The sequence below is a fragment of the Callithrix jacchus genome, chromosome 6, assembly GCF_049354715.1.
Source record: "Callithrix jacchus isolate 240 chromosome 6, calJac240_pri, whole genome shotgun sequence".
NCBI classification, from domain to species: Eukaryota; Metazoa; Chordata; class Mammalia; order Primates; family Cebidae; genus Callithrix; species Callithrix jacchus.
The window spans coordinates 37,017,176-37,075,436 of NC_133507.1; the positions used below are offsets into that span (position 1 = coordinate 37,017,176).

A 58,261-nucleotide genomic window follows, 5' to 3' on the forward strand; every position below is an offset into this window, starting at 1 on the left:
CTTCAGTACAAATTCCCTTTATTCTTACTGTGGTTCCCACACCAAATTCCTGTAAAAACAGTTAGTTTCATCTTTTTGTCATTTACTACCTCTCATCTATTTGATATCTTACAAAAGTTTGTTGATCTTTTCTCTGTTTTCAGCTCCTCTCCACTTCTATTTGTACTTACAGATTTGTAGGATTTTTATTTAGTATAATTTGTATGGTGTTTATAAAAGAATGGGAATAAACACTTCTGTTTCATTTACCATGCTTAATCAGAACTCTATTATTTTTTATACTATTTAGGTTACTGGTTATGAGAATTAGAAAAATTTGTGCCAAGTTTGAAAAACTACACTTTAACTTTTTAGTCATTAAAAATTTATACACTTGACAGGGCACGGTGGCTGATAAGAGGCCGAGAAGGGAGGATCACCAGAAGTCAGAAGCTGGAGACCAGTCTGGCCAACATGGCAAAATCGCATCTCTACTAAGCATACAAAAAAAAAAAAAAAAAAATAGCCAGGTGTGATGGCACACATCTGTAGTCCTGGCCACTTGGGAGGCTGAGGAAGGAGAATCACTTGAACCCAGGAAGTGGAGGTTGCAGTGAGCCAAGATTGCACCACTGCACTCCAGCCTGGGAGCCAGAATGAGACTCCTTCTCAATTTAAAAACCATAGTATAGCTATAAAAATGTAAGGTACCACATTATTTTTACTCCTGATGTATATAATTGGAAGCCAATGACCTGATTCCTATCTTCCAGATAATGACCTCTTATCCTTCATATATTCAGGACGTTTTCATCTGGAATGTAATTTTCTTTACTCCACATTTGTTTATAATTTTATTTCTTCCTTCAGAATAATACTCAGTAGTCAGTAGCAGTTCTATTCTTTACTCTGGATTTCTCCAACACATAGACATTAATATGCTTGCCTTGTTTTATCTTGCATCTAGTAAAACCTTAAATTGCTTTTTAATTCTTTTATAGGTCATGAAATACTTTTCAAAGGAATATTCTATATTGTTTGTGGACTGGGCTAGCATCTTCTAATCACTCACAATGATAAATACACAGTGCTACATAAACTATTACTGACTGAATGAATAATGAGTACGTTGATATGTTGATCTATGAGTTGATGCATCAGTTCTTAGTGCACATTCTGTTTAAAGGGCAGCTCTTAAAGGGCAGAAATTACAGTCAATTTTATGTCATATAAACTTATTATTGATTGAATTTTCATGTAATTTAGCAGGTATGTTGTTCGTTCGTTTGTTTGTTTGTTTGTTTGTTTTTAAGACTGAGTATTGCTCTGTAGCCCAGGCTGGAGTGCAGTGGTGTGATCTCGGCTCATTGCAACCTCCTCCTCCTGGGTTCAAGAGATTCTACTGCCTTTGCCTCCTGAGTAGTGGGATTCCAAGTGTGAGCCACTGCACCCAGCTACCATTTTGTATTTTTAGCAGAGAAATACAGGGGTAAAATTCAAATTCTCTAGTCTAATCTCTCCACTATTCTCCATGAAGCAAATGCAGCAAGCTTTTTATTGTGATAAATGAGAAATGTATTTTAGAGCTAGTAGTTTTCAGGAATTGTTAGAATATTAATGGAAAGGAATATAATGTAGAATCACCAGAGGAAATGGCTTTAAAACATGTCGTACAAATGAGAGGGGTTTCACCACGTTGGCCAGGCTGGTCTTGAACTCCCGACCTCAAGTAATCTGCCCGCCTCAACCTCCCAAAGTGCTAGGATTACAGGCATGAGCCATCGTGCCCAGCAAAGTATGTTGTAAAAAAAAAAAAAGGTAAGAGGATAATAGAGGGAAAGAGATGACTTGTGGTTATAAATATTAAACATAAGAAAAAACATTAAAATGAATAATAATACAGGTGAATAACAGCTCATGCTAGCGCAGCTTGCTGTGTGCCCAATCAGGACTCTCATAGATGAATCCAGCTTATAGGTTGGAAGGTAAACTAGATGACTAAACATGAGGTGTTCTTCATAATGTTTGCATAAGGATATCTTTGTTGAGAAATTAAATTTTTATGTCAGTGTGGGGAATACATCTACCCCTATACTCTGGGAATGGGGAACCACAGAAATCAAAGCAAGAAGCAAATACTATAAGTGCGTGACAACCATTAGCTCACAGTTGAGTCGAAATCATTACATAATAGCACACTGATTATTATTAGCTTGTCTATGAAAAAGCGCCTGTTTACATAAAACAGCTGACAAACGTATTTGCTCACGTCAAAAGCAGAACCTGCTTGATTATTGCAAGTAAACTTAATAGAGTATTAATAATGACTAGTGACTATCACGCAATATATGACCAGAAAACATCTGTGTATTTGCCATCAAGGCTACTCAATCTGATATGATTATTACCGAGAAAATCAACAATTTCTTAATCATAACTGACATATACTGAGTCCTTACTGTCTGTCTTCTCATTATCTACCAAAGTACAATGAATTGTTGAAGTTGTCCTCATCTTAGAAATGTTCTTATTTTAGGCCAGGCGCGGTGGCTCAAGCCTGTAATCCCAGCACTTTGGGAGGCCAAGGTGGGTGGATCACGAGGTCAAGAGATCGAGACCATACTGGTCAACATGGTGAAACACTGTCTCTACTAAATATACAAAAAATTAGCTGGGCATGGTGGCGAGTGCCTGTAATCCCAGCTACTCAGGAGGCTGAGGCAGGAGAATTGCCTGAACCCAGGCAGCGGAGGTTGCGGTGAGCCGAGATGGCGCCATTGCACTCCAGCCTGGGTAACAAGAGCGAAACTCCGTCTCAAAAAAAAAAAAAAAAAAAAAAGTTCTTCTTTTAGAGACGTAGGCTCAGAGATATTACATCACTTACCCAGAGTTATTCAGCTGGGAAATAAATGGTGGAGATAGGATATAGCGTCTGATGTCTCCAAGTTCAAATAATATTTTTTACTACCACACTGGAGTCTCTACACTTCTGGAAATGACATCTTCAACTCTGCTATCACCATTAAAAGCAAGTGTGCCACACTTCTGTAACTTAATAGAGAAAATAAATCGTGTTTTCCATATTATAAAGACAAAACAAGAATTGACTTGTTTTCCTATATTTTCAGATATTTGTTTTTTCATTTGTATATAAACACAAGTAGATACATAATTATAGACTAGGTAAGAATTTTTATTGGCTACAGTTGAAAGCAATAAGCATGTATTAGTTCAAAATATGAAAAATAGTATCACCAAAAATGTAGATCAAAAATATGTTAATTAATTTTTGTTGATCAGGTATTACTAGGTGCTTTACTTATATTTTAAATAGCTTAATCAATATTAGTAGTCAAGCTCATTTTTTTTTTTACTCCTAAGTAAACTTGGGTCCAAAAATCCAGTAAAATTTACACAAACTCAAAAAGGAAATTATAAAGTAAAAATCCAAATTCTCCAGTCGAATCTGTCTACTACCCACCCCCCGGATATTAGAAACAATATCACAAAGAGGGATGTATACTCCTTGTGATATTGGGAGTAATATCATCCTCAGCACCATCCCCCTGTGATATTGTTCCTAATATCTGGGGGTGTGGGGGAGAGGATGATGTTATTCCCAATATCACAGAGGGTGTATACCTTCCCTGTGATATTGTTTCTAATATCCAGGGAAGAAGACAATGATATTACTCTCAATATCACAGGGGGTGTACACCCCATTTGTGATAGTTTTTTTAATATCCAGGTGGGAGATGATGATATTACACTCAATGTTGCAGGAGGTGTACACCCCCCAGAGATATTGTTCCTAACATCCAGGAAGGGAGAAGATGATATTACTCTTGTTTTTTTTTTTTTTTTTTTTAATATTTTACTGCACTTTAGGTTCTGGGGTACATGTGCAGAACATGCAGGATTGTTGCATAGGTACATACATGGCAATGTGGTTTGTTGCCTCTATCCCTGTCACCTATATCTGGCATTTCTCCCCATGTTATCCCTTCCCAACTCCCTACCCCCTGCTGTCCCTCCCCCGGCAACAGACCCCAGTGTGTAACGCTCCCCTCCCTGTGTCCATGTGTTTCCATTGTTCAACACCTACCTATGAGTGAGAACCTGTGGTGTTTGTTTTTCTGTTCTTGTTGTCAGTTTGCTGAAAATGATGGTTTCCAGGTTCATCTATGTCCCTAGAAAGGACACGAACTCATTGTTTTTGATGGCTGCATAATATTCCACGGTGTATATGTACCACATTTTCCCTGTCCAGTCTATCATTGATGGGTATTTGGGTTGGTTCCAGGTCTTTGCTATTGTAAACAGTGCCAAAATGAAATATAGACCAATGTGCATGTGTCTTTTTTACAATCTTTTGGATATATACTCAGTAATGGAATTGCTGGGTCAAATGGTCCTTAAGGAATTGACACACTGTCTTCCACAATAGTTCAACTAATTTGCACTCCCACCAACAGTGTAAAAGTGTTCCTATTTCTCCACATCCTCTCCAGCATCTGATGTCTTCAGATTTTTTAATGATTGCCATTCTAACTGGCATGAGATGGTATCTCAATGTGGTTTTGATTTGCATATCTCTAATGACCAGTGATGATGAGCATTTTTTCATATGTTTCTTGGCCTCACGTATGTCTTCTTTTGAAAAAGTGTCTGTTCATGTCCTTTGCCCACTTTTGAATGGATTTCTTTTTTTTTCTTATAAATCTGTTTTAGTTCTTTGTAGATTCTAGATATTAGCCCTTTGTCAGATGGGTAGTTTGCAAACATTTTTTTCCCATTCTGTTGGTTGCTGGTTCACTCTAATGATTGTTTCTTTTGCTGTGCGGAAGCTCTGGAGTTTAATTAGATCCCATTTTTCTATGTTGGCTTTTGTTGCCAATGCTTTTGGTGTTTTAGTTATGAAGTCCTTCTCTATGCCTATGTCCTGAATGGTTTTGCTTAGGTTTTCTTCTAGGATTTTTATGGTGTTAGGTCTTATGTTTAAGTCTTTAATCCATCTGGAGTTAATTTTAGTGTAAAGTGTCAGGAAGGGGTCCAGTTTCTGCTTTCTGCACACGGCTAGTCAGTTTTTCCAACACCATTTGTTAAACAAGGAATCCTTTCCCCATTTCTTCTTTTTGTCAGGTTTGTCAAAGATCAGATGATTGTAGATGTGTGGTGTTGCCTTCAAGGCCTCTGTTCTGATCCATTGGTCTATATTTCTGTTTTGGTACCAGTACCATGTTGTTTTGATTACTCTGGCCTTGTAGTATAGTTTGAAGTCAGGTAGTGTGATGCCTCCAGCTTTGTTCTTTATGCTTAGAGTTGACTTGGCTATGTGTGCTCTCTTTTGGTCGCATATGATGTTTAAGGTGGTTTTTTTCCAGTTCTGTGAAGAGGGTCATAGGTAGCTTGATGGGGATAGTGTTGAATCTATAAATTACTTTGGGCAGTATAGCCATTTTCACAATATTGATTCTTCCTAACCATGAGCATGGAATGTTTTTCCATCGGTTTGTGTCGTCTCTTATTTCCTTGAGCAGTAGCTTGTAGTTCTCCTTGAAGAGGTCCTTTACATCATTTGTTAGTTGTATTCATAGGTGTTTTATTCTCTTTGTAGCAATCATGAATGGCAGTTCATTCTTGATTTGGCTCTCTTTTAGTCTGTTATTGGTGTCTAATAGGAATGCTTGTGATTTTTGCACATTGATTTTGTATCCTGAGACTTTGCTGAAGTTGCTTATCAGTTTCAGGAGATTTTGGGCTGAGACAATGGGGTCTTCTAAATATGCAATCATGTTGTCTGCAAATAGAGACAATTTGACTTCCTCCTTTCTTAATTGAATACCCTTTATTTCTTTTTCTTGCCTGATTGTTCTGGCTGGAACTTTCAATACTATATTGAATAGGAGTGGTGAGACAGGGCATCCTTCTCTAGTGCCAGGTTTCAAAGGGAATGCTTCCATTTTTTGCCCATTCAGTATGATATTGGCTGTGGGTTTGTTGTAAAGCTTTTATTCTTTGAGATATGTTCCATCGATACCTAGTTTATTGAGAGTTTTTAGCATAAAGGGCTGTTGAATTTGTTGAACAAAATTCAACTCTGCATTATCTCAAAATTATCTCTGCATCTATTGAGATAATCATGTGATTTTTGTCTTGGTTCTGTTTATGTGGTGAATTACATTTATAGACTTGCATATGTTGAACCAGCCTTGCACCCCCAGGATAAAGACTACTTGATTGTGATAGATAAGCTTTTTAATGTGCTGTTGCAGTCAGTTTGCCAGTATTTTATTAAAGATTTTTGAATCTATGTTCATCATGGATATTGGCCTGAAGTTTTCTTTTCTTGTTGAGTCTCTGTCGGGTTTTGGTATTAGGATGATGTTGGTCTCATAAAATGATTTGGGAAGGATTCCCTCTTTTTGAACTATTTGGAATAGTTTCAGAAGGAGTGGTAACAGCTCCTCTTTGTATGTCTGGTAGATTTCAGCTGTGAAGCCATTTGGACCTGGGCTTTTTTTGGTTGGTAGGCTATTAATTGCTGCCTCAACTTCAGCCCTTGTTATTGGTCTATTCAAGGTTTTGACTTCTTCCTGGTTTAGGCTGGGAGGGTGCAAGTGTCCAGGAATTTATCTATTTCTTTCAGTTTTACTGGTTTATATGCTTAGAGTTGTTTGTAGTAATCTCTGATTACCACTGTGGAATCAGTGGTAATATCCTCTTCATCGTTTTTTATTGCATCCATTTTATTCTTGTCTCTTTTCTTTTTTATTAATCTGGGTAATGGTCTATTTTGTTGATCTTTTCAAAAAACCAGCTCCTGGATTTATTGATTTTTTGAAGAGTTTTTTTTGTGTGTGTGTCTCTATCTCCTTTAGTTCTGCTCTGATCTTAGTTATTTCTTGTCTTCTGCTGGCTTTTGAGTTTTTTTTAAGCCTTGCTCCTCTAGCTCTTTCAATTTTGATGATAGAGTGTCAATTTTAGATCTTTCCTTGCTTCCCATGTGGGCATTTATTGCTATAAATTTTCCTCTAGACACTGCTTTAAAGGGTCCCAGAGATTCTGGTATGTGGTGTCTTCATTCTTGTTGGTTTCAAAGAACATCTTTATTTTTGCCTTCATTTCATTGTTTATACAGTCAACATTCAAGAGCCAGTTGTTCAGTTTCCATGAAGTTGTGCAGTTCTGAGTTAGTTTCTTAATCCGAAGTTCTAATTTGATTGCACTGTTGTCTGAGAGACTATTTGTTATAATTTCCATGCTTTTGCATTTGCCTAGGAATGATTTACTTCCAATTATGTGGTCAATTTTAGAGTAGATGTGATGTGATGCTGAGAAGAATGTATATTCTATGGATTTGGGGTGGAGAGTTCTGTAAATATCTATTAGGTTTGCTTGGTCCAGATCTGAGTTCAAGTCCTGGATATCCTTGTTAATTTTCTGTCTCATTGATCTGTCTAATATTGACAGTGGAGTGTTAAAGTCTCCCACTAGTATTGTGTAGGAGTCTAAGTCTTTTTGCAGGTTGTTAAGAACTTGCTTTATGTATCTGGGTGCTCCTGTATTGGGTGCATATATATTTAGGATTGTTACCTCTTCTTGTTGCATTGATTCTTTTACCATTATATAATGCCCTTCTTTGTCTCTTTTGATCTTTATTGGTTTAAAGTCTACTTTATCAGAGACTAGGATAGCAACTTCTACTAGGATGGAGGAAGATTTACCAAGCAAATCTTCCTCCATCCCTTTATTTTGAGCCTTTGTGTATCCTTGCATGTGAGATGAATTTCCTGAATACAGCACACCGATGGGTTTTGACTTTTTATCCAATTTGCCAATCTGTGTCTTTTGATTGGGGCATTTACCCATTTACATTTAAGGTTAATATTCTTATGTGTAAATTTGATCCTGCCATGTTAATGCTAGATGGTTGTTTTGCCCATTAATTGACACAGTTTCTTCATTGTGTCAATGCTCTTTACCATTTGGAATGTTTTTGGAGTGGCTGGTACTGGTTGTTCCTTTCTATGTTTAGTGCTTCTTTCAGGACCTCTTGTAAGGCAGGCCTGGTAGTGATGAAGTCTCTGAGCAATTACTTGTTTGTTAAGGATTTTATCTCTCCTTCACTTATGAAGCTTAGTTTGGCTGGATATGTATCCAGGTTGAAAGTTCTTTTCTTTAAGGATGTTGAATATTGGCCCCTACTCTATTCTGGCCTGTAGGGTTTCTGCCAAGAGATCTGCTGTGAGTCTGGTGGACTTCCCTTTGTGGATAACCTACCTTTCTCTCTAGCTGCCCTTAGCATTTTTTCCTTCATTTCAACCCTGATGAATCTGATGATTATGTGTCTTGGGGTTGCTCTTCTTGAGGAATATCTTTGTGGTGTTCTCTGTATTTCCTGGACTTGAATATTGGCCTGCCTTGCTAGGTTGGGGAAGTTTTCCTGGATAATATCCTGAAGAGTGTTTTCCAGCTTGGATTCATTCTCTCCGTCACATTCAGGTACACCTATCAAATGTAGATTAGGTCTTTTCACATAATCCCATATTTCTTGGAGGCTTTGTTCATTTCCTTTTACACTTTTTTCTCTAATCTTGCCTTCTCATTTTATTCATTGAGTTGATCTTCAATTTCTGATGTCCTATTTTCTGCTTGGTTGATTTGGCTACTGAAACTTCTGTATGCTTCTTGAAGTTCTTGTGTTGTGTTTGTCAGCTCCATTTATAGTCTTCTCTAAGCTGTTTATTCTCATTTGCATTTCATCAAACCTTTTCTCAACGTTCTTAGTTTCTTTGCATTGGGTTAGAACATGTTCTTTTAGCTCAGAGAAGTTTGTTATTACTCACTTTCTGAAGCCTGTTTCTGTCAGTTCATCAGATTCATTCTCCATACAGCCTTGTTCCCTTGCTGTTGAGGAGTTGTGAGCCCTTGGAGGAGGACAGGCATTCTGGTTTTGGGTGTTTTCATCCTTTTTTCACTGGTTTCTTCCCATCTTTGTGGATTAATCTACCTGTGGTCTTTGTAGTTGGTGACTTTTGGATGGGGTCTCTGAGTAGACATCCTTTTTGTTGATGATGAAGATATTTCTTTCTGTTTTTTAGTTTTCCTTCTAACAGTCAGACCCCTCTACTGTAGGACTGCTGAGGTCCACTCCGGGCCCTGCTTGCCTGGGGATCACCTGCAGTGGCTACAGAACAGTAAGGGTTGCTGCCAGTTTCTTCTTCTGTTATCTTTGTCCCAGAAGGATATCCACTAGATGTCAGCTGGAGCTCTCCTTTACGAGGTATCTCTTTGGATATATGGGGCTTGGGGAGCTGCTTGAGGAGACAGTCTGTTCCTTATAGGAGTTCAAGTGCTGAGCTGTGAGTTCCACTGTTCTGTTCAGAGCTGCTGGGCAGGTACATTTAAGTCTGCTGCAGCAGAACTCATAACTGCCTTTTTTCTCCAGGTGCTCTGTCCTGGGAAGGTGGGCTTTATTTATAAGTTCCTGACATGCTGCTGCCATTTTTCAGAGATGCCCTGCCTAGCGAGGAGGTGGCCTAGTTACAGTCTGCCAGCAGAGGTGTTGCTGAGCTGCTGTGTTCTCTGCCCAGCTGCTGTGTGAACTTCCTTGTGGTTTTGTTTATAGAGGTATAGTTAGAACTGCCTCGGTAATGGCGGACTGCCTCGGTCATGACAGATTGCCTCAGTAATGGCGGACTGCCTCGGTAGTTGTGGACTCCCTCGGTAATGGCAGACTGCCTTGGTAGTGGTGGACTGCCTCATTAATGGCAGTTGCCTGTCCCCCCACAGAGCTGGACTGTCCTGGATCCAGCTGTGCTTGCTGTGAAACTCTCAATGCAGAGCGTTTCAGATTGCTGGTCTTTGTGGGGGTGGGACCCACCGAGCTAGATCACCTGGCTCCGTGTTTCAGCCCCAGTTTTTTCAGTTGAATGGGCAACTCTGTCTCCCAGGCATTCCCAGCACCATTTGAAACAGCTGCACAGATTTTTGTGAGTTTTTGTGCAGAGACCTGCTGCGCCAGCTAAAACAGCCATGGAGACTCGTGGCGCTTTTCCCCCCAGGAATCTCCTGGTCTTTGGGCAGTAATACCTTGTTTGGAAATGCGGCAATCACTCACCCTCTGCGTTCTTGCTGGGAACTGCACTCCAGAGCTATTCCTATTCGGCCATCTTGGATCATCCCCCCCACACCAGTGATATTACTCTTAATATCACAGGTAGTATAGACCCCCTGTGATATTATTCCTAATATCAAGGGTGGAGGATGACATTACTTCCACTATCACAGGGATGGTACACCCCTCCTGTGATATTGTTTCTAATATCCAGAAAAAAGAAAATGATGTCACTCCCAATATTGCAGGGGGTTTATACACTTGTGATATTTTTTCTATTATTCAGGGGAAGAGAGCATGACATTACTCCTAATATTGAGGGGGGGTGTAACATCACTGCTGTGATATTGTTCTTAATATTCAGAAAAAGAGAGGATGATATCACTCTTCACATCTCAGGGGGTGTACAACACCCTCTGATATTGTTTGTAATATCCGTGTGGGACAAATGATATTACTCCCATTATCACAAAGGTCATACACCCCCCCTTGTGATATTGTTCCTAATATCCAGAGTAAGAGAGGATGATATTACTCCCGCTATTGCAGAAGGTGTACACCACCCATATGGTATTGTTCCTAATATCCATGAAGAGAGAGGCTGATATTGTACACCTTCTGTGATACTGGGAGTAGCATCATCCTCTCTTCCCCTGGATATTAGGAACAATATTGGCTAAGTGTGAACCCCCTCTGATACTTGGAGTAATAGCATCTTCTCTCCTTCTGGATATTACAAGCAATATCACTCATGGGTGTACAGCCCCTGAGATATTGAGAGTAAAATAATCTTCTCTCACCTTGGATATTAAGAACATCAAACGGAGGTGTTTACTCCCTGGGATTTCAGGAGTAATATCATCCTGTTTCTTTCTAGATATTATGAACAATATCAGAGGGGAGTGTACACACCTTGCGATATTAAGAGTAATATCATCCTCTCCTTCCCTGGATGTTATGAATCATATCACCCCCATGACATGATTCATAATATCTGCAAAAGGAGAGGTGGCAAAATTACAGGTGGCATACACCCCCCTGTGATATTGTTCTTAATATCCAGAAAAAAAGGGACGATATTACTTTTAATATTGCAGAGAATGTACACCCCTTTTGTGATATTGTTCCTAATATCCAGGCAAGAAGAGGATGATATAACTTTTGTACACCATTTTTGTGACATTGTTCCTGATATCTAGAAGAAGAGATGGTATTACTTCCAATATCCCAGAATTGTACAGCTTCTCTGGGATATTGTTCCTAATATCCAAAGGGGAAATGATAATACTGCTCCCAATATCACAGAGTGTAAACCTTTTCTGTGATATTGTTGCTACAGATATTGCTGTGACATTGCTTCTCCGGGGTGGGGAGAAGATTATATTACTCCCAATATCGCAGGGGATGTACACCCACCCCCATGATAGTGTTTGTAATATCCAGTAAGGGAGAGGATGATATTACTCCCAATATCACAGTAGGTGTATGCCATTTTTGTGATATTCCTCCTAATATCTAAAGTGGGAGAGAATTATACTAATTCTAATATCAAAAGGGATGTATACCCACTGTGTGATAGTGTTCCTAATATCCAAAAGTTGTACTGGCCCGAGCATAGAAGGTCAACACCAAGACAAAAGTATGCCAAATTCCAGGGTCTTTATTGCCGGTGGCCATGATGGACTCACGTCTCTCCAACCCATGGCCCTGAAAGGAGGGTGTCAAGACCTTTTATACCCCTAAAACCACCTCAGGGCTGAGGGTGAGGAGCGGGGATGGGGATGAGGGGCTTCAGACATTCCGAGGGCTAGTGGATTCTGTAAATCACCTCTGGGGCAGAGATGAGGGTGGGGGGCTCCGGACATTCCAAGGGCCAGGGGACTTTTGCCACTCTGATTGTCACTTAAGTGGTTTACAGAAGTCAAGATAAGCGTTAGTTTACACATTGTCTGGGTAGGGTGGAAATTCCAGTCCTTAATTACTTATTGCAAGTTTCAGGGGCCAAGATGGCATGTGTTTGGATTGCTTGCCTGTCACATTTGGGTTACAGAGAGCAGTTTCAACAGAAGGCGGAGGTATGGTTGAGGTATGCAGTTTTATGGGGCTTTTACCATGTCACACAAAGTGGGGGAAGATGGTATTACTCCCATTATTGCAGGATGTGGACAACGCACTGGTGACTTGGTTCATAATACTCAGAGGAAGAGAGGATGATATTACTCCTTATATCACAAGGGTGTACACCTTCCCTTTGCTATAGTTCCTAACGTCCAGGCTGCTACATAATTCACGATATTTGTAACTGGATATTACGAACCATATCACGGGTAGGGGAGTGATCACATTCTCTTCCCTGCTGGATATTAGGAACTATATCAAGGGTGGCGTACACCCCTGCTATCTTGGGAATAATATCATCCTTCCCACCGCCCTGCATTTTAGAAGCTATGTAACGGGGGTTGTGAACAGCACCTGTGATATTGAAAGTAATATCATCCTTTTCCCCCTGGATATTAGGAACAATATCACAAAGGGGTTGTACACCTTCTTCAATTTAGCAGTAATACCATTTTCTTCCCACCTGGATGTTAGGAACAATATCAAAGGGGTGGTTGTAAACCCTTTTGCAATAAATGGGAGTAACATCATCCTCTCTGCCCCTGGATATTAGGAACAATATCACTGAGGGGGGTGTATACCCCTTTAATATTGGAAGTAATAACTTTTTCTCCCAACCTAAATATTAAGAACAATATCACGCAGTGGGGGGTGTACACAGTAAGTTTACAGCCCCCTGTGATATTGAAAGTAATAATGTTATCTCCTATCCTAGATATTAAGAAAAAATGTAAAAGGGGGGTGTACAGCCCCTGCAATATTAAGAGTAACATCATCCTCTCCTTTACTGGATATTAGGAACAATATCAGAGGGGGGTGTACAACCTTTGCGATACTAAGAGTAATATCATCCTCTCCCCCTACCCCCGAATCTTAGGAACAGTATCACAGGGGAGCTAAACATGTCTTGTGATTTTTTAGAGTAATATCATCCTCTCCCTTTCTGGATGTTAGAAAAAATATCACAAATGGGATGTACACTCCCTGTGATATTGAGAGTAATATTATCCCCCCCATCTGTATATTAAGAATAATATTACAGGGGTGTGTGTGCACATTCTGTGACATTGGGAGTAATATCATCCCCCTGATATTAGAAACTACATCACAGGGGACGGACACCCCTGCAATATTGAGCATAATATCTTTTTCTCCTTCCCTGGATATTAGCAACAATATCCGAGAGGGGTTGGACACTCCTGTAATATTAAAAGTAATATCCTCTCCTTTTCTGAATACTAAGAACAATATTAATGGGAGGTGTAAACCGCATCTGTGATGTTGTTCCCAGTATCCAAAAGCGGAAAAATAAAATTACACCCAATATCACAGGGAGGGTACATCCCCCAGGATATTTTTTCGTAGTATCCAGTGGGGGAGTAGATGATTTCATTACCACTATTTCAGGGGGTGTACACCCCCCTGTGATATTGTTCCTAATATCCAGGAAAAGAAAGAATAATATTACTATTAATATTATATTGTTTGTAATATCCAGGTGGGGAGAGAATGATATTACTCCCCATATCGCAGGGGGTGTACACGCCCCAGTGATATTGTTCCTAATATCCAGTGTGGGGAGAGGATGATATTGCTCCCAATGAAGCAGGGTCCGCTGCGAAAAACAGCCGGTCTGGGAAGGAAGAGGTGTTTATTATTATTATCATTATCATGGCAGGGAGCCAGGCGACAATTTGTCTAAATGACCAAGCTCCCCTAACAAAGAGAAGCTCTGCCTTTATATAGGCTTACTCTCTAGATATTACACATGAAAGAATCTTAGGTTTACAGCCTTAGAAATTACATATGAAAGGGTCTTGGGTTTACAGTTTTAGGACTTACGTGTGAAAGGGTTCTGGTCTCTGGATGAAGGAGTGGGGTGGGGGTTTGATCTTGTTTAAGTAAAAACAATGTCTTCTGGAGAGATTCCCCTATACCACGCCTGCTATCTTATAGGAAGGTGATTGAGGAGGCACCGGTCCAGCCATCCTTTTCTTCTCTTGAAATGCAGTGTGGAAGTCAAGGGGGAGGTGATCCCAGATGCCGAGGTCTCCTTCCTCACCAATATCGCAGAAGGTTTACAACGCCCCTGTGATATTGCTTCTAATATTTGTACAGGGACAGGATATCTTACTCCCAATATCGAAGAGGGTGTACACCACCCCTCTGATATCGTTCCTAATATCCGTGACGGGAGATGATGACGTTACTCCTAATATGGCAGAAAGTGCACACCTCCCCCTCGTGATGTTGTGTTTAATATCGGGGGGAAGAGGATGATATCATGCCCAATATTGCAGGGTGCATACATGGAGCATGGGCATAAGAACTCTTGGGCTGGATGTAGACAGCTGTGATGGTCCCTTAGAAGAGGGACACTACCATCGAATGGAAGCCACATGTCCCCAGGGCTTTGCACGAGGCCTGGACTGACTTGATCTTCATGGCCACCTTGGCTATATGTCCATAGGACAGCAATATCAGCGCTAAGGGCAGGAGGAGCAAGATCAACGAACCAACGAACAGCTGGACCTTGTTATCGTGAACGTCTACACAGGCGAGCTTAATCATGGAGGTACCTCACAGAAGAAATGGTGGAGCCACCAGGGTCCACAGTGAGGCAGCTTGAGGGTGACAGTGCCCTGGATCAGAGTGTTTCCCACTCCACTCAGCCAGGCAACCACTGCCAGAGTGTGGCACAGCCGTGAGTTCGTCACAGCTGTAGAGTGGAGAGGTTTGCAAACTGCTGCATAGCGATCAAAAGTCATTACAGCCAGAACGCACTCAGTGGAGCCCAGGGAGATATAGAGCTGGATGGCACAACCCAGGAATATGATTGTTCTGGCAGGTCCTTTTAGGTTCCACAGCAACTGGGAGACAATACTGGTGGTAAAACATACAAGGAGAGGTGAGTAAGATAAAAGTACATGGGGCCAGGCACGGAGGCTCAAGCCTATAATCCCAGCACTTTGGGAGGCCGAGGTGGGTGGATCACGAGGTCAAGAGATCAAGACCATCCTGGTCAACATGGTGAAACCCCATCTCTACTAAAAATATAAAAATTAGCTGGGCATGGTGGTGCAAGCCTGTAGTCCCAGCTCCTTGGGAGGTTGAGGCAGGAGAATTGCTTCAACCCAGGAGATGGAGGTTGCGGTGAGCTGAGATGACACCATTGCACTCCAGCCTGGGTAACAAGAGTGAAACTCCATCTTAAAAAAAGAAAAGTACATGGGTGTTTTGAGTTTAAGGTCTACAGAGATCAGAATAATTACTGTATTTCTCATGTGGGTAAGGAGATAGGATATCAAAACAGCCACAAAGAGTATCTTTTCCAGGTGGGGCTGAGAGCAGCCCAGGATGCAGTCTCCCTCGACACTGCTATTGGTCATGCCCTTCACCCTGTTCTGAACAGGAGCAAGACGGTTCAATTCAGGGAGGATAATGTGTTGGCCTCTGGGCACAATATTAACCTTTAATAAATAACTAATCAAAACACTGACTCAGAGATGTTATAGTGACCCATGGAATAAGTTTTGGTACAGAAACCACAGAAGACATTAAAGAAGATATATAATACAGAGACACATGAAGCCTGTTGTGGAAGCAGTGATTTCCTGACAGGTAACTATGAGAAGCTGAGATAAAATGTATCACAGAAAAAATAAAGGGAGAAAGAAATAAAATGTCAAAGGAATAAAATACATTCAATTAATTTATAACAGGACAAATTGTTCAACTTCAGTGAAAAAACTCAGTAATATAATGGTTAATATATGCAAAAATTCATATAAATAATTCATTTCTGTTCTTCAATTGTAAATTTTGAATTGGGTATCTTTTTAAGGTTTTTCTTCATATAAATGGTAGCTAGCTTCTAGAGATTATAGAGGTTATTTTTCCTATAAAATGGCAAGCATTTGGCTATTGAAAGTAGTAATACTAACATTTATAACTTAATGTTTTATTATACGGACACATAATTTCAATGATGTATTTTCTTTAGGGATTAGTTAATTCATTAGTCCTCCAGTGTATTGATGATGTGAACTCATGCCGTTTATTCAGAGCAGCCCTCCTTCTCTTTGGAGTGTGGTGTTAGGGAAGGGAGTCACCTCTCTGGTCTCGTGTACTGAATGAAGAGGTGGTTGGATCTGAATGGAAGGAGTAGGAATCAGGGAAAGGAGGGCTCTTTAGTGAGACAAAGAAGCTCCCTCCATGGGCATCAAACCAACAAAGAACGTTTATCTTCTAGAAGACTAAAAGACTAAATTTTTTAATCGGCTTTTTAGAAGTCCAAACAGTTATAACTGAAGAAGTTTGAAATATATTCACTGATACTGGCCGGGCTCAGTGGCTCATGCCTGTAATCCCAGCACTTTGGGAGGCCCGGGTGGGTGGATCACGAGGTCAGAAGTTCAAGGCCAGCCTGGCCAAGATGGCAAAACCCCGTCTCTACTAAAAAACAAACAAACAAAAAAAAACCCCAAAAATTAGCCAAGCATGGTGGTAGGCACCTGTAATCCCAGCTGCTCAGGAGGTTGAGACAGAATTGCTTGACTCTGGGCGGCAGAGGTTGCAGTGAGTCGAGATCACGCCACTGCACTCCAGCCTCAGAGATAGAGTGAGACTCCATCTCAAACTAAATAAATAAGTGAATTAATATATATTCACTGATACAAAGTATATATCCAAAGCTCATAACTTTACCTCATATATAGGACAAATTGGCACTTTCCACATGGCATCAGCAAAAATTACTCCAGCCTAAAAATTCTTCCCCATAATAATTGTATATTCTGAAATAACATTATTACTTGTTCTGAAAATTAATCATAAAAGTAAAACATATTAGGTATTTTTTCACTGATTAATTAATGCTTTGTATTTGTTGCACTTATCACATAAAAATGGTACTTAGCAGAACCCAGTGGAAATGAAATGAAGTCACAGGAAAAGACAAAGGAGGGATCTTGACACCCCATAATAGGATGAAGATACTGAGTGATCCCTCAAAATAGGGGGAGGAGAGCACAACGGTAAAAGGAGAACATGAAAGGACAAACTAACATATGTACATAAATATATGCTATCTATAATATATTCAATGTAGCGTATACTAAATATATACGGTTCTAATACATTCACTCACAGTTATACATGTACATACCCATAAAGACACACATACCATGCATACCTCTTTCGAGTCTCTCATTTATGTTAACCCCCACCCATTTAGCTACACTAAATAGTACTCATTTTACTTCTATCAAAGGAATGAAACAAAGCCAGACACACGTCACTCTTGGTCTAATCTCTTTAATGCAGCCTATCCATTGCCAATTTACCCATCTCAATCAAAGGACACTCTTCCTGTGTTTGTGACACACACTCACACACAATACCTCCAAAGAAATGTGGTGAGAGATCAATTCAGTCATGAACCAGCCTCTTATTTATAAGAATACGTTAGTTTTAGGCTTGTAGAAGAATTTTATTATGATGCAAAATTTAACATCACATGTGCACTATATAATCTCTCCTCACCCAGATGAACACCACTTTATTTATTGATTTATTATTATTATTATTATTATTTTTGAGACAGAGTCTCACTCTGTCACCAGGCGCCAGGCTGGAGTGCAGTGGTGTGATCTCGGCTCACTGCAACCTCCGCCTCCCAGGTTCAAGCAGTTCTCCTGCCTCAGCCTCCCGAGTAGCTGGGGACTACAGACGCACGCCACCACTCCCAGCTAATTTTTTTTATATTTTAGTAGAGATGGGGTTTCACTATGTTGGCCAGGATGGTCTCAATCTCTTGACCTCGTGATCCGCCCGCCTCGGCCTCCCAAAGTGCTGGGATTACAGGCGTGAGCCACCGCGCCTGGTGAACACCACTTTAAAGCAGAATTTCAGTTCGTCGTTAAAAGTTAAGAAGCATGGGCATGGTGTAGAAATAAAATCAAAGCATAAAAAGAAGTAAATATGTTACAAGAGAGGAAGTTTTCCACACTTTTTTCACACTAATTATCATATTTTAATACCAAAAGGAAGTTTTAGCCCTAGAGTTTAAATGATTATCACCTTCAAGTGACAAGTCAGTGCCTAAGGCTCATGTATTGGTTGTAGGGGCTCTTATTTGAGAATGGAGATCCCTCAAGATCAGCAAATCAGGAGAGACAGTAGAGGACACAGGACACTGAATCCAAAAAGGTCTCAGGGACACCGTTCTCCCGACATGGCAATTAATATCAGGTTCTGTAGTATCCAAAGATGAACTGGCCCAGGAGATTATTCTGAAAGAAATATTTTTGACTCTCTGATCTTTCAATATTGTTTAAATCTAGGCAAAACTGCAAAGATAGTTAACTATTTTATATATACAAGTGCATATAATTAATTTATCCTGTTGTTTCATAACTTCAAATTATCTCTCTTCTTTTTTGAGATGGAATTTCACTCTTGTTGCCCAGGCTGAAATGCGGTGGCGTAATCTCGGCTCACTGCAGTCTCCACCTCTCAGGTTCTAGCAATTCTCCTGCCTCGGCCTTCCCAGTAGCTGGGATTACAGGCACCTACCACCACGCCCAACTAATTTTTTGTATTTTTAGTAGAGATGGGGTTTCTCCATGTTGGTCAGGCTGGTCTCGAACTCCCGACCTCAGGTGATCTGCCCACCTCGGCCTCCCAAAGTGCTGGGATTACAGGCGTGAGCCACCGTGCCTGGCCCCCAAATTGTCTTCATAATAACTTTAAATTTTGGGGCACCTTGCCTTTACCTCACCTCTACTGAGACAATAACTGCAGGCCTGGAGACTTCCAACGGGCCTTTTCCCTCATCTCTAATAGGCACTTGACTGCTGCTGGAAACAGATACATAAATATTTTGAATGGTGCCCTTAAACATCCCTGGCTTTTCTCAACTTCAAATGGGTTCTCCGTTCTGCCCAGAAGTCATTCTATGTGTGTCCTGTTGTTTGTCTCTTGCATGACCATAGCAAATGTTCAACAAATTCTTAAATCCTCCCACCCATTGTCCTACAGCTCTCCAAGCAGGTAATCTCGCCTGGACTTCCAAGACAAAACAGAGGCCCCGGGGAAAATTTCATTAACTTCCTGTCTGCCACGTATAAACATAAACACATTCATATTCTTCCTTTATAATTTTTTTCAGGTCTCAACAGAGGAAGTGAACATCTTTTTGTCTAAGGCAAACTCTACAAATATTTTAGAGTCCAAGAGAAATCTCACGCATATTCAAGTACAAGCAGGTGATATGAATGCCTGAGTGGTTCAGGCATAAGAAAAACAATTGCAGAAATGAGTGATGAACGTCAGCAAACATTTAGCTAAGGTCTGTATGCAGTAATAAAAGAGCGGTAGACATTTTGCTGCACGCGCCACATCTGAAACGAGCAACAACTGCTGAGCTCTAGTTGATCAATGGTATATGTATTGAGCTCCAGGACTGCAAAATATTCTGAATCTTCAATGGAATCTAGATTTTTGTGAAAGCATTCATTTAAAAAAATTTTATATAAAATAGTTCATGACGGTGCAATTTAATGAATTATTACAAAGTGAACACATCTTAAGAAAAAAACGCAAGAAACCTTCTAGAATGACTCTCAATTTCATGTCCATATACTACTTATACCTGCCCCTTGTAAGCATTATTATGATTTTTTGAACTGTATGTAACAAAATCATACAGCATTATTTCTTTTGTGTCTGCTTTTGCTTATTCAATGTTATCTTGGTGAGATTCGTTTATGTGGGTGCATATAGCAGCACAGCACAACTTTTTTACTGCATTGTATTTCATTGTACATGTATTTCATATTCAATGCCACACCGTTTTTATCCATTGTTGTACTGACAGGTTAGACATTTGAATGTTTATGATTTTTGTTTTGTGTGAATATTGCTGCAAATATTTTAGCACATATGAGTGGTAAAGTGTTTTACTAAAGAACACTGAAATTAGATGCAAATGTCTACTGCAGGCTGAGGCAGGAGAATCACCTGAACCTGGGAGGCAGAGGTTGCAGTGAGCCAAGATGGGGCCACTGCACTCCATCCTGGGTGACAGAGCAAGACTCTGTCTCAAAACAAAAAAAAGAAAACAGAAAAAAGAAATATTCTGAATAACTCTATGCCCACAAATTTGACAACCTACATGAAACTGGACAAGCTTCTGAAAGACACAGTCTGCCAAAACTCACATAAGGAAAAATATGTCATCTGAATAGGCCTATATCAAAAAGAAATTGAATCAATAATAACATATACAACTATAATTTTTCAAGATACAGTTTTTTAAAAGAATAACATTTCGAAATGGATAGCACCAGACCAGATGGGTTCACTGGAGAATTTTACCAAACACTTGAGGAATAATTTATACAAATTCTCTGAAAACTTCTTCCAAGGCTGGGCGCAGTGTCTCACACCTATAAATCCAGCACTTTGGGAGGCCACGGTGGGCAGATCACCTGAGGTCAGGAGTTTGAGACCAGCCTGGCCAACATGGCAAAATCCCACCTCTACTAAAAAATACAACAACTAGCCAGGCGTGGTGGTACGCATCTGTAATTCCAGCTACTCGGGAGGCTGAAGCAGGAGAATCACTTGAACCCAGGAAGTGGAGGTTAAAGTGGGTCGAGATCACACCACTGCACTCCAGCCTGGGTGACAGAGTGAGACTCCATCTCAAAAAACAACAACAATAACAAACACTTCTTCCAGAAAAAAGATCTCAACTCATTTTATAAAGATAGCATTACTATGCTAATACCAAAAGCAGACAAAGACATTACAAAAATGAAAAACTACAAAAATGGGAAACTGCAGACTGATATCTCTCATGAACATAGATGCAAAAACATGAACAAAATATTAGTGAGTCAAGCTAGGTGCAGTGGCTTATGCCTGTCATCCCAGCACTTTGGGAGGCTGAGGAGGGTGGAACACTTGAGGTCAGGAGTTTGAAACCAGCCTGGCCAATGTGGTGAAACACTGTCTCTACTAAAAATACAAAAAAAAGAAAAAAAATCCGGGTGTGGTTGTGTGCACCTGTAATCCCAGCTACTTGGGAGGCTGAGGCAGGAGAATTGCTTGAACTCAGGAGGTGAAGGCCGCAGTGAGCTGAGATTGTGCCACTGCACTCCAGCCTGGGCGACAGAGCAAGACTCCATCTTAAAAAAATTTAAAAAAAATATATATATACACACACATATGCAAATCAAATCCAATAATGCATAAGGGCAATTATATACCATGACCTAATAGGATTGATTCCAGATATGCAAATCTGGTTCAACATTTGAAAATCATTTAATGTAATCCATTATATCAACAGGCTAAGGATGGAAACCCATATGATCATATCAATAAATGCAGAAACAGCATTTGACAAAATCCAACACCCATTTATAATAGAAACTCTCAGAGAACTAGGAATAGACTTCTATTTGAATAAAGAACATCTACAGTAACTCTACAGTTAACATCATACTTAATTGTGAGACACTAGATGTTTTCCCACCAAGTTCAGTGATAAGGTAAGGATGTCCTTTCTCACAACTACTGTTCACAATTGCACTGGAAATCCTAGTTAATGCAATAAGACAAGAAAAGGAAATGAAAGGCAAATGGATTGAGAAGGAAGAGCTAAAACTGTTTTTGTTCACAGATAGTATGATTGTCTATATAGAAAATCCCACAAAGAATTAAAAACAAAAACCTCCTGGAATGATAAGTGATTATAGCCAGGTTGCAATCTTGCACTGCAATTTTCATTTTCATTTAGTTTAAATGAATAAGTGATTATAGCAAGGTTGCACATTAATCACAAGGTTAATATGCAAAAGTCAATTCCTTTCATACATACCAACAGTAAATAAGTTGAATTTAAAATTAAAAACATAGTACCATTACATTAGCACCCCCAAAAATGCAATACTTAGATATACATCTAACAAAATAAGTAAAAGATCTATATGAGGAAAACTACAACACTTTGATGAAAGAAATCAAAGATCTAAATAAATGGAGAGATATCCAACCCATCACAGAGATCTTGACTCAGTGTTGTCAAGATGTCTCTTCTGCAATTTGATCAATTGGATGTAATCCCCGTTGAAAGCTCAGCAGGTTATTTTATAGATATTGGAAAACTGATTCTAAAGTTTATTTTCTGTTTTTTATTTTTTGAGACAGAGTCTTATTTACAGAGTCACTTAAGCTGGAGTGCAGTGGTGCCATCTTGGCTCACTACAACCTCTGCCTCCCGGGTTCAAGTGATTCTACTGCCTCAGCCTCCTGAGTAGCTGGAATTACAGGCACATACCACCACACATGGCTAACTCATTGTATTTTTAGTAGAGAAGGGTTTTACGATGTTGGCCATGCTGGTCTTGAACTCCTGGCCTCAAGTGATCTGCCCACTTCAGCCTCCCAAAGTGCTGGGATGATAGGCCTGAACCACTGAGCCTGGTAATTCTAAAGTTTATATGGAAAGGCAAAGGTGCCAGGATTGCCAACATAATATTGAAGGAAAAGAATAAATCAAAGAACTGAAAGTACCTGACTTCAAGCCTTACTATAAAGCTATGGTAATTAAAGCAGTATGGTATTGGTGAAAGAATTGACGAACAGATCAACGGAACAGAAAAGAGAGCCGAGAAATAGACCCACACAAATAAAGTTTACTATCTCTGCCAAAGGAGGAATTCAATGGAGAAAAACAGTCTTTTCAACAAATGGTGCTAGAACCACTGGATATCCACATACAAAAATAAATCCATGCTGGGTGTGGTGGCTCACCCTTGTAATCCCAGCACTTCAGGAGACCAAGGAGGGCAGATCACTTGAATTCCAGAGTTTGAGGGCAGCCTGGGCAATGTGGCAAAACCTCATCTTTACAAAAAATACAAAAATTAGCTGGGCATGGTGGTGTGTGCCTGTAGTCCCAGCTATTCAGGAGGCTGAGGTGGGAGGATGACTTGAGTCCAGAGGTTGCAGTGTGCTGAGAGTGCACCACTGTCCCCCAGGCTGGGGTACAGAGCCAGACCTTGTCTCAAAAAAAAAAGAAAGAAAGAAAAAAAATCCATACACAGACCTTACACCTGTTACAAAAACTAACTCAAAATGGATCATAGGTCTACATGAAAAATGCAACACTATAACTTCTAGAAAATGTAGGAGAAAATCTAGATGACCTTGGGTTTGGCAGTGACTTTTGAGATACAACCCCACACAATCTATGGAAGAAAATATTGATAAACCAAACTTCATTAAAATTAGAAGCACATGCTCTACAAAAGAATCTGTTTGGGAAATGAAAAGACACATCATAGACTGAGAGAAAATCTTTGCAAAATACCTACATGTTTGGATGGGTGTCCAAAACATTTACATAGACAAAGATTACAAAATCTTACAACTCAACAGTAAGAAAACATACAATCCAAAATTCAAAAGAAGCAAAAGATCTGAACAGACATCTCATCAAAGAAGATATACAGATGGTAAATAAACATATGAAAAGATATTCAACATCAGATGTCACTAGGGAATTACAAATTAAAACAATGAGATGCCGCTACCTACGTATTAGAAAGACGAAAATCTAAGACACCAACCACACCAACTTCAGGCAAGGATGGGGAGCAATAGGATCTCTCATTCACTGCTGGTGGGAATGCAAAATAGAACCCAGCTACTTTGGAAGGCAGTTTCTTACAATACTAAACACAGGCCAGGCATAATGGCTCACATTCTTAATCCCAGTGCTTTGGGAGGTTGAGGCAGGAGGATCACTTGAGCCAGGAGTTCAAGACCCTCCTGGACAGCATGGCAAAATCCCATCTTTACAAAAACAAAAGAACTAAACATCCTTTTACCATAAAATGTGGCAATCATACTCCTTTGTTTTTATCCAAATGAGTTGAAAACATGTTGTTAATATAAGAACCTACACCCACACAGATGTTTAGAGAAACTTCATTCATATTGCCACAAGTTGGGAGCAACTAAGATTTTCTTCAGTAGTTGAATAGATAAATTGGGGTACATAAAAACAATGGAATTTTGTTCAGCAATAAAACGAAATGAACTATCAAACCACTAAAAGACATGAAAGAACCTTAAATGCTCATTGCCAAGTGAAAGAAGCCAATCTGAAAAGGCTACCTATTGTATGATTCCAACTACATGACGTTCTGGAAAAGGCAAAACTACGGAGACAGTAAAAAGATCAGAGGTTGCCGGGGATTGGGGTGGAGCAAGGAAGGAAGGGAGGGATGAATAGGTGGAGAATAAGAGATTTTTAGGGCAGTGAAATTATTCTTTATGATGCTGTGATGGTGGATACATATCAGACTTTTGTCAAGACCTATACAATGGACAACACAGAGTGAACTATGATGTGAACTATGGACTTTAGTTAATAATATATCAATACTGACTCATCACTTGTAACAAATGTACCACACTAATACAAGATGTTAATAATAGGAGAAATTCTACTGGTGTTAGGGAGGCATATGGGAACTCTCTGTTCCTTCTATTCACTTTTTCTTTCTTTCTTTCTTTCTTTTCCTATCTACTTTTCTATAAACCTAAAACTGCTCTGAAAACTAGAATCTGTTAATTTTTTTTTCTGAGATGGAGTCTTGCTCTGTCACCCAGGCTGGAGTGCAGTGGCATGATCTTGCTCACTGCAACCTCCACCTCCTGGGTTCAAGTGATTTTCCTGCCTTAGCCTCCTTATTTGCTGGGATTACAGGAGTATGCCACCGTGCTCCACTAATTTTTGTATTTTTAGTAGAGACAGGATTTCAGCATGTTGGCCAGGCTGTTCTCAAACTCCTGACCTCAAGTGATCCATCCACTTCAGCCTCCCAAAGTGCTGGGATTACAGGCATGACCCACCATGACCCTGCCTAAAATCTGTTAATCTTTTAAAAGTGTGGCAGCCATGCTACTCTCCTCCCCCCTGTTCATTTGCTGATATGCTGCAGCTGGAAGCTTCACAGGACACTAGGGTGTTTTTAAACTAGAGCCTAATCTCCTTTAGTCTTGGATATTTGGGAAGCAAAGTCCTTCCCAGGAAGGGGGTGTGTCTTGAAAACCGCCAGTCTCCCCCTCAAGACATTTGCCAAATTTGGAAGCAGCAGGGGATAGGAAACTAAGGAGCAGAGTTTAAAACTGCCAAAGGGAAGAATGACTCTCCTACATCTTTGGGATTGACAAGACAGACTTACCATGCACTCAGGCTGTTTCCCATCAAGTATTTGAAACCTGATATGGACTGATTATAACTAAAGCTGCAGACTAGCCTCATTCCAGTTTAATTGTTAATTAAACCAGAAAGGGCAGATATTTCCTGACAAGAAAAATAATATAATATTTGGTTGCTATGGTTCCTTTATAAATTGTTTTCTGCATACTGTGAAAGTTACAAGATAGGTAAATAAAAAGGAAAATAGAACCAATAGTCAAGAGAAAAAAAGCCAATAGACATAGACCCACAGGTGATCCAAATGTTGGATAAGATAATAATAATTTAAAATAACTATAGTAATATATTAAAGAAGATAGAAGAAAAATGGGGAAAATAGGTGAAAAGATGGGGAATTTTTACAGAGAAATGGAATCTGTAGAGAGGAATCAAGTGGACATTCCAGAACTGAAAACTTTAGTATCTGAAATTATTAACTGATTGGTCAAGTTTCACAGAGTCTGGACACAGGAGAAGACAGAATTAATGAACTTGAAGAAAGACACTAGAAATTACTCAAATTATAGCATACAGAGAGCAGAAAGAGTAAAGGTAAGGAGGGATGGGATGGCCACCCCACTCACATATAATCCTCCGCACTATTTGATTTTTTCACCACATGCACATATAACTTGTTTTTACCATATGCATGTTCTGTGGCCTGCTGAAGGCTCCTGGGGCCCCAGGGTCCACACTCTGGCCCTCACGCTTGTTGTAAAGGGTGGTGGGACAGGTGCACAGGAAAAAACATGGGACACCAAGCCTGGGGCCCTGAGTTTTAGGCCTAGGTTTCCCACCAACTTGCTGTGTGACTTGGGTTTTCTTGCCTTTCAAATGAGGGACAATTGATAATGCAAGACCAATTGTGGTGTGAGGTAATGCCCTTAAACAGCATAGCTTCTCTGGAGTCAGGTGGCCTGGAGCCCATGTTACAGCACACACACCTGATCTCAGAGAGCTGTTGTCCCTCCCTCATCCACCACACTTGTAATAGACCCAGAACTCCAACTGCAGCCAGCCATAAGGACCCTGCTGGCCCATGACCTACCTGCTTAGCCCCAACCTCTGCCAGAACCTGCAGGGAGCCTGCCTCCTATCTCGGTCCTGTTAGACTCCTGCCTAGTTCCTTACTCCACTGAGGTCTCTCCAGGACCAATGTTAACTAAAGGGACCCCGCCTGGAGTCAGGCAGATCTGAGGGCATATACCCATTCTGTCTATACTCACTGTGTACATTTCTGAGCCAGTTACATTAGGTGGCTAAAACAGGAGGTCAAGAGCATGTATCTCTTTTTTTTGTTTTGTATTGTTTTTGTTTTTTGTTTTGAGACGGAGTTTTGCTGTTGTTACCCAGGCTGGAGTGCAATGGCGTGATCTCAGCTCACCGCAACCTCTGCCTCCCAGGTTCAAGCAATTCTCCTGCCTCAGCCTCCCGAGTATCTGGGACTACAGATGCGCTCCACCATGCCCAGCTAATTTTTGTATTTTTAGTAGAGACAGTGCTTCACCTTGACCAGAATGGTCTCAATCTCTTGACCTCGTGATCTACCCGCCTTGGCCTCCCAAAGTGCTGGGATTATAGGCGTGGCCACCACGTCTGGCTTCATGTATCTCTTAAAATAATTTAGAAGGCTCAACATGGTGCCTCATGCTGCTAATCCCAGCACTCTGGGAGGCCAAGGCAGGCAGATTGCTTGAGGCCAGAAGTTCAAGAGCAGCCTGGACAATGTGATGAAACCCCATTTTTACTGAAAATACAAAAATTAGCTGGGCCTGGTGGTACACGCCTGTAGTCCCAGGAGGCTGAGGCACAAGAATCTCTTGAACCTGGGAGGCAGAGGTTGAGTGAGCCAAGGTCACACCACTGCACTACAGCCTGGGTGACAGAGTGAGACTCTGTCTCAAAAAAAAAAAAAAAAATCACATAGAGGATTAAATCAAACCATGCACATAGAGGCCCTAGAATAGTCCCCCACCCATGGACATAGGTCCAGCTGAACAGAGCCTGGTTGAAGAACTTCTGGGCACTAGAAAGAGTATGGTGAGCTCCCCTCCCCGACATACATAATTTAAAAGTAAAATAATATCCACAGAATAAGTGCAATGAAGTCCATCAAAAGTCTGACTTTTCCCATGATAACTATTTTGACATCTTTTTTCTTGACAGATTGTTTTAAAACTCCTTTTTTCAACTGTGCCGTGCTCTGTTTGCTTGCTCAGCCCAGAGGCAAGACTGCAGCCCTGAGGGCAGGGCAGTCTCCTGAGTGGAGAGGCCAGGGGCTGCCCGCCCCACTCGTCCAATCCTTGCCAAGCCCTGTGGAGGCCCCAGGAGGGCAGGGCCTAGCCCAGAAACCACGTAGGGAATCTGCTGGGGGACAAGGTTGGCTAATGATTGACCCACCCCAAATATTGACAGAGCCTAGGTCTTGCCACTGCTCACCTGCACACCACTCTTCTCCCTGCCACGCCTTCCACCGCCTGGCTGTCTGTCCCAGAGGACAGCAGGGACTTTGGAGCCTGCTGCATTCCTACCCCGACTCCTCCCATAGCAGTGATGCAGGAAGGCCCCCAGAGGTTCTTTTCCCTCCATCAGAATGGAGTTGGCAGTTCCTCCCTCATTTGCTCTGTGAAGACCTCAGTCACCATGGGTCAGGAACCTAGCATGGGCCTGCAGTGAAGGTTCTCAATATGGCCTGGTGCCCCAGTCCTCTGCCACAGCCTCCCCCTCATGGCCCTGGAGCTGGGTGCTGTCTCTTTCCTAGGACCTGGCTCCCTGCTCAGCCTCTCTTGGCCTCCTGAGGCTTAGTCTGCCTGCTCCTTCCACCACCTCGACGGTCTCCCCCAGCTTGCCCTGGTCCTGTCGGCCTTGGTTAGTCAGCAGTTTCTCATTTGTCATCCCCGTAGCTCATTCCCTAAGGTAAGCTGGTGGGGGCTTCTCAGGGGACTGAACCCCCAGGCCTTGGCCCCAGCAGCTCCAGCACAGGGTTCTCTGCACACTGCCACCTTCCACTGGAGAACTGAATTCTTTCACTCTCCCCAATGGCTTTATTCTCCACTGATCTCTCCCTTCTCCAAAGAGATTTTAGTCACTGCAACTATCGGATCCTGGGCTCTGCATGGAGGGCTCAGGAAGAAGGGGAGGGAGGCGTCTACCCAGGGCCAGCTCCAGGCACCCGGCCCTGCAGGGGTTGACCTTCCTTTCATCCCCACAACCACCAGGGATAGAGGGGCATGAGCCCAGTTCTTAGACAAGGAAAAGAAGGTGCAGGAGGGCCAGGCAGTGAGGCTGGGGGCACCACCTTCCGGGTTCAACCAATTCTCCTGTCTCAGCCTCCCCAGTAACTGGGATTACAGGCGTGGGCCAGCATGCCCAGCTAACTTTTGTATTTTTAGTAGAGAGGAGTTTTCGCCCTGTTGGCCAGGCTGGTCTCAAACTCCTGACCCCAGGTGATCTGCCTGCCTCGGCCTCCTAAACTGTTGGGATTACAGGTGCGAGTCACAGCACCCGGCCCAAAAAAGTTGCATTTTTGTTCTTGTTCTGTTTGCCCTCAGGGCCATTTCCAGGACTTGAAATGTTTGTTTGTTTTTCTAGTTGTCCCCAGTTTCTCTGGGCAGCAGCTCAGCCTCCCCATGCTGTCAAGTCAGAAGTGCTCAAGGTCAGGCAGGGTCACTATCCCGACAGCAGCCCACCCGGGAATCTTCAGCAGAGGCAAAGACTTCCAGCACTCCATCATTCTCTCAGTCCGTCACCTCCACTGCGAGTGTGGTGGGCACTGGCCCTGTGCCATTTGGCAGGTGCTTCTGGCCTGGGCACGGTTTGCTCCCATTTCCAGGAAGTTCCACCTATTCCTCCTCCAGGTTGGTAAGGAGGAGAATCCCACAGGCCCGGGTTTGGGCAGGTCTCTTCTTGTGGCCGCACGCGGATAACTAACTCTGTGGGTCCTGGTGTCCCTCTGGTCTGTAAGCTGCAGCTGCAGTCTGACAAGCTGCATGTAACCACAGAACGAGTCCTCCATTATTTTACTTTGGACGGAGCTGTGCTGTGCTTTCTCAGGTAACTGGCTTTATCCCTGTTGGCCTGGAGAGTTTTAGAACTAGAGTTCACCTGAGGAGAAGAGCCCTTAAAGACCATTTGGTTCATTTCTATGCATTTATTTTTATTTATTATTATTATTTTAAATAGAGACAAGTTCTCCCTATGTTGCCCAGGCTGGCCTCGAACTCCTGGGCTCAAACGATCCTCCTGCCTAAGGCTCCCAAAGCACAGGGATTACTGGTGTGAGCCACGGTGCCTGGCCTGACCCAGTCACTTTCAACCCCAGTGAACACATTAAAATGAAATGGAGAGTTGGAGAAATATCAATGTCTGGGTCCCCCCCTCCCCCAGCCCAGTCAGTTAAATTAGTACCTCTGGGGGTGGGACTCGACATCAGTGTTTGCAAATGTGCAGCCAGGGTGGAGAATCGCTGCTATCATCCAATCCCTTCATTTTACTGATGTCCCCTGGATTAGTCAGGGTTCTCTAGAGACAGAACCAACAGGATGTGTATACAGATGCAGATAGATGAGAAGGGGCTTATTAGAGGATTTGGCTTCTGTGATCATGGAGGCTGAGGAGACCCATGGCAGACCTGCAAGCCAGCCTGGCTCAGTCCGGGTCTCAAGACCTCTGAACCAGGAGAGCTATGGCAGGACCCTCAGTCCAGGGCCAATAGCCTGAGAACCTGGAGGGCTGCTGGTGTAAGTCACAGTCCAAAGTCTTGAGAACCTGGAGCTGATGTCCAAGGGCAGGAGAAGGGTGTCCCAGCTCCAGGCGAGACAGGGAATTCACTTGTCCTCTGCCTTTTTATTCCATCTGGATCCCCAGCTGATTGGATGGTGCCCGCCCACACTGAGGGCGGATCTTCCTCACATAGTCCCCTGACTCAGTCACCTATCTCCTCCAAAACACCTAATAGACACACCCAGCAATCATGCTTCACCAGCCAGCTGGGTATCCTTCATCCAGTCAAATCGACAGCTGAAATTAACCACCACGCCCGGAGAGGAGAAAAGACTTGCCGGAGGCCACACGGACAGCTAGACTAATTTTGGGCTTTAGATGAATTTTCTCAGCTTTATCTCACCACTTTATTTCCTTTTATCAGGTACTTAATAATTTCAAATCAGAGTATCCTGGACTTATTTCTGTCTCATCCAATGAGGCCTATCAGGCCAGGTTAAGCCAGAGACTCTTTCTTACTGCTGTTTATGATGGTGTAACATTGCTGAAACAGCTGCCCCAGTGACACTGTGAGCTCATTCTGAGCTGAACCAACACTTTCTAAGTCTCTGGCTGCTCCCCGGCAGAGCTAATGCTGGCCTCCACACCGAGTGCCATGGAACCAGTTGTCCTCCAGGACAGTGGAGAAAAGAAAAAAGCACCTGCATTTTGGAATCTGACCTAGATTTGAATCCTGGCTTCACGATGTAAACCTCTCAGAGCCTCGGTTTCCCCCTCTGTGATATGAGCTAAACCCATCTACCTGCAAAGCTGGGCTTGCTGGACAGCTAGTCAAGCCTCGCCTTCAGCATCCCCAGCTTGCACAGGCTCTTCCCAAAGCCCTGGGAAAGGCTCTAGTGCCTCTGTGGTCGTGGTTTTTATTCTTTTTCATAAACAGAGTGTCCCCCCAACACACACAGCTTTAGACCCTGCAGAACTTGGATTTGCTCCTCCCCACCCCACAGAACTGGTCTGGGAGTTAAGGTTCTATTCATAAAGCATGTGGCATACAATAGGTGCTCAATAAATGTTACTTCTCTCCAGAACAGCCCAGAAGAGGGGTGGACGGACAGACAGAACAGCAGGCCCATATGCTTGTTACATGCCCCTTTAATGTTCCATCCATTGCCACGCAAAAGCCCAGCCCGGCAGGGAGGGTTGCTAAGGTGCTGCCTGGCTCTCCGGAGGGGCTTCCTTGTCACTGATGTGCTGGTGGATCCAATCGAGGTAGCGGCTGACTTTGGTGTAAACACCGTAGTTGTGAAGGAGCCCACAGCCCTCACCCCAGCTCACCAGGCCCACCAAGAACCAGGTGCCGCGGAAGGACACGACCATGGGCCCCCCACTGTCGCCGTCACAGGCGTCCTGCCGGTCCCCGAGGATGCCCGCACACAGCATGTTCTCAGACACCATGTTGCTCATCACCTTGCTGCACTCATTGCGCGGGACCACAGGAATCTTGATGAAATTGAGAACGAAGGTGCGGTTTCTCTTGGGGTCCTTCTCTCGGCTGCTCTGGTAGCCCCAGCCTGTCACGATGGTCTCCTGGCCGGCCTGAGTGAGCTCGCGCTCTGCGAGGCCACTGTCCGGAAGGCAGACGGGCACGATGGTCTGCGAGAGGGTGGCGGGCTGGGCCAGGCGCACCAGCGCGATGTCATTGTCGGTGGTGCTCTTGCTGTAGTTGGGGTGGACCAGGACCTCCTCGATGTCCAGGTCCAGCTCCCACCTCTCCCAGCGCCGCAGGTCATACTCTCCTGCAGGGCAGAGGGCACCATCAGAGTGGGCTGCGGGGAGCCTCTCGCCCACAGCACTTTCCCGAGGCCCACCCACTGCTGTGCCCCTGCAGGCCTGGGCTGGGGGCCTGAAGAAGGACCATCCCAGAGACTGTGCACCCACACATCCCAGGCACTGCCCAGAGCCACCTGTCTATGCCGTGGATCCCTATCCATGGTGACTTTTCCTGCCAGAAGGAGTGGCCAACGGTATCAATCTCAAAGGGGCAGGATGCTGGTCCATTTTCAGGACTCATGAAGGTGAGACCAGAACCAGAGAAGGAATGGGCAGCAGGGAAGCCCGCGGCCCCTGAAAACCCCAGACACAGACCAGAGCCACAGAGGAATGTGGAGCAATGGTAGCTGGAGAGACCAGGGCAGGAGTAGCAGACCGGGAGAGGAGGACCCCCAGACACAGCACTGCCAGGGAGGAGAGGGCCAGGTCCCACCTGAGAGAGAAGGTCCTCTCAGGCCAGATGGATGGTTCCTGGGGAAGAGCACCTGGAAATTTTAAGCCAAGCTCCACGGGGGCCACTGGCTATAGATTATGCTGTAGGAAATGTGAATTTGGTCATTCTCAGTATACTTTTTCTTCTTTTTGGCATAAATAGTTGAGCCAGACCCCCCACTCCAGAAATTGCCATAGATCGAGGGTGATGCGGGAGTGCCCCCAACCTGCTCGTGGCTTTGGCAGATGCCAGGACTCCCACTGAACAGCCCTATCCTCATCCGTCCATGGGAGGCACAGTCCTGAGGCCAGGCCTTGCTGGTCTCTGCACCTGAGGGTGCTGAGGCCCACACAGAGCCCGCTCCACATGAGTGGGATGCAGAGGGCAGGGTCTGTGTAGCCCCTTGCTCACAAACATGGTGTGTGCAGGTAACTGTGCCCAGGTTCGAAGAGAGCACCAGAGAACCCCCTACTGCAAAATACCAGGTGTCACAGGGGTGGGCAGAGCAGGGCACATAGGCCTCTTCCCCTCAAACACCTTCTGTGGAGCTCAAGAAGCCTTTTGCTTAAGCACCTGGGGAGCAGGGTCCCCCTAACCTGAATAAACTGCCTGGTCCCCCCACCCAGGCCTCTGGCAGCCCCCGCCTGCCTGGCTCCAGCCCATACCAAGCCTGACAAGGAGCTTCCTGGGGTCCTCCAGGCAGTGGGCCGCTGTCAGCACCCAGGAGGGGTGGATGAGAACCGCCCCGCAGGCCAGCTTCTTCTGCGAGTCCAGCAGGACTACCTGCAATGGGGTGAAATGATGACATCACAGGGCTGCCTCCCGTTCAGGGCACCTGGGTCTCATCTGCACTTTCCTGGGTTCCCTGGTCACGAGGGCATCGGCCTTGGCCCTTTTCTGGCATTTTCTATTTTTGTCCATTTTACAGTGTTATCCTGTCCCAGGGTGTCTTCCTGACTGCCCATGCTGTTCCTATACTGTTCATACTGTTCCAGGCACCCTCAGCCACACCCAATGTCACCCAGCGAGCTCCTCTCATCCTTGGACCCTTGGCCAGGCCTTGTGCCCTTCGGGAAGACTCTGTGGCCCCCCAGGGTCTTCCCTTTGGGCCTCCTGCAGCCCCTCTCTTGAAGGGCCTTCCTGGCTCTGGCCCCATCGGGGCCCAGTCTTTGGGGTCCTGACCCTCATGGAGTCTCAGTCCCCAGGGCCAATACCTGCTCTTGTTGGTTTCTATTGCCCCATGCCTGTTAGAGAGGGGAACCCAGTAAGTGTCAGTTCCCATGTGGAGGCTGGAGGGCTACACAGGCCCAGCCCTCCCTCCTAGCCATCTCCTATCAGTGGGCTTCTTCCTCAAATTTCCAGCTCTTTTTAGAGACTGTAACCCTTCCTCCTGCATCCCCCCCTCCATGGCCCATGCTCCTCCCTTCACCCGCCCTGGCTGCTCCTCTCCCCTCAGGTTGCATCTCTTTTTCCCTGAAGTATCCCCCACCTTTATCAACCCCTGCAAGCAATGGCAGCTTCCCTTTCGGTTTCTGCACCCTGAGCACAGCTGCGGGGCGGGGCTCAGTGACCCCGGACCTAGCGCCTCCCACCTGCCAGGGGCTGTCTCCCCGTCTGGTCAATTTCCCATCGACGAGCCGTGGGTCTACTTGGTCTTCTTGGTCTTCAGTGTCTCGTTTCAGGTGAGTGCGCTTCTTCTCCATCCGCCTCCACAACCTCCCGCAAGGGAATTTCACTGAGGTAGGTGGAAGTGGTGAGGGGCCTGCCAGGCACTCCTCCGGAGACTGCCCTCCTGTCTTTGTCCTCCTCCTGCCTACAGGCCACTTTGCCACAGTGCAGGGTTCAAGGGACCAATGATACTTAGACTACTCCATTAATATTAGCTACAATCCCACTCCAGTCAGTCAGTCAGTCAACAAACAGTGCCACCGAATGGCAAGAGTCAGACCAGGCTGCATCACCTGCTGGCTGTGGTTCTTACATGGGTCATTAAACTTCCTGAAGGCTCATTGTAACCCAGGATTGGGGGTGGTCCCTGGGATACATTAGCAAGGTCTTATGCTGGGATGCTGCCAAGCTCCTCACAGAGGAGAGGAATTATAGGGAGAAGGAGGTGAGCATTCTTGCAGAGCTCCTACAGTAGGCATGGCACGTTTGTGAGGCCTCCCTGCCAAGAAGAGAGCACATATACCACAGAGAACTGAGGGCTGGAAGGTCAGCCTGAGTCTGCTGAAAATGGGCCTTGAATGCCAAGTCCAGATAGCTAGACTTAAAGAGGCAATGGGGCACCGTCAGCAGGGGAGCTGCATAATGACTAGAGAATGGAGAGGACACAACAGCCACGCTATTCCAGAAGCTGCCAGCAGATGAATGGACACAGTAACTAACTTGGCAGACTGGAAAGCAAAATCTCAGCGGAAGGATTGGACCACAGAAACAGGAGGCCGTGGGGCTTCCGGGAAGGCAGTGCAGGTGGCGGGGGCATGTTGAGAATTTGTAAGAGAAACTGCTAGAGCCTCCTCACTGGCTTGACTCCCCTCTCCTTGCCTGCGGAAGGTGAACCAGGGACTCTGACTAGGCCCACCTGGGGAGGGAGTGGTGCTCTTGGCTGACCCCAGGGAGTCAGGCAAAGGTTCACAGTCTGCACAGGCGCCAGCTCCCCAGCTCCGCCCTGCTCCGAAGGGCCTAATGCCATGGTGAGCATCCCCTGTCCTCCAAGAGCTTGGAGGATTCCTCTAAGAAAGCAGCCTCAAAGGAAAACCCTCACGATCTGGGGTCCTGCCAATGACAGGGCCTTCCCACCGTCTGGCAGGCAAGCCCACAGGCCAACAGGCCCGCAAGGCGTTTCTTTGCAGCTTCATGGGAATCGCTAATTATTTCAAAATAAAAAGTTAAAACTTTAACTCTTTTTTTTTTTTTTCCTTTTTTAAAAAAGAGACAGGGTTCCCCTACGTTGCCCAGGCTGGTCTCAAACTCCCAAGCTCAAGCAATCCTCCCACATCACCCTCTTAAAGTGTTGGAATTACAGATCTGAGCCACTGAGCCTGGCCAAAAATTGTTTTCAGCAGAAGCATTGAACTATAAAGTTGCGGAAAGTTCCCTGAAAGAAGAACACAAAGTCAGAGAAATGAGAAATAGAAGACACAAACTAGGGGAAAGAGGTCTGAATAATGGGAGGCCCGGAGAGAGAGGAAGCAAAGCGGAGATCGTCGAAGGAATAAGGAACACATGGTCCCAGAGGCAGAAAATAGGAATTTCCACATTAAAAAGCTCCACCTTTTAATGAAAATAAATGAAAAAAGACCACGCCAAGGAACAGCATACTAAAATGTAAGAGTTGTAAAACTGATTTTTAAAGCTTCGTACATATATAAACTTGATTAAAATGCATAAAAAGGAAAATATAAAAGAAGCCAGAACCAGGGTTCTGCTCTCTCCTCAAAGAAGCAAGGGGTAAAGAGGGAAATGCGATTCCCGCCGGACAACATCAGAGAAAATAAATGCAGCCAGGCTAGATGGAGGCGCTGCAGTCCTGGCCCCAGATCCCCTCAGACTGGAGATCGGAGCCACCCCTGGACTCGCGCTCCGGGAGGTGGCCCCAGGTGGGCAGGGACGCGCAGAGGAAGGCGGGAACGCCAGGAGAGCCAGCAGGGAAAGCGGAGGGGCCGGGCCGCTCCCTGGCTGACCGCACTAAGTCTGCCGCCCACCCCGGGCTCAACTCTGTTCCTCGCTCCCTCCCTATAAGCCTCCTGAGCCCCCCGAGCCGCGCCCAGTCATGGGGCCTGCCCACCCAGCCCGCGAGCACCCGGCGAGATTCCTGGGCGACGTATAGTGGCCTCTCACCTGCGGGTTCGCACTGCAGGTGGTCGTCCCCCAACTTGTAGCCGAGCGCGCAGCTGCAGCGCCGTCCGCCCTCCTCCTCCAGGCAGTAGTGCATGCAGCCGCCGTTGTCCAGCGAGCAGTTGAGGAAGCTCACCTCTGCGGGCAGGGGAAGGAGCGGGCAGCGGGCGCTGGCGCGGCGCCCCCCGGCCCCAGCCCCGTCCCGCCGCCCGCGCGCCCGCGCCCCCCTCGCCCCTCACCGCGCTGGCAGAAGCGGCCCTCCCAGCCGTCGCTGCAGTAGCAGCTGAAGCTGCCGATGCCGTCGATGCACGTGCCGTGCCCGCAGCACAGGCTGGCGCACGGGTGCTCCGAGGGCCGAACCAAGCACTGGTCATCGTCTGCGACACAAGGCGGGGTAGGGGGTCAGCGGACAGAGACCCCGAGGGCCGCGGGCGCCGGCAGCGCAACCGGGGATCTAGAACGCACTCACCGACGTACTTGGACCAGAAGGCCAGCTGCGGAGAGAGTGGGCAGCGTCAGGCGCCTGCAGCCCGATGTGCTGAGGGGGCGCGCCCGGGTAGGCAGGGAGGCCGGTGAGTGGGCAGGGGAGGAGAGCACTTCCGGACACGCAGGGATCCACGCCCGCCTCCCTCGCCCTCCAGTATCCCCCGCCCGCGCCCAGCCTCCATCCTGCGTCCCTCGAGTAACGCCCTCGCCCAAGCAGCTCCAGCGCTGCTCTAGCGACTGTCCGCTCCCACAGCAGCCTCTGCAACGCGAGGGACCGAATCCCTCGCCAGGTCGCTCGGCCTCCTTCCAGCTCCATCACTCTCTCTGCGCACCGGCTCAAGGACCCTTGAGCACCTAGCCTTTCCCTAAGCCAGTGTTCTCAGTTCGCGGGGGCAGGGCAGAGGGTCTGCGTTCCTAACCAGGTATCAGGACTGGGCTGCTGCTGCTGCTGGTAGACTGGGACCAGCCACCCCAGGTTGAGATGCCTGCTCCATCAGAGAGGCCACCCAAGGCCTGCGGTGGCTGAGAGCATGGGTGAGGTGGGAGCATCTGCTTGATGAGATCAGATGTGTGCTGATGCCGGCAGAAAGTTCACTGTGGCTCTGCCAGGGAGGCCACTGGGGAAAGAGGCGGTGGGGATGGAGGGGAGCATTTGGAGGTCCAGTCAAGAAGGTGGAGTCTGAGGGCAAGAGAGGGTGCAGGCCAGAGGGTCTCCTTCTGCCTTGAAGGCATGCGCTGGAAAGCATGCCTACAGATGGATGCCTTAGAAGGCCGAGTCAGGGCACAACTTTCAGGTCCTAGTGGATGAAGTGAGCTCCAGGAACAGAATGAGTGTGAGCCTTGTCTCAGGAAGCCAGCCCCCTTACCAAGCTCACCCTGCTACCTTGGGCCACCTCCATAGGGCTCTGGGGGCCCCAAAGGGCTTGGACCCTCAGGCAAATAGGACACAAACCCTGTCTTCTGACCCCTCCAAGCAATCAGATTTTTCTCTCCTTGATGTGAGGCACAGAGTGAGCGATTTTATGTGGACAGAAGTGAGTCTCGGTCACACACACCCTGATCAGCAGGGGCATGGGTGGTAGCAGGGTGGTCTTTGGGTCTTTGTGAGACAGGGAGGGGAGGCAGTGGTGCTCAGTGGTGGCTGAAGGGTAGACGAAACCGCCTACAGCATGGTTGGGTGGGAGTCTCTGCCTAGGGCTGCCCCACACTCTTTACTGGAGCTTCTTCTTGAGTTCTGTTTCTTGCAGCCACATGCGCCTGGCCAACACCATAAAGCTGGCATCCTCATCAGTCCCCTCAGCCACCCCCACAAGCGGGAGGAGAGGGGGCTGGCACCCACCACCTCCCCAGCTACTAAGAGGGCCTCAGCATTGGGTCCCCACCTGCTCCTCCAGGCCCCTGCTGGTCACCAGCTCACCCCTGAGCCTTATCCCCTGGACCTATGGTGGCCTTACTGTGTCATCCACGTTTTGGAAAATTTCCTTGGCCTCCTCGAAGTCACAGATCTCCTCTACACACTCCCGCTCCAGGTTGCCAGGCCGGAGCTCCTCCAGGAAGTTACTGGCGCGTTTGTGGACCCGCAGTACCTGGTGGGCACGCTCGCTGCTGGAGAACACTGAGTCTGGTTTTGGAGGGAGGGGGAGCTCACCTTGGTGGAGGGGCCTGAGAGGGGCTGGGGCCATGAGGGGGTCTGAGGAAGCCCAGCAGGAGAGCCTGGGAAGTTCTGGTCTCTGCCCTCTCAGGACTCATTCTAATTCTAGGTCATAGCCAGTCACTGGGCTTCTCTGCCCTCTTCCTCCCTGGGAAGCAGATGGCAGTTGGAGGAGGAAGCCTTGCTCTGAAATGGACAGGCCTCCCTGTGAACCCCACCCTGACCACTGTGTATCTGAGCCAGTGTTTTTACCTCTTGCAGTCACGTGTGCCTGGCCAGCACCATAGGGCCAGCCTCCTCATCGCTCCACTCAGCCTCTATTTACTCATCCAAAATGTGGGGATGAGATCGTCATGTAAAACACCCAATACCATCCCTGGCCCAGAGATAGCACTCAAGGATGAGCGCCCTGGCTCCTGCTGTAAAGACTGCCAAGTCAATCATCTCACTGTTCCGCCAGTACACAGCTTGACGCTTCCCCCAGTCTCCCTCTCCTCCCCCAGCCAAGCATTCCCCATGCTCCTCCCCTTGGGCAGCGATACCTGGAGGACAGACAGACCTATTACCCAGTGAGAGTCACCAAATGTCTCCTGGGCTTTGTGAAGTGTTTGTCTTGGGTGCAGGGGACAGTTAGGAGGGAGGGATGAGGGCTGGAGGGAAAGTCATTCTAGAGGAGGTGTGCCTGAGCTGAGGACCCTCAGAGAAAAGGTGGGAGTACGGGTCCCAGGCAGATAAGCAGCTCAATAAACGTACAAATGCAACCAACAGAATGGTGTGGCTCTAGGGGCCTGCGTGTCTGGCAGACCTCCCCAAGAATCATGGCCTTCTCCTGTTGACCGTGGAGACCAGGAAAGGGGCTGGGGCAGGGCAGCCATGAGCCTGACGTGCGTGCGTTTGAGGAGGAGAGGCTGCGCTGGGCAGTGTGGGTGGTAGCCTGGGCCTGGGGTCTTCACAGCTGAGGGAGTGAGTGGGTGGAGAGGGAAGGCCCAGGGGACTGCAACCATCCCGTGGGGCGGAGGGAGCTTTAGGAAGTAATCATGGAGCTCCCTGCTGTCACGCATGCCTGCCCTGGCAGCCCTTGTGTGGGCTCTGGCAGCTGGCCTACCTGGGACTGATCAATTGATTCCTGCCATTTCCGTCTGCCCCTCATCTCACCCAGGGCTCAGAGAGATAATGGAAGCTGTGAAGTCCTGGGCAGATGCCCACTCAGGCCTTGTAGAGGCCACAGGGGTCCCGGGGTAAGGGTGGGGAGGTCTTACCAAGAGAAGTGGGTGTGCTGGAAATTCCCCAGGTGTCCAGGAACAGCAGGAGGCTTGCGAGCCGCCACATTCCAGAGGCACTGCACCTGTCTGAGGAGAACTTCTGAGCTCCGGGTAATGCCCACCCCCACCGCCGCTCTGCCTGCACCTTCCAGGTGGAGGCGAAATGAAAGGACTGTCCCTGTGTGCTGGCTGTTAGGGCGGAAGCTGGGATTGAGGGCCCTTGTTCGCTAGACACATAGCCACCCTCAGAAGGCCTCAACTGTCCCCTCTGTGTGGGGCTAAGATCACACTGCTTGCCTAGATATCAGCTCCAAAATGCGGTGGAGAGGGCGCCAGGATGTTTGTGCCCTCCCTGGGGGCAGTGGGTTGGCTGCCTCTGTCGGTCCGATGGCTGGGCTGAGAATATTAGCTAATGTTGATTGGACACTCATGGTGCCCTTCAAACAATTTTTACAGGATTCAGAGGGCAGGCCATGAAGCCAGACTGCACAGTGTAAACTCCAGTCCAGCACCTACTGAAGGGCAGTGTTGGCCACGATGCGTAACTGCTCCATGCCTCCGCTTCCTCGTTTATAAAACGAATGGAATCACGTGTTACGTTTCTGCCTTAAAGGGTGTTGTGAGAATTAAAGGAGTTAATCCACATAAACTTCTCCAAACAGGCTGCGCACAGAGCTCGTGCTCAGTAAACGTGAGCTATTATGACTTCAGTTAAGGCTCACAACCACCCAAGAGGTAGCTATTAATGCTGTCAACCCCATTTCATAGCGGGGAAACCGAGGCTCGGAGGAGTTCAGTGGTTTCTTAAAAATCTAACCCCAGAGGTGGCAGAGCCAGGACTCAAGGCCAGGCCTGTGTGGTTCCAGGCCTGGAACCTCAACCCCTGCCCCAAACCACCAGGTGCCCCACAGCCCACAGAAGTAGCCCTGGGGGCTAGAGACCAAGGAGCCACCCCAGTGGGTAGGCTGCCTGGCCGTCTGCACACCCTGCCAGCCCCTGCTCTGCATTCTCGCCCACTCCCTCTGAGGCTGCTTCTGAGATCTGTTCAAATCTGATACCCCCAAAGGGGGAAGTGGGGTGGAGAGAATGGAGGGTCCTGGGCTCCAAACTGCCTGTCGGAATGGCCCTGGGCCCTGGGCCCTGGGACCCTGGTCCTGGAAAGAGGGAGGCACGTAGCAAAGGGCCCCAGGACTGTGGCTGCCAGGCCGTGCCAGTGGAGGCCTTCATTTCCTTTTACCCCAAACTCAGGTGGTCTCAAGCACCCTGGCTGAGGACTCAGCCCTCACCACCACCTAGCTATCCTCTCCCAGGGACAGCCCTCCCTCTACACCCCTTGTATACCTGTCTGGAGGGGGACTCACAAGGGTGGGTCATGGAGATACTGCAAGTTCGCCGTCCTGCCGCCATGACAGGCTGCAGGTGGAGTTAATGCATAACCACAAATATTTGCCTGGCCCTCAGCGCTGAGGCCTCCCTCTCCATAGACAAACAAAAGTGGCAGTAGCACTCCTGGTCCTAGCTCAGCACGTCTTGGGATGCCTGAAGCCCACCTCTGCCCACCACAGATGCTGTCCAGTGGGGAGGGAGGTGAGGGCAAAACCCTTGACAGATGTGGTCTCATTTTAGCCCCAAGTGGCTGGCTAAGGGAGGGACGTTGTCCCTGTTTTACAGATGGGGACGTTTTACCCAGAAACATTGTAGTTTGTCCAAGATCAGCACAACAGGTAATATTCCATATTTCATCAAATCTAGGATGCCATTAATTATAAAACAGATCTATTTATGTGCCACTGTACAAGAAAAAAGGATACTGTCCCAATGACATGCGATCCCAATTTCTGAGACATAAAACCATGAGAAGATGCCCCTCTTTGGGTCCCCAGTGTGTGGATGCTGGGCACTGGGCTCCATCCTCACCTCCAATTGCTCACGAACTCCCCTCGCCCCCTCCCAGGAAACTGCACATAGCGTCCCTCTAACCTCTACTTTTCAGGCAAGGACACTCAAGTTTGTGTTACTTGCCCAGATTCACTGAGCTGGTAGTTGGCAGATTTAATTTGAACTCAGGTCTTGCTGCTTCCACTTGGCTCCTTTTGTGAACTAGTAAGAAAAATGAATGGGAATCCAGAAAGGCTGCAGCAGTTTCCTGGCTGCGGTGCCAGAAGGGAGAAGGGCAGAAATAAAGGGTCCAGCTCAACACCTTTGCCAGTGTCCTGAAGCCTATCAGCATTTACTAAGTGTCTTGCTGCCCCAAACCAGGCTGCACCAGAGATGCCCCCCTTTCCTCCCTGCCCTACCAGTTCCTAGGAGGAGTTGCCCACACTCCTCCTCAAAATCTACACTTCTAAATGGGGCATGTGACCCCACCTTGCTGGCTTCTGTTGATTGCACAGGGAAGTCACCTAGCCCAGGGGATCAATCCGATTCTGTTCCCCATCCTACAGGAATAGGGTCTCACACCATCAGTACACTGTGGGCACCAGACTCGGAAGACTGAGGCCAGGTCCTGGGCATCCTGTTTAGGCTTAAAGCAGAGGAAGATGATGAGAAGGAAGATGCAGGAGTGCAGAGAGAGATGGAGACACGACACTGGGGAGACCTGGAGAGTCCCAGGAAGCAGCGGAAAGCGACCTCTACCTCCTTGTGATTGGTAGCATATCCTGGCTTTGGGTGTAGGAGGGTCCCCATGCCCTCCTAAAACCCTCTTCCTCCTGAAGTTTCCTTAAATTGGTGGAAACAGCTTGTGCTGATTGCAACCAGATGCCTGAGGCACCGCACCAGGCTGCACCAGAGATGCCCCCCTTTCCTCCCTTCCCTACCCATTCCTAGGAGGAGTTGCCCACGCTCCTTCTCAAAGTCTGCACCTCTAAATGGGGCATGTGACCCCGCTTCCGTTCATTGCCCAGGGAAGTCACCTGACCCAGGGGATCAACCAGATTCTGTCCTAGAGGAACAGGGTGAAACTCTTAACAAGGCAGGCCCACCTTGCAGGACCCAGGGGCAGGTACACATGGGTCAATAGATTTTGGAATTAAGACTATGGAAAGTGAGGAGCCAGGAGCTGTTTGTGAGAGGCTGTGGCAGCTGCCTAGAGAAGCAGAGACAAGATCCTGGGAACTCAGGCCAGAAGCATGAAGACCCCACGCACAACCAAACAAGGCAACACCTTGTATGTTCCTGTTCTTGCTCCAGGTGTCGCCCCGGAAGTCTGCAGGGATCACTGCCCTCTGTTTGCCTCCCAGGCACAAGATGTTGTGGGTATTCTCTGGGCACTGCTTCCCTTCCCCACCAACTTCTTGCCCTTCACTCCTCCCCACCCTAACTCACTCCATGGCAAGTCTGTGCGGGGTCCCCACACTGATTCTGACCTGCATAATGGACTCTGCCCAGGGCACCCACGTCCAAACCAGCCCAGATGCCCAAAGCACTGGCACCGGTATGATCCAGGGCAGCTGCCATGCTCCCAAGTGCCCAGTGCTGGGGGTTGGGGGTGCCAAGGCTAGAAAGGCTGCCCAGAGAGAGGGAGGATCCTCTGCAGCGCTCATGGCCTCCTCATCCACTGGCAGCGCAGGAAACCCGGTCACCTCCTCGAGGCAGGGACGGTCTGAAGGCCGGCGTCACCTGGAGGCAGCTGCCGAGATCCAGGGGTCTCTGCAGTTACACCGGGTTCCAGCGGGGGGCGCTGCGGAGGAGCCAGAGCCCTTCACAGGTGAGGGCTCGCCCGCTTGGCTTGCCAGGTGTGACTCGTCCCCTGTGGGCCCGAACGCAGTCAGGCCCAGGCGGGAGGCCAGAGCAGGACTTTGGGCAGCGAGCTCACTGTGAATTAGAGAGCAGAGGGACATCTGTGGTTGAGGAATTCGCTGCAAAGGGGTAAGAACCAAATGTGTGTGGGGCAGGGACAGCCACAACTCCCGGAGCCAGGCAGCTTCCCAAAGCCCTCAGCTAGCCTTCTCCTGACAGGGGGATTTAACTTCCATGCGTCTCAACGTCCACATCTGTAAAGTGGAGTCAGTAATAGCATGATCTTAGGTGACTGTTGTAAGGGTTACATTAAATCTTTTATTATTTTGTAATTTTAAAAAGTTTTTTTTTGAGACAGGGTCTTTCCAGCTCGGTCACCCAGGCTGGAGTGCAGTGGCAGGATCACAGCTCTCTGCAGCCTAGACCTCCTGGGCTCAACCAATTCTTCTGTTTCAGCCTCCTCGGTAGCTGGGACCACAGGCACGTGCCACTATACCCAGCTAATTTTTAAAACATTTTAGGAGAGAGGAGGTCTTGTTGTGTTACTCTAGAACTCCTGGCCTCAAGTGATCCTCCCTCCACAGCCTCCCAAAGTGCTGAGATTACAGGTGTGAGCCACCGTGCCTGGCCTTATTTTTAAACATTTTATACATATTGTGATTACTCAACAATAATTTCCTCTCTCAGCTCCATAAATATCCTAGAGAGAAAAGCTAGGTACCAAACGAAGCTTTGTGGGGATCAAAGCCAGGTGATAATGGTCGTTGCCCTTCCCGCAGGCCTGGGAAGGTCAGGAGGGGCTGACCAGGAGGGGAACGGGTCAAGGACAGCTGCTGCTGCATGGAAGCTCAGATTGCACAGATGTGTTGTACAGATTATGCTGACCGTTCAGAGTCAGCCATAATCTGTACAACACTCCCCACCCTCTGTGTCTTGACTCTGGCTCTGCCAATAGGTGCCAAAACCCCGATTTGAGCTCCCTCTGCTGAACGGTGATGAGAGATGGGCTGGTGGTCAGGGCTGATGGGACTATGGTTCCTTCTCACCCCATGCCACTCCCCTGTGTGAGCATTGCCCATTCCCCATTCTCTCTGCAGGGACGCCGTCCTGCTCAGCCCACCTCAGGCAGGGCAGGAAGGGGAGACACTGGAGAGGCTCCCAGGAGCTCCCTGGTAAGAAACGGAAGTGGATGGATGCTGTCCAATGTCTCTCTTTTTGTTGTCAGTTTTATTGCAGTAGAATTTACATACAGTGAAACTCACAGTATAAAAATGTTCAGTTCTGCTTGTTTTGACAAGTGTATGTAATAGTGTAGCCACCACCACAGTCATGATGTAGAACATTTCCATCACCCTCACAGGTTCTGTGTTCCACCCAACTCTTGGCAACCACTGATTTGATTTCTATCTCCATAATTTGCATTTTCTAGAATAGCATATAAAAGGAATCCTGCAGTTCATAGCTTTTTTTTTGAGTTGGAGTCTTGCTGTGTCGCCCAGGCTGGAGTGCACTGGTGTGATATCAGCTCACTGCAACCTACCTCTACCTCCCGGGTTCAAGAGATTCTCCTGCCTCAGCCTCCTGAGTAGCTGGGATTACAGGCACATGTCACCACACCCAGCTAATTTTTGTAATTTTTAGTAGAGATGGTGTTTCACCATGTTGGCCAGGCTGGTCTTGAACTCCTGACCTCAAATGATCCACCCACCTCGGCCTCCAAAGTGCTGGGAGTACAGGCATGAACCACCATACCCAGCTAGTACATAGCTTTCTAAGACTGCCTTATTTCACTCAGCATAAAGCTTTTGTGATTTATTCATGTGGATGTCTACAGCAGTTTTATTTATTTTTATCGTTGACTGGACTCCATTATATACACGTACCACAATCTGTTATCCATTTGCCAGTTCTTGGCTATCATTAAATGAAGCTGCTAGAACATTTATGTACAGGTCGTTGTGTGGGTGTATGTTTTTATTTCTCTTGGGCAATATCTAGGAATGGGATTGCTGAGTCATGTGGTGAGTACATGTTTACTTTTTAAAAAAATAATAAAGTCAGACTTTTCCAGAACGGCAGTACCATTTTGCATTCCCGCTAAGCAATGTCTGAGTGTTCCTGTTGCTCTGCATCCTCACCAGTATTTGGTGTTGTCTGTTGTTTTTTAATTTTTAGCCTTCTTAATAGATGTGTAGTGGTATCTCATTGTAGCTTTAATTTTCATTTTCTAATTCTCTAATGATCTGGAGCATCTTTTCCTCTGCTAATTTTCTATTGATATTTTCTTTGGTAGACCGCCTGTTTAAATATTTGGGCTGTTTTTTTGTTTCTTTGTTTTTGAGGGTTTCTTAAATTGAGTTTTCAGAATTTGTATGCATCCTAACAAGCCCTTTGTCAGCTAAGTATTTTGCAAAAACTTCCTCCCAGTTTATGGCTTGTCTTTTATACTTAACAGTGTCTTTTAATGAACAGATGTTTGTAATTTTGATGAAGTCCAATTATCAACATTTTCTTTTATGGTTCATGTTTTTGTGTCCTACCAAAGAACATTGCCTCATTCAAGGTCACAAAGGCTTTCTCTTATGTTTTCTTCTGCAAGCTTTATGGTTTTCACTTTTACATTTATATCTCTGACCCATTTGAATTTGTTAATTTTGGTATATGTTGTGAGGTAGAGATCAAGAGTCGTTCTTTAAAATATATGGAGATCTACTTGTTACAGTCTCATTTCTTGCAAACACTATCCTTTCTCCCATTGAATTGCTTTGGTGCTCTGTTGAAATCAATTGACCATATATGCATACATCTACTTCTAGATTCTATTTTGTTCAGTTAATCTATCTTTCTAGGGCCGGGCGCAGTGGCTCAAGCCTGTAATCCCAGCACTTTGGGAGGCTGAGGCGGGTGGATCACGAGGTCAAGAGATCCAGACCATCCTGGTCAACACGGTGAAATCCCGTCTCTACTAAAAATACAAAAAGTTAGCTGGGCACTGTGGCGCGTGCCTGTAATCCCAGCTACTCAGGAGACTGAGGCAGGAGAACTGCCTGAACTCAGGAGGCGGAAGTTGTGGTGAGCCGACATGGCGCCATTGCACTCCAGCGTGGGTAGCACGAGCGAAACTCCGTCTCAAAAAAAAAAAAAAAAGAAAAGAAAAAAAAAATCTATCTTTCTTATGCCATCATTATAATGTCTTAATTGCTATTACAATATTCAAGTAAGTCATGAAATCAAGTAGTGTTAAGTCTTACAACTTTGTTCTTATTTTTCAAAAGTTTTGGCTATTCTAGGTCCTTTCTACTTCTATATACATTTTAGGACCAATTTCTCAATTTCAAAAAAAAATTCTTGCTGGAATCTTGATTTGGATTGGGTTGTAGCTACAGAACAATTTAGGAAGAAAAGACATCTTAATATTGAGTCTTCTGATCCATTAGCATGGTATTTCTCTACATTTATTTAGCTCTGTTAATTTCTCTCTTCAATATTTAATTTTTTTCAGGTATAGGTGTTGAACATATTTTGTTAAATTTATCCCTACTTATTTCATGTTTAAACAATGTTATTGAAAATGGCATTTTAAAGATCTGAACTTACATTTGTTTGTTGCATTTATAAATACAATTGACTTTTTAAATTGAGACATTATTTCTTGATGCTATAAACATGCTAGTATGATCAAGTGTCTCATTTGTCTGGGATTGTACCATTTTTAACACTAAAAGTCCTAGGGAAAAAAAAGCCAAAAAGTTAAAAGGAGTAAATTTTCCCTTGGGAAGAGAAAAGTCCAGGTTTTCAGTAATTGATACAGGAGATTAGGGGAAAGGTACAGAGCCCACATGGTAACCCCAGAAATAGAGGCTGAAGGCAAAAGTGGGTTTAGTGCCAAATGGACACATTACCTTCCTTAGTGTCTGTTGCTGAGGACAACAATCACGATTTGCAGTACACCATAGTGAATCATCCATTATTACATCACTCCTTGTGATATAATTTAAGCACACGTGACCATCCACTTTGCCTGTGGATTAATTGTTGTGCTTTGTATTCAGACACTGCTAGTTTAATTTTGGCATGGTGAATACTGGGGCCATGTTTTCTTAAGCATTCAGATGATGAAAATGAGGAAATCGTGTTGCAACACCAAGGCCAGCGTAACCCAAATGGCCACGTTATTTTCACACCAGGTGGAGTGACACAGACAACTGGATGAGGGAGGTAAAGAATCAACACAAGGGATACCGCACAATAAGCAGAGAGAATTTGGGATTGGGCATGGTGGAAGAAGGGACTGTAGAGACTGCCTCACAAGTCCCCAGTAAGATAGGCAAATTAACCAAAACGTCAAAATTAACCAAAAAGCTTTTTGTCTCCCAAAAGACACCAATTCAAAATAGTGCCTCCTGAATTAGCTAGTGCATACCACATAAACTAATTTGTGTGATTGTGTTTTTGAAGCTGAGTAAAGGCATGTTTCCTCATTCACAGAATGTAACTGATTCCTTTGATTGTTTTTGGAAACCGAGTAGAGGCACTTTCCCCATTCACAAGCTGTAACTGACATATCACGTGAGTGAACAAAGGGAGAAATGATGGCAGCTCTGCTGGCCCTTTACAACATTCAGCCAGTTCTGCCAGATCCCAGCAACAATCATGCTTTCTGCAGTAACCAAGTGCTGCGTCCAATCATGGCCATGAAAAACAGTTCTCCTAACTTGTACATACTTTGATTTGAAAACGTGGAGTTTCAAATCATCCTTTTTATTTCTATGAAGATTTTAATGCACCTGCGGAAAAAAATAAAAGAATGTTGATGCTGTCTTGTCCAAATACAAACGTGACTTTGCCCATCCATCTGCCTTTTCAGCAGACAGTGCAAATGTAAATTTTTGCAAATTCCGTGCAGGCTGTGAACTTTTTACCGATGAAAATTTTAAAATGTTAGCTATGAAGTGTCCTGCACACTTTGTACGCAACAATGCACACTTTGTACGCAACATCGGTAACCGGATGGAGTTTGCATCCCTGCAATACTGATACTTTCAAAATGAAAGCGTTTATTTACTTTTCAGTTTCCTCAAAGCATGCGAAAGCACTTAATGAGGTTTTTCACGTTCTAGAAATGGAAGGAGATGTCCTCCTTCGGACATGTGCCTGCATGAGGGCTGTCACTGTTGCCAGGGTAGAAAGGCAGCCTGCCATACAACCATATTTTCAAAGCACGGGACAAGAAGAATGTCTGCCTAATTTGGAAATAATAGATATTAAGAATGAAAATAGAGAAGAAGATTCCAGTTAAATAGTCCAACTGAAATTGATAAGTTGTTCCTCCAAAACTGCTTGATGATCCTTGAGAAGCCCATAAGGGCCTGGGCAAAGGATGAACTGACTGACCCTGAGTTGTCGATGTTACAGGTAGGTAGCGACAAAGCTCCTATAATGAAAAATGACTCATTTTTTGGAAACGAAACGAAACGACACCAGAAAAGGACAACCAATTTAAACAAGCCTTTCTCACTTCTTTGCTAAAACTGCAACTTATTTGGAATTCAATTTCAACTTCACAAGTTCAAATTATCTCTGTGCTTTAAAACTATTTTTCCTGAGAGAGACACACAGAGAAAGAGAGACAGAGCAAGGTTTAACTTATAATGACATCCAGTGTGCTCAGAAATGTTCAAAAAGGCTGGGTGCGGTGGCTCACGCCTGTAATCCCAGCACTTTGGTAGGCTGAGGTGGGCGGATCAAGGTCAGGAGTTCGAGACCAACCTGGCCAACATGGCGAACCCCATCTCTACTAAAAACACAAAAATTAGCCAGGCATGGTGGTGCGCCTGTACTCCCAGCTACTTGGGAGGCCGAGGTGGGAGGATGGCTTGAATCCAGGAGGTTGAGGTTGCAGTGAGCCAAGATCGTGCCACTGTACTCCAGCATGGGCAACAGAGGAAGACTCCTTCTCAAAAGAAAAAAAAAAAAGAAGAAAAGAAAAGAAATGTTCAAAAAGTATGACTATCTGGATATCCTACATGACAGTTGTAAAAGATGACAAACTCCTGGTTTACCTAAACCAGCCTGTAGATACAAAGTGAATGGACATCTTTGGACAGCTGAACTAATCCCTACAAATCTAAAACCCAGCTGTTACTAGTAGGTAAAATCCCAAGTACTGCATGCTCAAATGCTTTGTGGAGATAACAGTTAGCTTGAGGCCATCACATTGGACTGATGTTAGGAGCGGGTGTACTGTGGGCTCGCTAAGAGCAGAGCTGCAAGTCAAAGGATTTTCCATTTACCTATATCCTGTTTCATCACCACATCAAGGAAGAACTTCCTACTAAATGCTGTAGAGTCTTCCTACTAAAGACTCATTCTAATTTTACTCAATTAGAATGAGTAAAAATACTCTACTGTATAATAAGACCAAAATATCTTTTTTTTTTTTTTTGTAGATGGAGCTCTACAAAAAAAATTTTAAAACATTTTTTTTTTGTAGATCCTGCTCTGTTGCCCAGGCTGGAGTGCAGTGGTGTGACCTCAGCTCACTGCAATCTCCACCTCCTCTTGCCTCAGCCTCCTGAGTAGCTATGACTACAGGCAAGTGCCACCATGGACACATAATTTTTGTATTTTTAGTAGAGACAGGGATTCACCATGTTGGCCAGGCTGGTCTCAAACTCCTGACCTCAAATGATCAGTCCACCTCAGCCTCCCAAAGTCCTGGGTTACAGGCATGAGCCACCATGCGTGGCCTGTTATTTTTGATTAAATATTAGTAAAATCTTTTTAAATAGTGCTATTATATTACATTCAACATTTTAAAAGTCTTATATTTATGTATTTTGATACAAAATTTAAATATCTAATAATGAGTCAAAATAAATTGCTAAATCATGACAGGAAGAAACATTATAAAACTATTTTTATATTTTTCTCACATATATTATTTGTGTTATTAGTCCTATTATTATTACCACTGTGAACTAATCATATTGTTTTCTTAAATAATAAGACAATCATATTGTCTTAAATAATAAGATTTATGTAAAAGAAACGTTAAAAATACACAATATACTTCAAATAAACACCATATGTGTATAATATTTATTTTTTTGAGACAGGGTCTCTCCCTTTGTCTTACGGGCTGGAGTGCAGTGGCACCATCATAGCTCAATGCAGCCTGGACCTCCTGGGTTCAAAGTGTCCTCCTCCTCAGCCTCCCGAGTAAATGGGACTACAGGGGCAGGCCACCACGCTCGGCTAATTTTTTTCATTTTTGTACAGACGGGGGTCTCACGATGGGGGTTGCCCAGGCTGGTATAAAACTCCTGAGCTCAAGTGATCCTTCCGCCTCAGCCTCCTAAAGTGCTGGGATTCCAGGCTAGGCCACCAGGCCCCGCCTGTAACAATTTTTAACATACTACATTATGTTGCTTTTTTTTTTGATGTGGTATGGCTGTGTGCCGGGCTGGATCTCTAAAGTTTGTCCCCGACTACATGTCCCATCTCCTGTCCGCCTGTGTCTTCTCTAAGCCCTAGCGCTGAAGGGCCAACTAAGGCCTAAGACCCAGTCGCTGCCCCCAAGGGGCTCAGTTTGGTGATAAAGCCAGACACAAAACAAAAAGGGAGAGAGCAAAGTCGAAGGTGCCATGAAATAAGTCGCTTCAGGTGGCGCTGGGAAGGCCTAGCCCCGGACAGGCCCTCCAGGAAGTCTTCCTGGAGGAGGCGGGCCTCAGTTGGACCGCGGTGGGGGTGGGGGTGGGTGGGAACGAGGGGGAGGGTGGTTGGAGTGCGGGGGCAGTGTGAAGAGGGTGAGGCCCCGACCTGGGCCCTTCCAGGCAGGCGGCCTAAACGGAATTACGCACCGAGCGACCCGGTCCCAGCTGGGGTCTGCACGCCCCTCTCCATGACGGTGGGGGGAGGAGAGTCTGGCCGCCTGGAGGCCCGGGACAGCGGGGCTGGGAACGCCGGGGTCTCCCTTCTGTCCCCTGCTCCTGGGAGCCCCGCGTTTTCCCCACCCCGTCCTTGACCCGGGGCCGCCGTCCTGCCGGGCCCAGCCTCTGGCGAGACCACCGCGCCCGGCAGCGCCGCTGTCACGGTCCTGCGGAGGGCCACGAGCCTCCAGGGCGCCGCAGCGGCGGGGTGGCAGCTGCCCGGCGTTGCCACGGCAGGGCCCGCGCCTTCGGTCCCGCGCCACGCCCCCACCTCCGCTGGCACCGGTGCCAGAAGCTGGGCTGCGAGCCTGCGGGCGCTCGGCCACCCGCCCGCTGCGTCGCCTGGCAGCGCGCCCGCAGCTGAGTCAGCCTGTGAGTCAGCGGCCCCTGACCGCGCAGCGTCTGGGCCCGGGAGTGAAGCAGACGGCGTGGGCGGGGAGCGGGGAGACGAGGAGGGGGGAAGGCGTGAGGACGACGCGCAGAGGGACGGGGAAGGGAGGGGGGAGGAGGGGGCGGGGCAGGCTACTCAGAGAGGAAGAGGGAGGAGGAGGAGGAGGAAGAGGAGGAGAGAGGGCAACTCTGAGAGGGGATGGGAAGAGAGAGGAGCAGAAAGAGGAGGGAGGGCAAGCGGGGCCAGGGAGAGGGGAGGCCACCCAGGAACCAGCTCATCCTTAGAGCGCCTTTAAGTCAGGCCTGCACAAGGTTGCCTGAAGCTCCTGGGAGTGTGACCTGCAGCCTGGGGCACACTGTCTTGGTGATACAGGTTCTGGCCTATGGAAAGTCTACACTGTGGCTTAAGGTTGTGCTTTTCAAACTATTTCAAAAACCTCAACCCTGTATTTCTCTAAGAAATACATTTGACATCACAACAAAGTTCCGTGTTTCTCCCTATTACAGGAATGCAGGGGTGCACTCTTTACACTATCTGTTCTGTTTTAGGTTTTGTTTTTGTTGTTGGTTTTTGGCGACAATGATGATGAAACACTAAACTGATTGTATGATCTATTAATAGGTCGCAACATGCTGTATGAACAACACCTTTTTTTTTTTTTTGAGACAGAGTTTCGCTCTTGCTACCCAGGCTGGAGTGCAATGGCGCCATCTCGGCTCACCGCAACCTCCGCCTCCTGGGTTCAGGCAATTCTCCTGCCTCAGCCTCCTGCGTAGCTGGGATTACAGGCACGCACCACCATGCCCAGCTAATTTTTTGTATTTTTAGCAGAGACGGGGTTTCACCATGTTGACCAGGATGGTCTCGATCTCTTGACCTCGAGATCCACCCGCCTCGGCCTCCCAAAGTGATGGGATTACAGGCGTGAGCCACTGTGCCCGGTCCTTTTTTTTTTGAGGAAGGGTCTCGCTATGTGCCCCAGGCTGGCATGCAGTGGTGTGATCTCAGTTCACTGCAACCTCCACATCCCAGGCTCTGGCGATCCTCCCACCTCAGCCTCCTGAGTGGCACACACCACTGTGCCTGGCTAATATTTCTATTTTTAGTAGAGATGAGGTTTCTCCATGTTGTCCAGGTTGGTCTTGAACTCCTAGGCTCAAGCAATCCGCTGGCCTTGGCCTCCCCAAGTGCTGGAATTACAGGCATGAGCCACCTTGCCCAGCCTCAATTTGGAATTTTTAACACAGTCTTCTGAGTAGTCTCACCAATTGATCATGTCGAAACTTTTGAAAGCTATTTGGTGTCCTGTAGACTGTCCCCTCCGACATTGTCTGCAGCACCAAATTTGGTCTGCAGACCGTCTGGGGCTGTCTCATCAGCAGGCAGGTCTGTCCCAGGTCCTGACTCTGCCCAGGGAACTGGCAGTTCCTGAGAAGCGAGAGGTGTGCGATGACCTCTCAACACCTCTTCAGTCCCTATCCCCCACAGCAAGGTCTTTTTGGGGAGATACACCAAAACCCAAAAATAATTAAGATGGGACTTGGACTCTAGCCTGGAGAAGATTCTAATGTAGTTGGAGAACAACAGAAAGCAGCAAAAATAAGACTGCTTATGTGTCTGGTGTAGGTGTTTAATTATGTCGGCCTTTGAGCGCTATTTGATCTCTGAATCCTGGGGCTTGGAAGGCCTGGAGGATCCTCCTCTAGGACACGGACCTGAAAAATCCCCTAGCTGGGGGTTGCCACTGTGAATTCCTCACTCCAGGATAGAGAAACCTGACATTGTCTGGGCCCCCACCTTTGAGAGCCTGCTGTTTAAAGGAGAAATCAATGCTTGAGAGCCTGCTGTTTAAAGGAGAAAGCACCCTTTAGCTCACCTGGGAGTAAGAAATACAGCCATTAGGAGAAACAGAAAGTCGGTGTCTGCTGCAGGCACACTCCTGGGTCCATAGGAAACCACCAGGGAAGGCAGTTATTACAGAAGAGAACACTGCTTGAAGTTGTGGACACTGTTGCCTACCCAGCTTCCATTCTCCCCTTCCTTCCTAACAGCACCCCCATTTTGTTAGGTATCTGCCTGTCCACATGTGCTTCAGGGAAAGCTGACCCATGCTCAGCCCCTTGCCTGCAGCTCCTGAGTGGGGGCTTTGGAAGCTGATTTTTCAGAGAGTGATCCTATTGCATTTGACAACCTGTTCAGGGCATTTCCTGGCCCAAGGTTTATTTTAGGAATGGGCTTGTAATCAAATTCAGGCCATTGGAATATGAGGATAAATTTGAAGACTTCTGGGGAAGAAACGTGCTCCTGTTCTTTGAAGAGAGAACTACCAGAAGGGCCTCAGTCTCCTCCAGAGTGGCAAGCAGATGTAAGACCTGAAACTTCTAGAACCATTGGGGTATCAGGAAGGAAGCAGCAGACAGCCCCAGAAGATGGTGTAATTAAGGACATCAGAGAGAAACAGCCAGGTTGCTGGATCATTCTGATCCTGAAGCTTCCATGACATTCCATAATCACAGACTGCTGAGGTTGGCAGAGGGGTGCGTCTCCGATCACCACTGGGGGCAAAAACAGGGTCCCAAAACAGATGTCCTGGCTGGGTCCTGACCTTTCCCTGCCATTGCCCCAGGATCCCACTGATGTCTTGTTTCCAGTCCAGGGTGCCATTCAGAATCCAGCATGGCAGTTGTCTCCTCCCATTTGGGGCAGTTCCCCATCTTTCCTTGTGTCTGTGACACTGGCCGGCTATTTTATAGGCCATTTCTCACTTTGGATTTGTGTGATGTTTTCTCAGTATTCGATTGAGGGTAAGCATTTTGGGCGCAAATGCCACAGAAGTGATGCTATGCCCCTCTCAGGACACTCTGTCGGGACAGAAGTGATGCTGTGCCCCACTCAGGACACTCTGTCGGGACAGGAGTGATAATGTGTCTGATTAACGGTCATGGTAGCTTTGATCACTTCGTTAAAGTATTGTCTCCCTGAGGTTTCACCACTAGAAAGTTCCTATTTTCCTTTGTAATTAGTAAATATCCGGTGGGGGGGGATGCTTTATGAGTATGTAAATATCCTGCTTCTCATCAATTTTTGCCAACTAATTTTAGCATCGGCTGATGATTCTTGCCTGCAACAGTTATTACCATGGTTTTTAGCAGATGGTGATTTTCTTTGTACATCACCCTTTCTACATTTATTAATTGGAATTCTACTGTAAAAAAGAACTCTTTCCCCCATGTATATATTCCATTATCTTTATATTTGTATGAACTCTTGGATATTTCCCTTATTCTATGGGTTATAATTCATCGCTATTTTTGCTCAAATTGTACCAGATTTGGGATCTATACCAGATATTAGGGTCTCCTTAGTTGGCTCCCATGTGCTCCTGTGTCCTTGGACATGCCCCATCCTTCTTTGATCCCTTCCTTCCCGTCTGGCACAAGATGCTCCAGGCTCATCTGGTACTCTTCCTGCACCGGTCATGGAATCAATTGTTTCTCTGAAAGCCCGGGCTTGTTTTGCTGGAGAATGATATTGAGAAAGTGAGATCTGGGCACTGGTCAGATTAACTCAGTCAAATGAAAGTGCGGAACTGTGCTGACAGGCGGGACAGTGTAGGAAGGAGGGGTCAGACTGCAGGGCCCAGGCGACGGGCAGAGGGACAGACAGACTCTGAGAGGGAGGGCAGCTTGGCCACCCAGTCCTTGGCTGGGAGCCCCTGTGGGGGGCATGGCCTGTGGATTCAGCACTGGCAAAGCTTGCCTCTAGGGTATACACCTGAAGGCTGCAGCTGGCGGGGAGAGGAAACTTTTACTTTTTAAAAATCGTAGATGTCTATTATTAATACTTTAAAAAGTATAATAATAAAAGCAGAAAAGGTCTACTTTTCTGGGTTTTCTTTAACAATGCCTACAACTTTCGTTTCCTTTTCTCAAACTGAAGAACAATGGAGTGGATGCAGATGGGCCGTCAAACTTGGGCTCTAACTGCGCCACTTGCACTGCGGCGGAGCTTTCTGCAGGGATCCAGCTGCACTCCAGATCCCAACCACGGCATCCTTGAGATGCAGAGCCAGAGGGGCTACAGAGACTATCTTAGGCTGGGGCTTTCAAACTCTTCTCACTGCCACCCACAGCAAAGAAAAAGTCTGTTTTGTACCATGACCTACCCGATGGGATTCTCTAGGGGCAGCCCCTCCAAGGATGGGGAATTCTCTCTGGTGTCAGGGGCATGTGTTTCAGTAAGAAAAGCCCTGCCCTGGATAGTCCCAAGGATGAGGTGCAGCTGCCTGCCCACCTCAGCCTGCCTGCCTTTACTGTCAGCCATTCACCTGAGACTCTAACCCCTTGTTATCTACCTGAGTCACCTAACGGTGTCTTCCAAGCACGGCACAGTGTCAGATTTTGACTACCATACAGACACACATTTAACTGGATTTTTTTACAGCACAGTATTCGCTCTTGTTATGTGTGACACATTCAATTTTCTATGCTATGCAGGTTATTTCCTGCTGGTTTGCCAAACTCTTATTGTGTAAATGGGAAACCGAGGTCCTGAAAAGGGGAGTGAGCGCCCAAATGCTGCCGCTCTTCAGGATTCATTTACTAAGGATCTGTCAAACAGTGCTATATTTGTATAGCTATGGAGAGAAACGGGTCTCAATAATAAGAGTACACTTTTTTTTTTAAGTGTCAAGAGCTGGATGAAATTAGCCTATGGGTCTTAAACCAGAGATTTCCTGCTCTTATTCAAAAACCCCAAATTCCTTATTATGGAGACCTTAAGCTCTTTAAAATAAAATAAATGTTTTGTTCATAATCAGAGAAACAAACACACACAGAGTCACCTCCTGGGCAGGATCTGGCAGGAATGGAGATGTGCGTGAGGTGGGCAGGGAGGTGCTGAGGTAAGTGGGAATGTGACCTTTGGAAGGTTACCTTCCTGAGCTTCAGTTTCCTTCCCCGTAAAACAGGGTGGGACCTGCCTCCCTGAGTTGTAACAAGCTCTGAGAACCCTCTGGCATAGTGCCCTGCCACTGTTGGACAAAGAAAGCTCATGCCAGCCTGGTAAGGCCAGGAGGGTCTTAGGAGAGCTTGGTCTGGAGGTCTGCAGGCCTGCAGGATGAGCAGGAGGTGAGGGTCCAAGGAGCTCCTGAGGATTTGGGGTCTGGAGAAGAGGGGCTGATGACAATGACAAGGAGGACTGGAGAAGCAGAGGTCACATGATGGAGGCCTCATGTGCTTTCCACATACTGGAGTTTAAATCTGGCCCTATGAGTAATGGGGGCCACTGAAATGCTGTGAGTAGGGGAGTGACATGGCCAGATCTGGATCCACCACAACGACTCAAACAAGGGATTTCTGTAGCCATAAGGAAGCTGGTAGTCAAAATCTGACACTGTGCAGTGCTTGGAAGACACCCTGTTAGGTGACTCAGGTAGCTAACAAGGGGTTAGAGTCTCAGGTGAATGACTGACAGCAAGGGCAGGCAGGCTGAGGTGGGCAGGCAGCTGCACCTCATCCCTGGGACTCTCCAGGGAAGGGCTTTTCTTACTGAAACACATGCCCCTGACACCAGAGAGAATTCCCCATCCTTGGAGGGGCTGCCCCTAGAGAATCCCATCGGGTGAGCCCAGGAATCCACATGTTCTACATTTTGAGTGCATGAGGTAGGCGTTGCAGTGACAGGATACACAGGGCTCTAAACCACAGAGGCCCTGGTTCAAATCCTGCCTCTTCCCGGTACAAATTAGTTGACTTTGGGAAGTGAGTCAACTTTGCCCTGGGCTGCAGCTTCCTCACTGTCAAATGCATGGGAGAGGGTGTGTGAAGAGTTAAAATGTATTTTGATTTCGCTGTACAGACTTCTCCAACATGATCTCACACTCTCCTTTTACTCCTTTTGCAGCAGGCTCATGTCGGAGAGGCTGTGACTCTCCTAGGGCTACCCAGTGGACAGGTGGCAGAGCCAGGAGCCAAGAGGTGGTCCACCCACCTCCATGAACCCACGCTCCTTCCACTGCCCTTTCTGCGGCCAAGTGAGAAGCAGGGAGCTGGCACTGCCTCAGCCCAGATTCCTCAGCAGGGAGGGCCTGGCCACCTGGGTTCAGCCTAAAACGCAGGAGTCTGTTAACCTAAGCCCAGAGGCCAGAGTGCAAGGTGATGAGTCATACCAACCCGCTATACCAGGAGACCCCCTCCTCCTAGCCCACGCCCAGCTGAGAGCTGGTTGCCAAGCAGTAAGACATAATATATATAAATAGATGAGACTCCTGCTGTAACAGGGAGGCCGCTGTCTCTTCCTTGCCTCTCCTCTGCACCCTTCGGCTTTTCTGCCAGTGGCTCCTGGTGTAGCTGGTTTGATCCTCAGCTAAGAGCTCCCAGCCCTGCATGCCAGGGGACTGCCTTCAACAGGATGGCCTGGGATGGATGTGAGCTGGGCATAGCTGTGCAGGGCAGGCCAGGGGCGTGGAAGGAGACAA

At 46.4% G+C, this 58,261-nt stretch overlaps 1 protein-coding gene and 1 pseudogene across 1 annotated transcript; both read right to left on the minus strand.

The window, feature by feature from the left end:
* Positions 1 to 14,415: 14,415 nt before the first annotated feature.
* LOC100399926 (olfactory receptor 2G3-like) lies at positions 14,416 to 15,606 on the minus strand (annotated as a pseudogene).
* Positions 15,607 to 31,352: 15,746 nt separating this feature from the next.
* On the minus strand, positions 31,353 to 39,994 carry PROC (protein C, inactivator of coagulation factors Va and VIIIa). Its single transcript, XM_054257336.2, is given in 8 exon segments — positions 31,353 to 32,014; positions 33,147 to 33,264; positions 34,074 to 34,216; positions 36,325 to 36,507; positions 36,510 to 36,698; positions 36,791 to 36,815; positions 38,262 to 38,428; positions 39,718 to 39,994. Coding segments are annotated over 8 exon segments (1,488 nt in total). The 5' UTR covers positions 39,788 to 39,994; the 3' UTR covers positions 31,353 to 31,421.
* Between the last annotated feature and the right edge of the window lie 18,267 nt (positions 39,995 to 58,261).